General features: G+C 42.3%; 1 protein-coding gene across 1 annotated transcript; it reads right to left on the reverse strand.

Moving 5' to 3' along the window:
• Positions 1-1,849: 1,849 nt before the first annotated feature.
• OBI1 (ORC ubiquitin ligase 1) lies at positions 1,850-34,390 on the reverse strand. Its single transcript, XM_074962344.1, has 6 exons — positions 34,219-34,390; positions 21,980-22,115; positions 21,158-21,249; positions 18,770-19,018; positions 16,200-16,288; positions 1,850-4,308 (listed from the first exon to the last, which is right to left on the reverse strand). The coding sequence occupies exons 1-6, from the start codon at positions 34,288-34,290 to the stop codon at positions 2,751-2,753; spliced, it is 2,196 nt and encodes a 731-aa protein (XP_074818445.1). The 5' UTR covers positions 34,291-34,390; the 3' UTR covers positions 1,850-2,750.
• Positions 34,391-72,089: the final 37,699 nt, after the last annotated feature.

The raw sequence follows: 72,089 nt of genomic DNA on the forward strand, positions 1-72,089 counted from the left end.
GCAGAGGGGCATTGCTGACACATGATGGCATATATTACATTGGTAGATATGCAGGTGAACGAGCCCCTGATGGCGTGGCTAATGTGATTAGGTCCTATGATGGTGTCACTTGAATAAATACGTGGACAGAGTTGGCATCGGGCTTTGTTGCAAGGGTAGGTTCCTGGGTTAGTGTTTTTGTTGTGTGGTTGCTGGAGCATCCGATGAAGTGGGCTGTAGTCTCTAAATTTGTTAGTCTCTAAGGTGCCACAAGTACTCCTGTTCGTTTTGTGGATACAGACTAACACTGCTACTACTCTGAAACCTTACACATTACTATTTATTGATATAGTACCCTTAAGTGTGTTAGGTGTTTTACAGAGACAAGGTGGGTGAAGTAATATCTTTTGTTGGACCAACCTCTGTTGGTGAGAGAGACAAGCTGAGTCCAGGCTCCAGCCTGAGCCCAAATGTCTACATCACAGTTAAACAGGGGCCAGCAGCAGGAGTTTAATTGCAGTGCAGACATACCCTATGACTACTAAGTGCATAAAAGTTAAGCATGTACTTCAGTTTGCAGAGTATAAGGGGCTGAGGTGGATGAGACAGATAGGGATACAAGTTTAAACCTTTGCCCGTTTACCACTTCTTTTTAGTTCTTAATGTTTTTTCCATTTGCATGACTAAAATTAAACAATGTCTATCAAAAATGCTGCTTAAAGATAAAATCACCAGGATTACCTACACAATATATATTTTCATATATTCTGACTTGATTTTAGATAAGACACCAGCAGCGATTCGTGGTGTTACTTAACCCTATCAACGAAAGTTAAAATGACATGGTGTAAAACAAACTGAATGATTATGAAGTATAAAACATGCACAATTTACATTTCAAAGGCCCAAGAGCTTGGCCATACAACTACAAAGAATCAAAATAAAAATTAACCCCAGCATTTGGCAACTGCATGTGTGCTTGCACGATTTACTATCAGTGCAATGGTATTTTAAACAGAAGGTAAATATGGTCTCTGAAAAAGTGCTAACACAAAGTAATCCTCTGATTTACATAATTAACTAGGGACACTCAGAATTAGTGTCCAGAACAGGGTGGCCCCTTAATTTTTGAACAGTATAAATTAAAATTGTACATTGACAAACATACCTTTTCTTGGGGGATTGACCCAGCATTAGCTACAGTAAGAGGTGCTACGGACTAGGTTGGTGTCTAGTACTGGGGCTTGTAGCTGCGACTGGGATACTGTGTTTGTGGCATTGGTGAACATTTTGAAACAGATATTTGTACAAAAGTAAAGCCACACTTGTTGCTGAACATGTACACAGAAAATGCAAAATATGTTCTAGGTCCAATTGTTGACAGAACCACAATCTTTTTATTAAAGTGTTAGTCCAAAGAGTTTCCAGCTGCATATCCCTCTAATCAGGTGGGCTAAAGACAGTTTATGGATTTCTTGTCCTTGATCCATCGATAGACATGATCTGCCCATTTGTAAGAAATGCCATCATGGGGTCCGTTTAGAATGACAATTCCATGTCTAAGATAAAAAGCATATTTAATTTTAAACACAATAAAGTATACTGTAATGCACAGAGACCAATCTTGCTTTGCTGCTTAATTGGGTCTCCTGTCTGTAACAGATCATCAGATTATGTTGACCTACTCAGTACTTAGTGGAAAAGTCACCTCCAGAAAGGCTGAAACCCATTTCCATCAACTGCATTGACGCTGACACCAGAATGGCAATGCATCCAACAGGGAGGGGGAAGATAATGTGAATTTATTCAAAAATTGTAACCTAAGTCTTATAAAAGTTTTACACAGTTTTCAAAATTACAAAAAAAAAGGAAAACTTTCCCAATTCTTCCTGTGCTAGTCCAATATCTGAGGCAACATCAAAGATTATGGTGCTTATGACATCTTTTATTCAATTCACATAGAAAAGCATGCAGTATTAATGTAAAACAGTACAGTATTAATGTAAAATGTTCAGTGCACATTAGGTAAACAAGTCATTAGCATACAAACCCATTTTTATGGTCTACACAGGCGTACTGAACATGTTCTGAATAACAATGCTTTGTGGAAACTAAATTAAAAATTGTGCTTAACGTCAAAAAAAAAAAGCGCCTTGTTTTCAGTCTTAAGGAAGAGAGGTTTTCTAACTGAAATGCTGAAACACTGAAGTGAGAGAGGCTCCTGCATTATATACACACTTTAACTACAGTTTCAGTATAGAACAGTGCCATGCAAATAGGTCTAAGCAGCAGTAGCAGTTTCCTCTGGAAGCAAAGTTTTACAACAAGATTTTACAGTGTTTTATGGCAAGTGAACAATTAATACCAGTAGCAGCATTACAAGAATTACCATTACCATGTAGCCTAGGAAATTAAACTTTTAAAAGCAAGTTCTTTCCCACATAAAGGATTGGTTTAAACAAGAACATTTAAAATTGGTCATATTCAAGGAGGACATAACTGCTGCTCAAAGAGAACTTCACATAACCTGACCATTAAAAAAAAAAAAATAAAGTAAGGATTTACAAAACAAAATCTTCCATCAAAGAAGAAAGCTCTGAATGGTTCTTTAAGTGAAACAATTTGGGGTGCTGAGAGAACATTCAGCTTTCACTTGGTCAAAAGGGACAGAATCAGGTCACATGGAACTAACCAGAAATCAAGTTCACTTGGGCATTTTTAAATGTTCTCATGTTGGCACTAAGACTACTAACTTCAATTTAACAAGAGAGTTAGTTTTTAGTAGTTTTTGAGGGACTAGCACTAGAAAGGCTGCTTTGAATTTTTCTTTTGGTTGACTGATTGACACTCTTAGGTTTCTTTTCAGGAATAAAGGAAGAAGCCCAAGGAGACTGAAGTTGGTTGTGAAGATTATGAATCTCAGATGACATCTTAAAAATAGAGGAACCAAACTTTTGTTCTTCAAATAGCCTTTGCGAGTTACTGAAAAGAAAACTTTGGGAAAACTCTCTTTGAAATAAACAGTTCTGAGGTTTGCTTTCCCTAGTTTCCGAATTTCGGCCTGAAAACAATGGGAAGTGTTCACTCATATCTAGTCCAGCTGGAGAGAGGATTGAAAATGTAGCAGGTTTCCAGTCTACCAATTGGTCACTTGACTCAGGGCATTTTACACTGTTTTGTTTGTTCCTTTCTTCCAGCTTCTTATCTGATTCATTCAGGAGTTCAGAACACTGTGTTGACTTTGAAGGATTCTCAAGCTCAGAGGACTTAAAGTTGTAGTAGGGACTCTTACTATTGTCAGATTCAGACATCATGGAGTCCAGCTCAGAAATTTTATCAAGGTAAGCAGCATCCATGGATGCTTCACTGGACGTTCTCGTGCGGTTCATTTCTGAAGAGCGGATAGTATGTAATCTTTTAGATAAAAGAAGTTCATGCTTATCGCTGGACTTTGCTGATGGCTCTCCCGAATGACTAGTGATTGCGTTTTGCTCTGAACCTTCAAAATCTAAGTTCTCAGCATAGTTTGTTGAGCAGCTATCCCAAAACACTGGCTTTGCTGAAGTAAAACAAGAAGTCACCTTCTTCTGGCTGTTGCAGGGGCTTGCACTATATTCTGGAGAACCTTTGTTGCAATCATCTGAAGTGTCACAAAAATCATCAAACTCCAGTTTCCTTAGGAAGGCAGATGGCTTCCCTGTACTCTCTTGTTTTACGACAGGACTCTCTTTGATATCAGGGGTGTTCAACTGGAGACAACTGAGAGACAAAGAAGGTGTACATGGTTCTGGAAGCTCATAAAGTTCTTCATCTTTATATGGTGCACAATCCTCACCTTTATCCCACTGTCGTTCTAAGCAGGCATCCATATTTGTAGCAGCTATATCCAGGAGAACGTCCTGACACCCTGAAAATAGTTCTTTGTTTGTTGGACGACTGTGTGTGTCTGGCCCATTTGAACTGTCTTGACTAGCAGAGTTTGAGCAAGCGCCATCGCTATCCAAGAGTCCATTACCTGTCAATTGCTCAAGATGGCCAGGACTTTGGCTGGTAGTTAAAGTCTTTTTCTCTAGTCTTTCTACTTGGCTTTTCAATGATGCAATGTCTTCTTCACTGCTTTCATTTCCTTTATTATCTGTGAAAAGTGCTCTCTCACTAACAGTACTCACATTTTGGGTTTCTCCACTTGATCCTTTCAGCTGTGTAAGCTGACCCTCCAGTTCTTCTATGTACTTGTCACTTCTTTCCAGTGCTTTTTTCAGACGGTTCGTTTCACGTTCACACTGCTCTACTTTGGACTGCAGCGCAGCTGCCGTAAACCTACCAAACCTACAAGAAATGTGGAGAGAGAAAATATTATGTTGAAAGAATTGATGTGCTATGTTTTTTCAAATCTTGACAAATAAATTTCCTAATTTAGTTTCAAGAAGACACAGTACTGTCAACACACACCATGTTAATTTGAAAGTAAAAATACAGTCCCATTCAGGATTGTAGTTACTGGCTAGTAATGAAAAAAAAATCATATTGTATAGGTGGAGGTGAATACATGAAACACATCTACCACTCAAAGTTATAGTGAAGCAATAACAAGCAGAAGATTACCCTTCCAGGGGCTGGATCTATCAATTCAACTCAAATATGCATGAAGAATTATCCCCTAAAACAATGGCAAAGATTTATGGGAACATTTGAACAGTGGTCCACATCTTGAAATATTTACATTCAATCATTTTCCTGCAGTACAGCAGAGTTTTACAATACATTTCTTACACAATGTCACCTTGTCAAATATAAAATGCCCATATGAAATTCAGAAATTGCAACAATCCTTAGAGGTGGTTTTAAATACTTATTTGGACCATTTGAATTACATTCATCTTAGCCTCTCCTTGGGCTTCACATGTACTTTAACTTAGTTCAGTGCTACCTGGTTTTATAGGTTTTACTATTGTAATGTCAACCTAATTACACTTCCTGGATTCCAATATATAAAATTGGCATTTGTGATTGCAAGAGTTGCATATAATGTGTTCACACAATTTCTAGCTAGAGCATATTTTCATTTGCAAAGTTACAGAAGAAAGTGTAGATACCCATCTTCCCACCCACCCACACTTGAAAGCTTCACCTGCCCTCTGGGAAAGGTCATCTATATACCCTACCTAATTCTAACCTACTTCTGACAGGTAGGCATGAGGGAATCTCCTGCTCCATCTCAGACTTTCAATTTACAGAAAGAAAACAAATTAAGTTTGGATATTATGAGGAGGGAAAAACCTGCAGCCACTTTAAAACCACATCTATTTATACTGGGATACTTACTTTCCCCCCTATGCACAAGCACTGATTTACATTCACTCTTACAGCAGACTATTACCAGGCACAGAGACTGTGCCTATAAGGCCTCTTTGGCACCACAAGAAACCTCTTTCCCATCCCCGAACTTTTGTTTCCTAGCCCTACATATCACAACCCTCAGGCCATTGAGGTCTGAATGCAGGTGCATCCCCAGCCTGCGAATATCATCTCTGAAACAGCCAGAGGCATTGCTACAGAGCAACATGTGTGTTGCTAACAAAGGACTGAGTCAGATTTTGATTCTTGAATTCTGATCCCTGAACACCAGCTGACTGTTTTTCCAGAGGTGGCGTATGCTAACAATTACAACCAAAGCCTATGGAAGCCTGGGGTGCTCAGAACCCCTGAAGAAGTTGGATACAGCAACTACTACATTGGTGCTACGAGAGGGAGGAAACAGTGGTTTACACCCACCTACGGAATTGGCTACAAATCTCATTTTCAGGTCAAAGTGGCAAACCAGTACAAGACAAGCTTTCCATATTAAGCCATGCATTGCTTTGTAAATAAGGAATAACTTCGCTATTACATGCGTTTAAAGGGAGACAGTCAACCTAGAATAACACTATCTGAATTTTGTTTACTTTGCGTATAGTCAGTTTTACCATTTTCCCGGTATAGTTAGTCAGTTTCTCCCTATGGTGTGGGTCTTTCATATGTAGTAGCATGGGAGGGAAAAAATGTTTTAAAAAAGAAATACTAACACAGATTGTAAATCCACATATGTTGGCAGGTGACGCAGATATGTGGAATACCCAATGCCACTTTTCACTCATTGTTTTTTAAACAGACTAGATTTCAAGTTCACTATGTTCCATTAAATACAATATGTCAACATATCTTGGCTTGTTTTATCCCTTAAATTTCAAAACTCAAATAGAGATAATCAGATATTCCATAGTGAGTTATCGGAGCACTGCAAGGATCATGAAAGATTTTTCCCTGCTTCTCAGGCCAGGGGGCCTGTGCTGTATTTATTTTTACTTCCTCTGAAGACTTTGGTAGAGGCCACTGTATAAGGTAGCACAGTAGATGCAGTGTCTCATCTGATATGGCAACACACACACACACACACACACACACACACACAATCTAAAGTCATGATTAGCTTAAAAGGTAAGTGTAATCACCAGAGAGAAATAAAAATTGCTTATGCAGAGTAAGCAAAATTTTCCAGAGATTGTTGCAACAGACACTTTAACATAGAAATTAAACATGTTTTACATTTATATGCATACCTGGCAATTTTTTTAATGGAAGAACAGTGTAATATGTTTATTTAATGCAAATGGCATTAGCGACAACCTCAGATTTGCTTACCAAGAGAAAGCACTGTATTCTCAAGTGCAAGTTTTAAAACACGTGTCCTCAGGAAAAAATGACGTTTGTCACTCAAAAGCAAGCAGCATTGCTAATATGTTAATTGTTGTAGGGAGATGTGACTGGGAATTTTTTTTTTTTTTTAGAAAAAGGAGCATCATACAGACCACCTACAAATAGTGACATCCGCAATGAAACATCAAAGTAATAGAGCAACTTTCCATCTCTACTTTGAGACTGGTGTGCATTTAAAATCCAAATTTTCGAGGCTTCCATACTATTTTTTCCTCCCCCAGCCAGCCATATTAGTTCAAATATTTAAGTAAATTACTCCATGGCCAGGAAAAGTTCTACATGGTTCTAGTGACTGTCCACACATTGGACAGTCTTAATAAAAAAAGTTGTGATCTGAAGATTAAAAAAAAAACAAAACAAGTCTGACATCCGAGTTCTAAGGCAGTGTGCCAAGTATATAGATAGGTTTGAACGCTTTCAGGAGAATCACTTTCCAGCTTGTGGATATCATGAGAAACTCATCAACAGAACTGCAGATATGCAATGTGAATGTTTTGGGGGCAAGTACTTAATAATGCTTGTTGAGAGACTCTGTCTCCAATATTTTCAATGTTAAAAAACCCAACAGTAATATATAAAGGAATCCTGTATCTACACTATTCCTATGTCTCAAATTCATCCTTTGACCCCCCGCCGGCGTAGAAGGCTGACAGCCTAATGAGGTCCATGCACATGGTCCCACACAACAGAAATATAGAAAGTCACTCCCTCTCTCAAGTTCTCTCTTCAGTCAAGTTTCATCCTCAAAAAATATTTCAAGTCAAAGTTGGCAATGAGAAGTTAAACAGCCAGTTCCTCATCTACCTCTGCAAAAAGCTACCAGCTGTAAGTATTTCTGTTGAGTAACAAGAACTGACATTCCTTTGCAGATATTACTGCAACTTATACTTCAGTAGCCCTGTCATATTTAAATCAAAGTGAGATTCAAACGTGTGTTCTCACTACGAAAAGTGACAATTAAAAATAAAGGCAATTCGGACTCACGTTTACTGTCTATCACTAACTCCAGATCAAGTCTGTTTCGTTTCAAGTCAATAAAATTTATTCTTTTCTAACTACCAGTCCAGCAAACTCATCTTAGATTCTTTCCTTCCCAAATCACCTCAGTAATAATTGTTCTGCAAACCAAATTATGCCCGTAGCTCTGTACGTGCATAGTTTAAACTTGTACAGAGTAAGTATAATAAACTACTAAAGCAAACAAGCCCTTTGTATTTTAACCATATACAAAGCACTAAAATAACATGGAGTACTTGTGGCACCTTAGAGACTAACCAATTTATTTGAGCATAAGCTTTTGTGAGCTACAGCTCACTTCATCGGATGCATCCGATGAAGTGAGCTGTAGCTCACAAAAGCTTATGCTCAAATAAATTGGTTAGTCTCTAAGGTGCCACAAGTACTCCTTTTCTTTTTGCGAATACAGACTAACACGGCTGCTACTCTGAAACCTAAAATAACATGGAGGTTTTGATTTCGAGGTGACAAGCCAGGAATTCAAGATCAAAATAGCAACTAGTCCCACAGCCCTCTAGTATATACACCCATGAAACACAGGGATCTCTCACAGGGTGTGGAGTGAGGGAGGGAATGTGGTGCATATGCTACAAAACCCTGCAAAGCCCATGACAATAGACTTAAACCACACTGCAATTATTAATATCATAGCAGCTGTTCAGGGGCTAGCTATTAGGGCCTCTGAAGCATGTGGGCTCCTAGATTTTGAGGGGGTCCATGGACTGATTCATGGGGGGATGAGAGGAGAAGAGGCTTAATTGGGCTGCTGTGAACTCTCTGAAGGCAGGTGAGGCAGCTCCTCTGCTCAACTGTCCTCTAGTCACAGAGGGTGAGGGGCAGGAGAGAGGAGAAGAGCTGCTCTGTGGCAGGAAGCAGGCATGGGTGTGTGTGTGTGGGGGGGGAGCAGAGCACAAAGAGATGTAACACGATCCCCCTCATCTCAGCAGCAGCACCTCCTCCCCAAAGATGGAAGGCTACATTGCCACAGCTCTAGACAGCAGCAGCTCCTCTTCTGTCCCTGGCAGAGAGGAAGAGAAGGAAAAGGAGAGGGAAGTAAGCAGGGAGACACTGGAATGCAGGGGGAAAAAAAATAGAATATGGGTGACAGAAGGGGCTAAACAACACAAGACCAACAGAAGACAGGGTGTAACCAGAAGTGAGTGAGGGGGGCAGGCAATGGAAAGTGGGATGAACATGAAAGATACAGAATGAGAGGAAAGGGGATGCTACGTTTGAAAGAATAAGACTCCTTAGAGCATTACAGGACCAAGTGGCATGGAGGCTAGTGAAAGCAAGGTTAGTGCTCTGCACTGACCAGTTCTTAATAGCTGGGTATTGACATTTTAACACATAAATGTGAAAAATGGGCCAAATGTTCTTCTTCAAAGGTAAATTAGTCTAATTACTAACTCCTGAAACCACTCTTGATTGTTACAGGGCGAGTCTCGTCCTTATATAATTAAGCTACACCAGCTCTGGCTGAATGCTTTTGGGCACTGGAACGCTTTACTATAAGAGGACTGGGGAACGGGAACAGAGGAATTTCCCTTTCCCAGAGGAGGGTCCAAGGTTTGAAGCTGAACAATAAACAAGAATGTTCACTTTTTAGGGAGGATCTTCAGTGTGGGGGTTGAGCATATTAGAAGTGTATTAGCAAAATGAGAGTTGGCAGATAGAAAAGGGAGTAGTCTCATTTTCATGCACTGATATTCCATCACTGTGGATGATTACTGGGAATCTGCAAGCAAGAAGGAGAAAAAATTAGAACTCGGGAAAGATAAGATAATAAGCAACCGCAGCGTATCGGTCCCAGTGACCAAAAGCAGCAATCCATCCACATTGTGAATGGCTGAAGCAAGGACCATACTTGGGAGTATCTCTCTGCCCACTGTGTTGATATAGATATTATAAAGCGATCCCTATGATGTCCAGGAGAAATTTATTACAACTTCTGAGATTGCCATTCTGACCCTGTATGTAGGTACGAATGTTCCAGCAGGTATCATGTTGTACGTAGCAACACAACACCAGCTGTAAGAGAAATACTAAAGGACTCATGTTAAAACATGCAGAAAACAGGATTATCTTTGAATTTTTTTTTTTTTTTGGTCTGGGGAAAAAACCCATGCACATAGAACAAAGATATTCAGTGGACAGGAGGTACCTGGAAAGCAATGACACCAAATAACACTTGCACTGGCTTTTTAATAATAGTGCACAGTAAATAAGAAATGCATGCAGTGCAATAAGGAAACAAAAAACAAAAAAAAGCCAGTGCATCCATTGGTAGGCTGGGCTGCATACACGTGTAGGCCACATCGTTAGGGAGTTAACGGTCTCTATAGGACATAGATACAACCGTTTTTGGAACACAGCAAGATGTTGAGAAATTGGAGGGAGCTCTGGTAAGAGCTATAACAAAATAGTGGAGGCTAGAGGAACTGATTTACAAGGAAAGGTTTTAAAAGTGACATATGTAGCTTGGGTATGAATGACTAACTGATGAGAAGGAAACATAGTAAAAGCGTATAAGGAATTTATACTTTTGCTACCCTCATCACAGGGGGTTCCGAAAAGGAATTTCACCCTCTAGGCCAGGGGTCGGCAACCTTTCAGACGTGGTATGCCGAGTCTTCATTTATTCACTTTAAGGTTTCGCATGCCAGTTATACATTTTAACGTTTTTTAGAAGGTCTCTCTCTATAAGTCTACATATTATATAACTATTGTCGTATGTAAAGTAAACAAGGTTTTCAAAATGTTTAGGAAGCTTCAATTAAATTAAAATGCTGATCTTATGCCGCCGGCCCGCTCAGCCCACTGACGGCCTGGGGTTCCGTTCACCTTCACCTAGGCCGGCAGCGGGCTGAGTGGGGACTGCGGCCGGGACCCTGGCTGGCAAGGGGCAGGCAGCCAGAACCCCAGACCGGCAGTGGGCTGAGCGGGGCCGGTGGCCGGGACCCCAGACTGGCAGCGGGCTGAGCGGCTCAGCCCGCTGCCACTCAGCCCGCTGTCAGTCTGGGGTTCCATCCACCGGCTCCTGCCAGCCAAGGTCCCAGCTGCTGGCCCTGCTCAGCCCGCTGCTGGTCTGGGATCCTAGCCCTGCCCACACAGAGTGGGTACCTACCCTCTCCCTGGTTCTAGCCCATTCTCTTTCTCTCTCTCTGCACTAAGCTGAGGGTGGGAGTGCACTGACCATAGGGCTGGGGGTGAAGGAGCAGGCTTGGGGTTGGGGTGTAGGGTCTGGCCAGGAGCTAGAATGAGGGAGGGGACTCAGGGTTGGGGCAGGAGGTTTGGGTGTGAAGTGCTTACAAGGGCAGCTCCCATTTGGTGCGAGGGGTGCAAGTGTGAATGTGGGGGGGGGTGCAAGAGTCAGGGCATGGGGTGTGGGGGGGCTGGAGTCAGGGCAGGAGGCTGGGGTGTGTGTGGGGAGGTGTAGGGGTCAGGGAAGAGGGCTGGGAGTGTGGGCTAGGGTCCTGGGGGTGCTCCTAGCCCCCTGCCCAGAGCGGCTCACAGCCCTGATTCCACCCCCCTTCCCCATGATCCCATCCCCACCTCTTCTCCGCCTCCTCCCCGGAGCAGTGAGCGTGCTGCGGCTCTGCTTCTCCCCCTCCCTCCCAAGAGCCATCAGCTGATCTGCAGCAGGGAGGGAGAGGAGGCGGCGGGGCAGGAACCCAGCGCGCTGGGGGAAAGAGGTGGGGGAGGGGGGAGCTTGCCTGCCCTGCAGCAGCAGCTGGCAGGACCAAGCTTCTTCATCCTGCCCCCATAGGGGGCAGAGAAGAGCAGGCCGGGGCAGGCAGGATTTTTAATGGCACGCTGCTGCCTGCCGGGATCCCGGCCTGGGTTCGGCAACAGGCTGAGCGGGGCTGGTGGCTGGGACCTGGCAGGCAGCAGCATGCCAAAAAAACAAACAAACAAAAAAAAACGGCTCGCGTGCCGTCTTTGGCACGCGTGCCATAGGTTGCCGACCCCTGATCTAGGAGATTATATTTCCAAACAGCCACCACGACAAGGAATGGATGAAGCTGCCAGAAGAGCGGGTGAACAGGTACCTGGACTCTTCTTAATGGTTCTCAAACATGGAGGAGCAATTCTCCAGAGGACTGGAGTTTAGGTAAACCCAATAACTGTGCCTGAATAATCTCAAGAATTGAGAGAGGGAAACTGTTGGTCTGGAGATTAAACAGGGGAAATTAAACATGGTACCTCTCCTCCAGTATGTCTAGGCTGGTGGATTAGGAAAACAGTCCTGAAGTGAGGCAAACATAGTGTGCGAACCAGTGAAATTTTGTCCAGCTTCAACAAGCAACTGTGATGCTGAAACATCAGCAACATCCTGCAAGTTTCCCCAGACAGTCTCCTGGAAGGACAGAGCCCTGATGAGATCATGCAGGAAGTGATTCCCAAGTGGATCCCCTCCTCCTATGGGTTGCTCAGCCTGTGAAGACCACTAGGATCAAGGACAGGTCAAGAAACAATAGCCCTCAAGCATGTGGCTTTATGAAATCTGAAGCAAGAGTAGTTGCACAGATGTTGAAACCTTGCCCCAGTGAGGAACATTTGGGGTAGAGCCTATCATTAACATTGCTTTCCATTAACAGAGCCTATCATTCATTGCTTTCCATTAACAGACATTTGGGGTAGAGCCTATCATTCATTGCTTTCCATGAACTGACGGTTCACAGCAGAAAGTCTGGAAGAGCAGTGTTCAACCTCTAGTCCATCTAACCTGGAAGAGAAATACATGCTTATAGATTTTACACACTGAACTTGTGCAAAAATCAATATATTGCCACAATATTGGAAAGTAGCCCCTTTCATCTACTGCAGTCAACCACATAACATACACACGCCTCTTCCCCACATGATCAAGAGGAGTGTCGGTCTCCATTAGGCCACGAAGGATGGCTGAGCCTAATTTGTTGCACGAAGTGGAGTTGTTTATCTCTGAGCTGTAGAAGTAGGATTTGAACAGAGTCCAGAAAGAAGCAAAAAAGGCTGCTAGCTGGATTCCAAGAACCACCTGGACGTCATCTGAAAAGAACCCTCCTTTTCGGCCTAAGAGGGTTGGAGAGGCCAAAACAACTGTGTGTGCAAAGCCTCTCCAAAAAATTAAGTGACAAAGTCAGTTTGCATCCAAGGGTGGAGAGTATCACAAGGCAAGAAAAATGAGGTCTTCTGAGGCATCCCATAAAACTGACCATAAGGTTTGCAAGTCCTCAATCAGCTGCTGGAGATTAAAACCTTTGCACCTAGAGCACTGACATTTTCCTCAGAACTTTGTCCCACCACACAGAAGCTCAGGAGATAATTATACTGGAGACCTCTGGTCTCAGGGCTGTTGAAGAAGGGTGTCTTTCCTGGAAGCAGACAGCAGTTGGTCTCGGAGTACTCTTTGAAGAACACTCTTGCTGTAAAAGTCTGAGAGATGGGAGTCCAGTTTTGAAACTATAGAAAGGACATGTATTCTCCACTGTATACTGTGCATACTGCAACCTGTCATACTTCTTTTTACTAGGGGTCTTCCATTCGTTCACAAGGCCACTTGGTTTTCCAGCAACTGAACTAGGAAAACAGTATTTCCTTTTCCAACTTCTTTGGGGGCAGGGAGGGGGAAGAGGATGCTGCAGGGGTAGAGAATCTATAGGAATAAGGGACAATCTTGCCGTATTTGAAGACAAATTCCTACCAATTTTGAAAAAAAAAAAAAAGTCCACTGCTGACATGAGTTTCTATCTTTAATCAAGTTAGCGAAAGCAAAGATCATTTTGAAGTTCTCAGTGAAATTTGTTTAGAGAAGTTGGAATGCTACTTCAAACAACAATGAACAATTTTGATTTTTCTACAGGACATATCAAGACTCTTCCTGACACATTACAGATGTCATTTCATGATTGCTCTGTGGGAAACCAATCCAACTGACCTTAGAAGACTCAAAGCAGTTTTGGTTTTGTTTATAATAATTAAAATATTTCCAAGTTTTGTTATAGATAGATAGATAGATAGATAGGAAGAAAACAGTGAAAAAATTTGTTTTAGAGTTAAAACAAAATATTTTTTACCCAAAGTTCAGAGGTTACAATGTCCAAATTTTAAAATTAAATGGCAAGATTAACCACAAGATAAAAATGGCCGGGGGGGGGGAGGGCGGGAAATCAGTGTTAACGCCACTATCTTCTGGATGCTACCGAAAGCTTCTCAGACTGGAATTTTAACTGGCAGGAGAAGGAATTAAATATTCAGTACCTAGGATACCTAATAAGCTGATATAGAGCCAGTCAAAACAAATTTGAATCTAACTAATCATAAAATACAGAATACTCTGGATAGCCAGCTCCATCTCTCGCTTTGGGTAGAAAGTAAATACGGTCAAGATGAATTTCTTCCAAGACTACTTTTAGATCCTTGGAGCTTAGCCAGTAGAGCTACCAGTTTACTCTTTTTAAGGCCATTAGTAAGATTCCTCAGCAGGACTTGTGAGTTGCAAAAAAGGACGTTAATATCATCACTACAAGAAATGCTTTATATTAACCAACAAAGAGGCAGGTTGTGTTTTCCCATAAAGTTACAGGCACAAAGTCAATATTGCAAATGGATCTTTCCAAAAAAAGATCTCCAACGCAGCTGCCATCAATGGTTCCTTTGCTGAAAACTTAAGCACGCTGAGATGACTAGGGGTGCAATATTTAGATAAAACACTCACTAGTGAGAAGAAAAAGGAGTACTTGTGGCACCTTAGAGACTAACAAATTTATTTGAGCATAAGCTTTTGTGAGCTACAGCTCACTTCATCGGATATGAAGTGAGCTGTAGCTCACGAAAGCTTATGCTCAAATAAATTTGTTAGTCTCTAAGGTGCCACAAGTACTCCTTTTCTTTTTGCGAATACAGACTAACACGGCTGCTACTCTGAAACCTGTCACTAGAGAGAGTTTCACAAGGTGACCTCTACTTTGGGATAATGCAAATCTTTTTGTGGGCAAATTAAACTATAAAGGTATTAACTGCATAAACTAATCATTTACATTCCATGCTCTGCTTCCGTCAGTGTGATTTAAAAGGAGAAACAACAGTAATACTGCAAGATAAGGAACAGATTCAAGCAGATATTTAGTTTAGATTGGAATGAGACACCATTACAGGCAACAATAGCTGGCTTCCCACATTTCTTACTGTTTTCTGAGGATTCAGCATACAAAAAAAAAAAAAATCTATGTACACACTGAAAGTAATTGCTCAGATAAATCACTGTACTGGATACAAAAACAAAGAAAAGAACCCCTAGAGTGGCACTGTGGGGTCCAGTGTTTTGAATCTCAATTATTTCTCCAGGATTTGCTCAGAAAACCATATTTTTAGTTGCAGCTAACTACCAGCCCTGCAAACTCATCTTGAGACCTTCGGGGATAGGGAGAGGAGTGGCAGAAAGAGGGACCCCCCTCCCTAAAAATAAAAACCCATCTCACAATCTGTGTTCTGTGTCCCACACATTATCAGACTTTTGGCCAAAATTCACCTTTGTGCATGCAGAAGTCCACCTCAGGCTTTAGTGACATATAGGCTTTGTGCAGGCTCTCCACCTAGAGGAGGATTTCATCCTGGAGAATAATTTAGTTGATGTGTGAGCCACAATGGAAACCAGCTCACTCACCTATCCTGTACCACCACAAAGCCAGGAAAGGGGAACAAAACAAAACATAGTACTGAAAGTGTCTTTGGCCTGAGTCTTAGTTACCCTGAACATGAAATCAGGAATAGCTTCACTGTGGTCAATGGAGTTACACTGGTGTCAAACTTGTCAGAATCGGACTTAAAGAATCAAAGAGATCAGAACCGGAAGAAATGCTTCCTGTAGTGCCTCCGTGATGAGCATGGGATAGAAACCTCAGCAGAGAAGCGCAGTCTGCCTGACAATCTCTGCCTTTTGATGTCATTGTCCTCAAACTTTTAATGGTTTAAAATGGTAAATTTACAGTGGAAGTCAGCGACAAGTTGCTACTTAAGAGGCTTAATCCTGCGCAGTTTACTCATGTGGAAAACTTTCATTGACTTGCAGAGTTTTGACTGAACAAAAAACTCAGGCACACGCCATAGACACCAAGAGAAACTACCTGGTGCTGCAGGGCACTTGGTAATAATCCCGCCCCCTCTGCGAAAGAGTCTGATGCCAGCTTGAACGAGAAGTGAAATTTCTTGAAAAGGAAAGCTGACATTGAGTCCTACAGTACCGCCCAGGTAACACAATGGTGATACTACAGAGATCGTACGTTACATGTATTTGCTAAGATTGAAGTGGACACCCAGGTCTGTGGACAGGGAAACTCCAAATTCACATTCAAGCCATATACACAACACTAAATACATTACTTTAATTTTAAGCTAAGGCTGTACAACAGTTAAAGATGGTCTATGAATAAAATATTGTAGCTTTTAAAACGTTTACATACTTTTGAGGCGATCTACTATCAACTTCAGCCTTCAGTCGCAAATTCTCTCTCACAAGGCCACCATTTTCCAGACTCAGTTTCTTATTTGCCTTAAAAAAAAAAAAAAAAAAAAGGTAAAAAATAATTAAGTATAGAGTAAAACAGAACTGGCTTATAATATTTATATGACAAGCTGTTTGCGCTTTTTAAAGAGACAGCATTAGAAAACTGCAGCTAGGAAATAGCCTTCAGACAGGGACACCACTTAAAAATTACCCGGGGAAATGGTTCACAAAACTGAATAGAGAACAGACATTTTTTATTTATATCCCCAAAATACACTGCAAGGCTCCTATCTAGGGAAATAAACAGAGCTATGTTCGTTAGCAGAGAGAGTCATTAAGCGGATGTACTAATGGCAATTCCATGTTTTTTTTTCACATGACTAAATACTTTAAGTACATTAACATTACAATGTGCAGGTATCAGCAAAACTAATGCCGAACAGCTTTTCTCCCCTCCAAACTAGAGTAAGATTGCTCTGATTCTAAAAAAAAAAAAAAAGCTTAGTTATCCTATGGATGTAAATCCTTTATGACAAACTACTTGCCGTCTTCCTTCTGCATAGCTGCCATGATGTTAAGTTTAAGACTCTTGATTTATTGCCTCGCTCACTCTTTGAATTGAGGTCAATGTCTTCTTCTCAGTTCAGTGGACAGTCTTGTTAACAAGATACTTCATGTCAAGAGAAGTTTTCCTGCTGCAATGTTTTTAGACCAACTACATTCCCCCCCACCCCCACCCCCCAAGTCTCTAAACTTAGGCTAAGGCCTAAAAACAGGGAGAAGAAACTCCTTGCACTTTGAAAACTGCTCAATCTTGATAAATTGGAAAGAACGCTGAGAACCCAGCAGACTTACGATTCACAACCTTAAATCAAGGGTTTCCAAACTTGGTTCGCAGCTTCTTCAGGGTAAGCCCCTGGCGGCCCACAAGAAGCTTTGTTTACCTGAGCGTCCGCAGGTACAGCTGCTCGCAGCTCCCAGTGGCCGCAATTCACAGACCCCGGCCACTGGGAGCTGTGAGTGGCCGTACCTGCGGACGCTCAGGTAAACAAAATGTCTCGTGGCCCACCAGGGCTTACCCTGAACAAGCCGCGAACCAAGTTTGGGAACCTTTGCCTTAAATGGAGGTATTTACACAGTTTAAATAATGCTAAAATTGTGACTGAAATAAATAAAGCTTGTGATCAAAGCCCATCTTCCTCCGTTCCTTGTGTTATGCACCAGACTCTGAACAATCTGCTACTTTTTTGTTTGTTTTCTTTCAATATTAGTACTAAGCATTGATGCCTTCTAAATACTGCAAAGACTCCAAACGCCAAATTCTGCTGTTACACCAGTTTGACTCTAAGGCAGTTCCATTGCCATTAATGGAGTTGTTCTGGATTTGCATCAGTGGAACTGAAAGCAGAACTTGGCTCTGATTAAATATGCTTTTGATTACACTGATGCAAATCCAGAACAACTCCATCAATGGCGATGGAACTGTCCTGGATTTAAACTGGTATAACAGCAGAATTTGGCCCTGGGAATCTTTGTAGCATTTAGAAGGTATAAATCCTTCGTATTAATACCATAAAAAATGATAATATGTCCTAAATATGCTAAAGCTTCAATTTCCAGGAGGCAATGCAAGATTAAAAACAGAAGAAATTAAAGGTAGCATCTTTAATAAATGCAAGTTACGTTTCCTCAATTTGTCCTTCAAGTTAACTTTGAAATTTCATTCTTATTCAAACTGCTTTAGGCAAATTTCCTTGCCCCTGAGAGCGTGTTTTAGAAGATTACAATATTTAAGTTTGTTTTCACCTGATTTTTAGTCTCTCTTCCCCTCCAAAATCACAAGTTTTGTTTTACGTTGTAGTCAAGAAACCTAAAAAGCATCAACAAAATAAGTCCCAAATACTCTGCACTCCCTGCAGTAAGTTTTAAAAAGTTTCCAGTATAGGATCTTTTGGTCCTAAACATGCTAAGGCTGGTCTATTTTAGCTCCAAGGGCCAATGTGGGTGAAGTCATATCTTTTATTGGACCAACTTCTGTCGGTGAACGAGACGAGCATTTGAACTACAGAGAGCTCTTCTTCAGGTCTTTATATCAAAGGGTCAAGTTTACTCTGTCTCAGCAAACTGCATCAAAAACATGAGCTAGCAAGGAGGGCAACAGTGCAAAATTGGTTTAAGGCAACTGGGCTCTTTTTGGCAAAATAGATATATTCTATAAATTGTTGCAAGCCGGAAGACTCTGGTCCTCAATACTGAAAACAAGTGCTAGTATAATCCAATTACTGAGCCATGGGATGACAGACAAATTGAAAAAGTCACATGTGAGATGGACTACAACAAGCAAAAGCATCAGGCACTTGCTCTGCAGAAATACTACGATACGCCAATAGTCACAAGAATTCAACTTTTCTCTCTCTTCCTTTTGGAGCTATGAAGTACTCAAAAGGTCAGACTGCCCCAGGCCCCTATTTGAATAACATGAAACAATTACACGGCTATGTGAGTAGAGAAGCAGACATGTGGTACCTCCTTTAACTTTTCCACATCATCTTTCACTTTCTCATACAGATCATTAGCAGCTTTAAGTTTCTTGGTCCATTCTTCTACAGTTTCTGGGCCAGCTCGGCTCGCCTCATCTGTAGGCTGATGACTTTCTTCATCTGTGTTACACAGACCCAAGGCCCCAGGATCCAGAACCGTTTTCAGCTGCGCTTCCAAGCCAAGGTTTTTACCTCTTAGCTCTTCCACTTCTTTCTGCAAGGATTCTATTTCATCCTGAAAGTGTTACAAACCCAGGAAGCACAAGAATGCAACAAACCAGAAAAAGATAAAAAATTAACTGCTATTACCTCGGGACTTAATTCTCTAAGTGCTTTATGTATACAGATCCTCTGGACACCAGCATGGGTGCCCTGCCTGCAAGGAATTCATTACAGAACTTTTCAAAGTGCACTGATGGATTGACGCCCGGGCACGTTTTGGAAGGCTGCATTCTGGAGTGTAGCTTTGGATTTCAGCTATGGGCAGAGGAATTCCCTCTGACTATATATAGCAAGCGCATAAGACTATATGTGAACTGGACACTTTACACAGCAAAGCGTTATTGTAGTGCACATTTTGGGAGGCCCGGCCTCTACACAGTGCGCTCACATGGACTGTTGCTGTCTCATTTGCTGTTGTTAAAGAATGAGAAATGTGGAAGAGATCTTATGAGAGACCAAGGTATAGAAAAAGGTCTTGAGCTGTATGTTTGGAGACAAGAATGGGGGGGGGGGGGGATCTCAACTTCCATAAGCTGCCAAAAACAAACACTTGGAGGGGTGGGGGAAGGAAGAGGGTTATGGGAAAGCCTATTTGTGCCTGATACCTTGGCAATAACTGTTCATGTGCTCTCTACACTGCTGACCACACACATGCTTGCATGGCCTAACTGCTGTGGAAAGTAAGGCTACAGGAGGATACACACTTATAAAAACCTAGGTCTTGCAGGGATTCATAAATGAAAAAAAAAAAAATGTAACTTGATCTTCTGCATTGAATCCTCCGTGTTTTAGACAGATAAACTATTCACTGAGTTTTGGAGATTTATTCCCTTCAGTTCTCAAGTGTAATGACATTTGGGGGTGATCCGACAGGCATATTAGGGATCTCCTGGCTAGAGGTCTGCTCGGACCTAACTTTCAGGCCCGATCCAGGCCCAAGCCCACCCGACCCGAGAAGGTTACGTCATCTTCTGATCAAACTTGCCTTCGACCCTTCCCCCCCAAACCTGAGTAACTGCCACTGCTTCCTACCTGGGGTCAGCGCAGGAACAGCTCCATACCCTGCTCCTGCTGGCTGCCAGCCCCTGCTGCGATGTGTGGGCTGCAGAGTGAGAGGCTCCTCAGCATGCAGCAACCCCTGCGCTGACCCCAGGGGCAGGAAAAGGAGAGCTGACCTGACCCAAAAAGGTCCAGCTGATTTCCCACCGGACACGGATCCAATGCTTGTAGTCGAGTGCCAACAAGTTGCAGGGCTCCACTGGGAGCAGGGCTCTTCCAAAGACCTTGGGAGCTGATGAAGCACACCTGTTTCTGCCTCCTCTTATTCCCTCATGAGGACAAAACCACAGGTCTCAGGGAAGAGTTTAGAACTTGGAGCATTTATCTCTGCACCCCTCCTACCAGGTTCACAAAATCTGAAGAGGAGGCAGTAGGCAACCATGTGAACAGAGGTGGGCAGAGAAAGCGTGGGCCCAGCCATACCTGGTGTTGCTCTCAGACCTGTCAACTCTCCCCTATTCACAGGAGGTCTTTCACGCAGCAGGGGAGCAGAGAGATCTGCTGAATGTTTTGTCATTTTAGAAGAACTCTGTACATTTTTTCAAAAAAATTAGTCCATGTCAAAAATGCAAGTTGACAGTGTTTCTCCAAGAAATGTTTTTCTTTCATAGCCAAGAGGGATTTCTTTAGAAGAAGCCCACTTTCTTGCGCCTCGAGGCACAGACACGCTTGTTTGGGTGCAGCAGCAGGAAAAGACAAGTTAAGAATAATGCATTAAAAATACTGCAAGTCACATGAAGGTGCGTGCGTGCGTGCGAAGGGACTAAAGTCTATGGGCAAGATTTTTTAAGTGCTTGGCCTAAATCCTGCTCTCACTCAAGTTATTAATAAAACTCCTATTGACTTCAGTGGGAGCAGGGTAAGCCTCAATGCCAAGTTCTTCTGAACTCCCACCTTGAAATCTAGATTAGGAAATGAATCCACACTGAAATTCAAATTATGTCCTAATCTTAAATCCACACTGAAACTCAAAAAAATATTAAGAGATAAATTCAAGTTTTAGTGTGTATTCAAAATGAAACTTTTCTTAAAAAGAAGTGTAGAAATTAAAGAGAAGAGTTGTACATAACAAGCTGTTCATCTTTGCTGTTACCTCATATTCTTTGTGGAGCAGTTCAAGTCTGGTTTTACGAAGATGTTTTCTGACTGTAGGATTAAATATGGGCTCACTTTCACTTGTTCCTCCTATAGCAATGCAAGATAAACAGCGTTATTACTGGGTTTGTTTTTCAGTCCAAATCCAAAGTCAATAAAATACATCATTTTTCTCCCTGTGACTTTAGATTCCTACTTTTGTTTTAAAGAAAAAACTGTACCACTAGAATCCACTGGGGATGGGGAAATCAAACCTACAATTACCTAGAAAGATGACTTATTTTGAGAGAGGATTAGTAATCAAGCCTACTTTATTTATTAAGTATGCTTGTTAAATATTGAAACATGTAGAGATGAGTCTCAACAAAAAACCCAGATGAGAACGTTAAATTCTGGGAGGTGCGGGTCCCTCATTCAAATTTTTCAACTCAGACTCAACTTAAGGAGAGTTTTCCAGAAAAATAGTGTCTAGTCAGCTTCTGTATGGAACTAGTTGGCATTCCTGCTAGGTGTTCTCTCCTTGGGTTAGGGGGTCGCAATACATGGACAGAACCATTGTACATCCTGCCTATTTCCAACAATTACGCTCTCTTGCCAAGACTTTCAAAGACAGTTCTTGAAGCCCACTGAAGCTCATTGAACAGTCAGACCACCTGTTTAGCCACTGTGTTTTAAAACGTGTTGCCCCATATCTGTAAATAATTATTCCAAACGTGCCTAAGAAACAGCATGGAAAACATTAGGGCATGTTTTCACCAAGGAAGAGTCTCATCTATGAGCAAATATTGGAACATTATTTCAGTGGCTAACAGGCCCTTACCTATAATCTCCTTGCAGGGATTGTCTGGGGTGATAGGGATCCTGCAAGCTGGACACTGACTATTGTTCTTCAGCCACATATCGATACAAATGGAGCAGAATACATGGTTGTTGACACAGATGACCGGATGGCGGACCTTTTTCAAAAAAGATATTGTAAAATATTTTAAAGCTATTTTAAGTTTATTTGGGTTTAGTCTATTATATATAACTACCGTCATTCAGGAGATATTTTGGATGGATCCCAAAGAACTTCATAAACTAACAAACAGATAGCCCCGCTGAAATGCGGCCACATCTAGGTCAAGGATCACCTAGAGACAGGTAATAACTGATTCACACACGGAGGGAATAGGAAAGGGTTTTGGCACAAGTCAAAAACATGTTCTTGCAAGAACTGCCACTGGAGTATCTAGGATTAAGGTCTCACCTGGACTGCCTGGAAATAGACTTTGGAAGGATGGGGAGCTAAATCTACCCAGCTGGGATTTCAACTAGTGAGTCCATGGATCACTAACCCATTTCTCTTTCTAAAGGTGTGATACCGGTGTGCAATACACTGCAAAATAGCACAGGGTGGCTACTGAAAGCTTATGCAACATTTATGTAAAAACTTTCACTTAAATTCTTGGATCACAAATGCATTGAGTTCAACAAGATGTTTATGTTTTCCCTTCCAAAGCAACAAAGTACCAGGTTTACAGAAATAAGTGTTGAGAAAATATTACTAAAAACATTTCACTCTCTCTCTCTGACTAATTTTAAATTCTGTTTGGAAACAAACAGGCATCAGGACTCAAAACCAACTATGCAAGGAAGATTCTGCACTTCACTATGATATTTACCTGTTACAGAAAGTAGGGCTATATTTCAGAAAATTAATTCATGCTCTCAAATCTCTTAAACAGCAGCTCTGATTCCTACGCTTCTAAGAAGACTTTCAACACATGTAACAGTAGAAACGCAACAAAACAAAACCACCCTCCATCTCCATCCAAAATATCTACTTTGGAAATAGACAAACACCACTAGATATAACTTTAGGTACTAAAATGCCTCAGGTAGGAAATAATTAAAACCAAAGTTCAAACAAAACAAGAACTTAAGAAACATGGTACCTTTTTAAATAAAACTGTTCATTTTCAAGATTTTTCCTTTGCTGCATTAAGAAGGAAGTCATAACACAGATGGAAATGGGAGAGAGGGGAGAATGAAAAAGAAAATAAAATAAAGAGGATAGCCAGTAATTTATTTGAAAGCCAGACTGGATGTGTTTTGTAGTAATCATACCTATAAACTCAATCCTACACAAATTGAAAACAATGGACACAGATGGAATAGAATCAAGCCCCCACTACTGTCAGTCCATCCACCAATTCACCTCTCATGTCCCTATTGTATTACAGGTTTAATATTGTTTTAAGAATTTCCAAAGTGACACTCCTGAAAACCTAATGACCTGTCTATGAACAAAGTGGAATCCAAATAATCAAATTATTTTAATTCACACCTTTAAAATGTAGACACGGATTTCAGATTAAGAGGGTCTTTTGCCATTTAACCTAATTTATTCTCATTATTCAATTATTTCAAATTGTATTATTTGCTTGAAGTGTCCATACACAAACTTGCACCAAAGAAGTGTTACACCGATTTATTCCATTGTTTGCAGTGTTGTTGGTCCCAGGATATTAGCAAGACAAGATGGGTGAGGTAATATTTTTCATTGGACCAATTTATTAGCCCAGGCCTGAAGAAGAGCTCCGTGTAGCTTGAGAGCCTGCCTGTTTCACCAAAAGAAGTTGGTCCAATAAAATATATTGCCTAACCAACCTTGTGTCTTCAAACTAATTTAGTTATTTTGGTTCCAGATTGTATTTAAACCAGCCCTATGACTCCCAGGTTACAACAGAAGTTCTAAAATCATGAATCTTAATCTTAAAGTACTCTGGTTGCTTAGTACATCTCTTTACAAACAGTCTTGCCTTATTTTCCCACACATCAGCCAGAAGAGTAGCTTTTTTTTTGCTTTTATAGGACTGGCAAGGACTGCGAGAGGACATCATCTCCAGCGCCCTGCACTGAGGCAGGACCAAAGAAGCCTAGACAAACCCTGACAGGTGTTTGTCCAACCTGTTCTTATCACCTCCTATGATGGGGATTTCACAACCTGGAAGCCTATTCCAGATCTTAACTACCCTTACAGTTAGAAAGGGTTTCCTAATATCTAACCTAAAATTTTCTTTCCTGCATATTAAGCCCATTACTTCTTGTCCTATCGCCAGTGGTCAAGGAAAACAATTGATCAGTCTTCTTTATAACAGCTCTTAACATATTTGAAGATTTAAAACAGATCCCCCCTCAATCTTCTTTTCTCAGACTAAATATGACCAGTTGGGTTTTTTTTTTTTTTTTAAAAACTTTCCTCAGACGTCAGATGTTCTAATCTGAACCTTTTTTTGTTGCTCTCCTCTGGACTCTTTCTAATTTATCCACATCTCTCTTAAAGTGCGATGCCCAGAACTGGACACAGTACTCCAGCTGAGGCCTCACCAGTGCCAAGTAGAGTGGGACAATTACCTCCTGTCAGCAGCGTATTAACGCCTAGGCCAACAAGGCCTAGGCTTAGGGTGGCAAATTTGCAGGGGCGGCAAATTTATAATAGCAGCCAGAGGCTGCTTCCCCCAGTGCTCGTTCTCGGCCTCCGCCCCCGGCCCCGCCCCTTCCCCGCCCCCATTCCCTGCCCCATTGGTCCCCTTCCCCAAATCCCAGCCCCAGTCCTGCCTCCTCTCCTGAGCGCGCCACGTCCCCCCCCCCATTCCCTCCTCCTTCGTGAAGCTGTGAAGCACTGGCAGGGAGTGGGGAGAAGCAAGACCCGGCGGCGAGCACGGGGGGAGGAGGCAGAGTCGGAGCGGAGGTGAGCTTGGCAGGGGGGAGTGGGGCAGCAATTATTTCTGGGCCTGGGGCGGCAAAATCATTAATCCACCACAGCCTCCTGTGTCTTAGATACAATACTCCTGTTAATACACCCCTATTCCTGCTCACTCAGAAGCAGCTTTAGAATGGTTGCACAGCTACCAAAGACTGAAAACTAAAAACAACAGAGCACAATACACCCCCACACACACACCCCCACCCCTCAATGGCAAGATTCATTTCAAGACCTCAAGATACCAAAAACCTCAAGTGGGAGCACATTTATAAAGAGTCAACATTCACATCACAATACCTTGAGCAAAACATCAAATTACATTTTATTACCGTCTAGGGCAGTGTTTCCCAAACTCGAGACACCGCTTGTTCAGGGAAAGCTCCTGGCGGGCCGGGCCGGTTTGTTTACCTGCCGTGTCCGCAGGTTCGGCCGATCGCGGCTCCCACTGGCCGTGGTTCGCCGCTCCAGGCCAATGGGGGCTGCGGGAAGCGGTGTGAGCCGAGGGACGTACCGGCCGCCACTTCCCGCAGCCCCCATTGGCCTGGAGCGGCGAACCGCGGCCAGTGGGAGCCGCGATCGGCCGAACCTGCGGACACGGCAGGTAAACAAACCGGCCCGGCCCGCCAGGGGCTTTCCCTGAAAAAGTGGAGTCCCAAGTTTGGGAAACACTGATCTAGGGTATCGTGCTCCTGATTAACACTACTTTCATTTCAAGGTTTTTTAAGAAGTACTTTGGTATCTAAACGAAGTGATATGCGCAACAATAAAAGCTCTATTACAATATCAAGATCTGTTATCCAAAAACATTTTTTGTATAAAACACTATTTGGCATTGTAAAATATATAATTCAAATACAACTTGTAGCTTAAACCTCGTTGGGCAGAGGTCCAGTGCCTCAATCTGTTCAATTATTATTATTATTATTTTTTAATATACCTATCTGGGTAGGATTAAGAGAGATAGGTGATCCTACCATTCTTTCATGCAAAATGTCTGTTGATTACCTTGTTAGACAGGTTTTTTGCACAGCTAACTGGAAGGGTCTAATCCTGTGCACATTCATGTCACTTTGAAACCAGTGTAGCAACGAAGGCCCCAAAGTCTGAGTCACTATTATGAATTTTCCAGGCAACAAGGCTGTTTAGAAGAGACAGGACAGAGGGATCAGAGAAAAAACTCCAGGTCTAACAGGTGTGATTTCTTCAGATAGCCTGAGGAAACTTGGAGTTGCTGCAGCTTTTCACAAGAACATACTGTTGAGGCAACGGGGGGGGGGGGGTCCCCATCTTTGAATGAACAAAAAATGAATACGAAACATTAAGATATATGATGTTGCCAGATACAGTATTGAAAAACAGGGAACTTGATGGACTCCGATATTCTGATTAAAAGTTATACACATAAAGGGAAGTCGGCTATAAGTGATACAGGTTTGGGCAAAATATTGTAATCTTTAATGACAGGGTTTATCTCATGAGCAATCCTATTAGGGAGAAAAAGGGGTTGCAATCATACTGATTCCTAAGCTTAGTGACAAAGTGAACAAGTAGGGCTAATATCTGCACTCAAGCATGCTTAAACTATCAAGTTAGTGAAATACACCTGTCCTGAAAGGTGCAAATAAAAGGAACTGAAACCAAAAATTGTGTTTGTAAGCACACTTGATCACAGAATGGAATAAACAGAAATGTAACTGTTCGGTTAATAATGCATGGCATTAACTCATTCATATAAAAGTGGCCCCATCGTTGTTGTTAAAACAAGAACAGATATGGAAAAGTTATACAGCTGTTCTGCCCTGCTGGAAAACAACAGTTCTTGAAGTGATTTCCCATTACGCAATAGACTGCTAAAACAAATTAAAAGAGCATCAAAGAATATAGAGGCTCTTTGTATAACTATATGAACTTTAAACTGGGTATTTTAGCAGCTAGCAGAGCACGGATGTAGAAACTGCAACTTGAGCAAGCATAACTGCAAAGGTGGCCAAAGGATGCACAGCAGGCAGAGGGACCCATGGAAAGCGATTTGCAGAGGTAAGTTGCTGACTGGAGCAATTTAGCTGATGTTCACAGTATGTCCCAAGATGGTTGTAGCAACAGCTAGGGCCTAACTTGTCTTACACAAGCTGGTGTGAGAAGATGTGCTGCACACAGAGACTGGAAAATTCCAGTCCTAGCCGCAAGAACTCTAAAGGTGATGACTATACAGGGAGAGAGGATACCTCTCATTTTGGTTGCTGAAGATTCAAAATGTCCAGAGGCCTGGATCAACATCTGATTGGTCTCCACCAGCATCTCCAAGAAAAGGAACCAAGCTGAAACACCCAGCAGAAATGGGAGAAAATGGCCATCTCCTGCAGCACGCTGCTTTCCGAAAGCTGAAGACACCTGGAAGGGAGTCGACTGAGATCCTGGGCTGGCCACCTGGGAGTCCTCTGGTGACATCAAGTAACTATGTTGGATCGGTATCTTTAACTGTCTCTTTCTATTTTCCGGAAGTTTGGGTTGCCCGCTACTAGGTGGGGAAAAAACTATAGTTGTGTCTGTCCTTTGCTTCATCTGCATTTGCAGCGTTAACTTCCGCGGCGAACGATAACTGAGCTGAAAGCTGCTAATGTTGGAGCAAAGATCTGGTGATAAGCAGCCCACAGATTTTTCCCTTGGATTACGACCCAAATCAATAGACCCTTTCCTGAAACTGGATAGCTAATTAGTAGGAAGTGTACTTGCATGGTTGTGTATGTACTTTAAAGGTTGTCACAGAGTTACGGTTCGTGTCCTTGTTTTGCAAAAGGTTCCAATCAAGATTGTCCAAGAGTGGCTTTGAAACCGAATAACTTTTTTAACTGAGATTGCAGAACACTACAGTACAAGTGTCTACCCTAGTTAACAGTTTCATACAAACATGAATACAGATCAAGTGTACAAGCCTTTTGAACTGCACTCAGTCTATACAGTCTGTCATAAATGTAAGAATGTGTGCTAGACAGTTAGGAAGATTAGTCAGGTTCTGGGGCTAATATAATTTGTGGGAAAGTAGGTTAGAGCTGGCGTTATTTTAAAGAATCTTTATTGAGGTTACAGGGACAAACCATCCTGATGTGTAGAAAGAATAGTAAATATGGCAGGCGACCAGCTTGGCTTAACAGTGAAATCCTTGCTGATCTTGAACACTTACAAGAAGCTTACAAGAAGAGGAAGATTGGACAAATGACCAGGGAAGAGTACAAAAATATTGCTCAGGCATGCAGGAGTGAAATCAGGAAGGCCAAATCACACTTGGAGTTGCAGCTAGCAAGAGATGTTAAGAGTAACAAGAAGGGTTTCTTCAGGTATGTTAGCAACAAGAAGAAAGTCAAGGAAAGTGTGGGCCCCTTACTGAATGAGGGAGGCAACCTAGTGACAGAGGATGTGGAAAAAGCTAATGTACTCAATGCTTTTTTTGCCTCTGTCTTCACGAACAAGGTCAGCTCCCAGACTACTGCACTGGGCAGCACAGCTTGGGGAGGAGGTGACCAGCCCTCTGTGGAGAAAGAAGTGGTTCGGGACTATTTAGAAAAGCTGGACGAGCACAAGTCCATGGGGCCGGATGCGCTGCATCCGAGAGTGCTAAAGGAGTTGGCGGATGTGATTGAAGAGCCATTGGCCCTTATCTTTCAAAACTCATGGCGATCCAGGGAAGTCCCGGATGACTGGAAAAAGGCTAATGTAGTGCCCATCTTTAAAAAAGGGAAAAAGGAGGATCCTGGGAACTACAGGCCAGTCAGCCTCACCTCAGTCCCTGGAAAAATCATGGAGCAGGTCCTCAAGGAATCAATTCTGAAGCACTTAGAGGAGAGGAAAGTGATCAGGAACAGTCAGCATGGATTCACCAAGGACAAGTCATGCCTGACTAATCTAATTGCCTTCTATGATGAGAAAACTGGCTCTGTGGATGAGGGGAAAGCGGTGGACGTGTTGTTCCTTGACTTTAGCAAAGCTTTTGACACGGTCTCCCACAGTATTCTTGCCAGCAAGTTAAAGAAGTATGGGCTGGATGAATGGACTATAAGGGGGATAGAAAGTTGGCTAGATTGTCGGGCTCAACGGGTAGTGATCAATGGCTCCATGTCTAGTTGGCAGCCGGTATCAAGTGGAGTGCCCCAAGGGTCGGTCCTGGGGCCGGTTTTGTTCAATATCTTCATAAATGATCTGGAGGATGGTGTGGATTGCACTCTTAGCAAATTTGCAGATGACACTAAACTGGGAGGAGAGGTGGATACGCTGGAGGGTAGGGATAGGATACAGAGGGCCCTAGACAAATTAGAGGATTGGGCCAAAAGAAATCAGATGAGGTTCAACAAGGACAAGTGCAGAGTCCTGCACTTAGGACGGAAGAACCCCATGCACCGCTACAGACTAGGGACCGAATGGCTCGGCAGCAGTTCTGCAGAAAAGGACCTAGGGGTTACAGTGGACGAGAAGCTGGATATGAGTCAACAGTGTGCCCTTGTTGCCAAGAAGGCTAATGGCATTTTGGGATGTATACGTAGGGGCATTGCCAGCAGATCGAGGGACATGATCGTTCCCCTCTATTCGACATTGGTGAGGCCTCATCTGGAGTACTGTGTCCAGTTTTGGGCCCCACGCTACAAGAAGGATGTGGAAAAATTGGAGAGAGTCCAGCGGAGGGCAACAAAAATGATTAGGGGACTGGAACACATGACTTATGAGGAGAAGCTGAGGAACTTGGATTGTTTAGTCTGCGGAAGAGAAGAATGGGGGGGGGGATCTGACAGCTGCTTTCAACTACCTGAAAGGGGGTTCCAAAGAGGATGGATCTAGACTGGTCTCTGTGGTAGCTGATGACAGAACAAGGAGTAACAGCCTCAAGTTGCAGTGGGGGAGGTTTAGGTTGGATATTAGGAAAAACTTTTTCACTAGGAGGGTGGTGAAACACTGGAATGCGTTACCTAGGGAGGTGGTGGAATCCCCTTCCTTAGATATTTTTAAGGTCAGGCTTGACAAAGCCGTGGCTGGGATGATTTAGTTGGGGATTGGTCCTGCTTTGAGCAGGGGGTTGGACTAGATAACCTCCTGAGGTCCCTTCCAACCCTGATATTCTATGAATGGTTGACCACCGTAGATCTACCAGGAAGGAGATCTTGGTGAAATGGCATGAAAGTGATTGACCAAACTACCTTCTGCTTTAGCTTTGGATTGTCCCCCCCCAGCATTCCCCTCTTGTGTTAGCAACACCAGAGTTGATAACCAATCTGAGAAACAATCAAATATCTAAACAAAGTAATCTTCTCAAGCTAGTGGTTGAGTACAAGTATTATTTTCTATTGTGAGTTGATCTTGAAAATGTGAATGGTTATATCCACCAATTTTCTAGCTTTTGTTGATTAAGTCACAGCCCAATACAATTTTTTGTTTTCTTATATCCTATACTATTACTTGCTGTTAAGGATATTTAACAAAACTCTACAAAGCTAAATGCAACTCCTGAGTTCTTTTCTTTAGTTAAAGAATCAGAATTAAAAAGAACCCTAAGAAACACGTATGGGTAATCAGTTAAGCAGTTGCTTAATTAAGGTTTGTTTAACACTCTGCTTTCTTACAGCAACAATGTGTTTGAACATATTTTTAAACAAAAAATTAGCTGAGTAGCAAATGTACGGAGGCCATTGGTCATATCTTCAGAAGTCTATAGAAAACTTATTATAGACTTCAATGAGTGCAGGATTGAGCAAGCTGTCAACGCTTCAGATAATAAAAATGGAAACAATGTTCTGGATGCCTTGCCCATAAAAATCAAGTAATGATGCTCGGTATTCTTTAAGAAGGGTGGTCAAGAAAAAGTCTTCAAGAGCTAAAGTCGTGCAGCTGGCAATACATTCAAGAACCATCAATACACAGTATAACTGCTGCACCTCAGAGCCCTAGTCCGAAGACCGCACTGTGCTAGGCACTGTACAAACACAGAACAAAAAGAGACAGCCCATGACCCACAGAGCTCACAGTTAAAATAAAACTTAAATATACTATAACATTCAGGTTAAAACAATATTAAGGTTGCAATGTCAGGTATTCAAAATTTATGAAATTCCAGAATTAAAGTCACCTGCACAATTTTAATTCATTTCCTACCCCACCCCCTGTGCATATATATTATGATTCAATCTTTAATTACTTGATCACACACTATTTATTCGCCACAGGACTTCTGCCTCACTAAGTGCACAGAACGGATGGCCTTCAGTTAATGAGTAGCTATTCATTCAATATTTCTTTTTATCTTCACCACTGAATGTGTGGCTCCATGTCTTATTTATCACATACCATCCAAACCCTGCACAATTTTCATGGGACAGCAAAAGGCACCTCTCTGACTCCAGGGTGACTCCCCTGCCTAATTTCAAGCACATGCTCAAAAGCATGCAGACACAAGAACTTTTCAACAAAAAACAGCTGTACTACAAGAATTTGTACTACATTAGCAAGAGAACATATTTCCGCCTTAATCCTGCTCTTGGTTCTGAACTGTTTTTGTTGAAAAGTTTTCCAAAAAGTTTCAGCTAAGAGCAAACACTTAGTTGGAAATTTTCACCGAGAATGGCTAAAGTTTGGTAAAGTTACAAACAACTGAACATCCTCAACCGCAAGAGTTACTATCGGGTCCATTTATAATGTCAACACATTTATCTTGATGTAATATGTACTGAACTTAAAGTATCGTGGAAACCTTCTAAAAGCAGAGGTTCTCAAACTGTGGTCCATGGACCACCAGTGATCTGCGAGCTCCATTCAGGTGGTCCGCAAATAGTTCCCTCTAAGGCGAGCGCCTGGGCGGCCACAGACAAGAGAATGAAGGGCTCCAATAATTAGATGCCTGGACCCTGGAGAAGACACACATGTGAGGTGGTGGCCTTGGGGGGGGAATAGAGGGTTGGTGGGAGGGGACAGTGGGGTGAGAAGAGGGTGTGGGGGGCTGAATTTGGGACGTGCAGGGCTGTGGCAGCCAGGGAAAGAGGCGACTTTCCCCAGCTCCGGGGCCGCAGCTGCCGGGGAGAGACAGCCCTCCTTCCCATCCCCAGCTCGGGGGCTGCTGTGAAGACACCCCCCTCCTTCCCAGCCCCAGCTTGGAGGCTGCTGCGGCAGGGGAGAGAGGGCACATCCATTGAATTTGAAAGGTAAGACTACTGATATTAAAATATGAGTTGTGTGCTTTTATTTGTAGAACAAGAACACATTAATTAAGGGTTTTTTTAATATAGCACTTATCCAAAGTGCTTTACAATAGTTAGCTAATGGTACAAACAACATTTGGAAATATCATTAAATAGTCCACCAAGACCCTCAGCAATTTTTAAGAACAAAGCACAGATTTTGAAGAACAAATTCTAAAGAACAAAGCACAGATTTTGGAGAACAGCCATTCTGTACCATGGCCTTCAAAATTGTTGACGGTCTCCTTCAGTTAATTGCAAGCAGGTATCCATAGAATCAGAAGCAAGACTGTAAGACCAACAAGACCTTGTTGAGTCTCAGCAGAAAAGGCAAGAAATGAATAGTCAACATGGGCCACATCTAGACTACCCGCCGAATTGGCGGGTAGTGATCCATCTATTGGAGATCGATTTATCTCGTCTAGTGTAGACACGATAAATCAATCCCCGATCGCTCTACCGTCGACTCCAGAACTCCACCACTGCAAGAGGCGGAAGCGGAGTCGATGGGGGAGCAGTGTCCGTCGATCCCACGCCGCGAGGACCTGAAGTAAGTGATTCTAAGTCGATCTAAGATATGTCGATGTCAGCTACGCTATTCTCGTAGCTGAAGTTGGGTATCTTAGATCGATCCCCACCCCCCGTGTAGACCAGGCCATGGACACTGAATGAACTACTCTCTTCTCCCTCCAGATCAGAACTGAGACACTTAACAAGTGCGAGCAGTTGGAGTATGGGCATCCGCTATGCCAGGAGTGTCCAAACTTACTGACTCTCCAAGCTGTAGACAATAATCTTCAGACGTTCAAGAGCCACAAGACACGCACAACCTGCCCCATGGGGCGGTGCCTGCCAGGGCACCTGCCCCAAGGTGTCCCCCCACACAGGGCTAAGGCTCTTTAGACTCCCTTCCCTGCAGGACAGAAACACCTAGTCCCACCATCTCGCCACAGGGCAGAAGTCCCAAGCTCCCCTCTCTCCCGCCCACCTGCCCCCAAGTCTGGTAGGCATAGAATGGGGAAGTGTGTGTGAGGATCTCCATGAGCCACACTTTAACTGTAAAAGAGCTGTATGTGGCTCAGGACCACACCTGCCCTATGCTGTACCTACTTTGTGTGTCAGGCATCTCCCCCTCCTAACACCTTGCAAAAAAAAAAAATCATTTTGTCACTTAGCAAAGGGGACCCCCCCCCCACTAACCAACAAGTCCAGAGCACAAAAACTATTTCCTAGTGGTAGTCTCTCTTCACAAAGTCTTTTATTTATTTTGGGGTGGAGGAGAGGAAATAGAAAAGAAAGTGAATTTGGAAAGCAACCAGTCATGAAAATGAGTTCTTGAAGAACTATATCAACTTTCAGTAGTAGCCCTCCCCAATCTCGAGGGCCAAGGGAAGAGATTCTGGCCCAAGAGAACTTCAATTAGGAAAATGGAACATTTTTCAGCTGCATGGAGTAGAATTTGGCTCCACATTGTTTGATCTACTCTGTTCCACATCCAGCACCTGAAATGTTTGTTCCAGTCACTCTTTAACATGCAGTTCCCTGCTTCAAAGAACACATTACTCACCACACATCCTAATAGCTCAAAAGACACGAAAGACAAAGCTTTTTTATCCACATTCGGGGGAGGGATAAACCGTGGCTACGAGCCACTCAGCCGAAGGGCCATTTCCCCTTTCACTCTCTCTGTTAACGCGCAGCGCTGGAAATTATTTCTTTTAACGAGCGCAGCGCATGTTTCCCATAATCCGAAAGGTGGCAATAAAACTTGCTAGCAGTAAAACGCCACCAGTCACGATCCCGGCTCGGCATATACCACCCCGCGTGGGTCCTCCCTCCCCGCCCTGGCACGACCACCCATCCCCAACTTTTTCCCTCGGTCTCTCTCCGGCGCCACTTCAGGAGCTGCAGCCTGTTTAAAGGGACAACGCTAAATCCAGGCAGATGCCCAATCCCTGATCGCGGCTGCACTTGTTGCCAGGCTCCTTAGAGCAGCAGTCCCCCACCCCAGCCTCCGAGCACATTTGGGGGAGGAGGTGCAAGCCGGCTCCCCCTACCCCCGCTCGCTTTGCCCAGCGGCGGCAGCTCCATTACCTTTCCCAGGCAAATGTGGCAGGTGATGGGCAGCGTCAGCGACAATGTCACATTCTGAACGTTCTGAGCCATTGTGGCGTTTCGAATGCCGCGAGCGCGGTAGTTCCACAGGCGGCGGCGGCAACAGCAGCAAGAGAAGCAGTCCCCCACTCGCTAGCTGCGAGTACGGCAAGCCAGCGAGTCCAAGCCGCAACGCAACACAGGAAACCGAAATCGCGCTTTTGAAACCTTCCCCTGGAGGAGAAGGGAGGCGGAACTGGGGGCTTGGGCCTTCTGAGTGCAGCGCGTTCACAGCTGGATGCTGCTGCTGTCCCGAGGGTTAACCTGTCCCTCCCCCCCCCACCTTTAAACAAGGGCTGGTTTATTGGGCTAGGAAGCAGCAGGCTGTCCCCTCCTGTTAATGTACCAGCATTTACTGAGCAGTGGCCTCTTCTCCCTGTCTCCTAGGAAGGATTCATTTCTCCTCCCTCTGTTGTTCCTTGTGGGGTCTCTCAGCATCTTGCCCCCCCCCCCCCCCGGCCCAGGCTTATATAGAAAGCCAGAGCATTAGACCTGTTCAGCGAGTCAGCAGTCTCCTTCCAATCCCACAGAAGGGCAGCAGTAAGGTGGAGAGGCTTCCACCCTCCCAAGTATAAAGCGCATTCCTGGCCAACTCTCAGGACTCTGCTGTGGTGGTATGGGGATTTCTCTCTAAAATGCCTGGTTTTAACCTGCTCTTTGAGGGGAGTTGAAGAAGGAACCTTTGGAAAAAGTTAGTTACCCCACCTTTCCATAACTCTCAGAAGATGGAACAACTAAGATCAAGGAGAATGAAAATCATAGTCAATTAATGGGGTTTAAAATGGTGTAGCAATGTAGTGTAGGACCCGTTTCACCCTATAGTTATTTAATGCATTATTGTTATTACTATTGTTAGTATAGTAGTATTATAAACAACTATTATTATTTTCTTTATTTTATTTTAGTTATTAATATTAGTTGCCCAGAGAGTGCTCAGCTCTGTACAACGTACAGAAGAAGACATGATCCCTGTCCTGAAGGGTTTACAGTCTAAGGATCTGATCTGACGAACATCACCAAGAATAATCAGTGGGATAATTTAGGGCTTGTGTACATACAAAAGTTTAGTTTAGTTAAAGCAGTACAGCCCCTCTTCCCCCACACCCGTAATGTATACACAGTTATGTTAGTATACAGGTGCTTTACACCGGTATAGCTATTAAAGTGAAGGTGCTTTATACTGGTATAGCTGTTCCCATATGGGAAAGGGGAATAAATTCTACTGGAATAGGGCACCTTTATAATTTCATCCACACTATAATTTGTACTCGTATAGCTATTTTGAAAAAAAAGATCACCCCCTGCCCCTAATTCAAATAGTTATACTGACACAAAAACTGCATGTAGAGCAGGCTTTAGAATAATAAACAGTTATGCCTAATAGTAAGTGTCTGCAGGATTAGACCTTAGAGAAGTGAACAGGGCCAGATTCTTAACCCCCCTGCCACTCCCACTTGTGGTTGATTTGCAAAGCTCGGTGTAAATCTCCTAGAAACCTTTTTTAACTGGGAATTTTCCTGGCCAAAGGGAATCCCCAGGTGTCACAAAGTCAACACAGGTGGTTCTAAACTATCTGTTTGTGGTCCCGGCTCTAATATAAGAGGTGTGCATTAAGGAGAGGCTGGCAATCTGGCTAAAGCTGCTTGTGCTCTATGGCATCTGAAGGTATGTATGGGACTGTTAATGCCAGCATACTTCAGGGTGCTCTAAATTAAGATGAGATAATCCCCCAGCCAGCCTCTGGATCAGGGGAGGAGAAGGGTGGTTTAGAGCCACGTTCCTCCCCCACCAGTTTCTACTCCAAGTGCAGCACAGCTGGACTCAAGGATGTGGCCCACAATCTCCAAAATACAGATTCCCTACCAGAAAAAACTGTAGGAGCAACTCTACAAAAGAGAGAGAAAACAGCCTACATCACAACACTCAGATCAAAATCTCAACTTTCCCCAGAAGTAGGGTTGCTTGGGTTTGGGTTCTGGTTTGTGCCCATTACTAGAGGGATAGGCCCAAGCCATAAAATCAAGATCTAGATGTAAACTTTCCCCAGATTTTGGGAAGTGTGATTTTCTAGACTAGGCCTGTCTCTAAAACTAATAGAGGCAGGTTGCCATCTTCTAGGAGAATACACTGCTGCTATCCCTGGCCTGTATACCTAAGACCTGGAAGAAAATAGGAAAAGACTCTGATAATCATCACAGCACAGACTATATAAACCTAAAGATTATTATTACAGTTAAACCAGCTTTAAATATAACAGCCAAAATAAGAGATCTGTTAAATTACTGAATTTACCATGCACCAAACAAAATCACAGACTGGTAAAGAAACCCTTTTATTTATCTTATTTTTATTTTTATTTTTATATTGTTTTTTATTGAAACAGCATTAACAGATGACACAAAGAACAAAAAGGCCAAAACACATGAAAGTGAAATCAAATATAAAGAATTGTGTCTTAGAACTGACATGTGAGACCTTTTTAAACAAATACCTGATAATGCAGTAAATCTTTCAAAGGAATAAAATTCCTCCACTTTCAAGAAGTATATGTAAGAGGAAACTGATCTGTTAAAGGAACACATTAGTTTGAAGATGAATGTTGTGTCTTTAAAGCAAAAGTAGCTCCTAAAACAAGCAAGCTATTCTTTCTGAATACCTGCTAAAAGGAATACATTTTCTATGCAGAGGTTAAACTTATTTGGTTAGCAGATTTCTGCTGTAGTTGGAAGCTTAGATAGTGAACAAATACTTCAAAAATTATTTGTGATCTAATAATACCTGAGGTTTAGTTGAAATGTATGGAATGATGTTACCAACTCTTCTGGGGCATGGAAAATATCTAATTCTGTAGTGTGAGAGAGTGAAAAGAAGAAGAAAGTTGGAGGGTTAGCCATCTGCCTGTGCTAAAGGGAGATGAGAAATGTTGCAGGGGGTAACAAGAATTTAAAGGGTCCAGGCCCAGAAAAAGTTGGTTCACATGGGTCGATGGGAGTTGGGTCAATGATTTGTCAATGAGCACAGGGTTGGTGGGAAAGAAAAGAAATGTTCTAGGCATGGTTGGAATGGCTGTTGAACTACTCCAGCATGAGAACTCGAGGTGATGAACTGTGAAAGTTCATCTGATTTGGAGAGTGGCATTAATATACCCACAGCTAAAAAATGGAGAAAGAAGGGTATCAAAAAAGCAAGGACTGGGGTCTTACTTGTTAACTTTATCACTTAGTTTATTAAATGCAGTTGGAGTCCCTGAAGGCTTTTTGGCACATTACCCCCAAAATATCCAAAGTATTATTTGTGACATGAGTCCAAGGTTTTTTTGTTGAAAGCTCTAAGAAAAACCAGCACAAGAAGTGCTGATCAGTCATTCAGGTGGAGACAACTAAATCTTTTCACATTTAGGTAATTGAGAAGGGCAAGGAATATAGACGAGTTCTGTTGGTAGAATTTGTAGCTCTTAAACAGTCACACCTTTCTTCAAGGATTTTTTAAAAATGTTTCTTTCTGGACTGCTTCTTGCTGTAGCAGCCAGGCACTTATATTTCAGAAAATTAAAACAGGATCAAAACAGAAGCAATTATTCAAATACTAAGCAAAACAGATGTACTTTGTCTTGTGCCCTAAGAGCTTTTTAGGGTCATGATCTGAGGGACCCCCAAAGGGAGTGAATTCCAAAGATAGGGCTCCTGGAATGAGAAAACCCTGCTTACAGACACAGAGGGCCTGATTATCCACTACCCACCACCTGTGCAAAGTGGGTGCAAGATGCTGATTTGTTATGGTGCACGGGTAGAAATGACTACATTCTCTTCTTCATATGGCTGATGTAAATGTAGAGCAACAACTATAGTTTTACATTCAGATGGTTAAGCCACTTAATTGCATCTGGAGTAGCAGGGTGTATTGCTGTGATGCCTTCTTTGTATTTGTGAATCAGGCATTGAGTTGTGATATGTTCCATGATCTGTTCTGAGTGACCACAGTCATACACTGGAGAGTCTTTAATTTTCCATTTGTGCAGCGAGTATCCGCATCTGCCATGGTTTGTACGGATGTGGTTTAGGGTTGCCCAGGAGCTCTGTGGGAGATTGAAGCCAGGGATCTCTGTGTCGGGTCTTTTACGAGATATTTATTTGTAACTTCTTGTAAACTCCATTTGGCTTTCATCAGGGTTGAAGTTGCATTGTTGAAGGTTAAACCTGTGGGTCCAAAAGGGCTTATGCGACTTCAAGCAGTGGTGAGGGACATTGTTAAGGTCCTGGTGGATGGGAAGATGTTCGTTTTCCACAATCCTCTGAAATTCCCAAAGGGTTGCAGCATCACAGCAAAAGGATGGGGAAGCGATGTGCAACAACACCAGAAGCCAAGGTGTTGGGTTGACTTGAGGGTTCCAGTGATGCACTTAATTGCATTGTTCAGTTGGACATCAACAAGTCGCATATGACAACTTCTGGTCCATACCGGTGCACAGTACTCAGCTATGGAGTACATAAGGGCCATTGCTGATGTCCATAACACTGATGCTGATGCTCCCCAGCTTGTGCTTGCTGGTTTCTGGACCAGGTTGATCCTTGTCTTTGTCTTGGCAGCTACCTTCTTCAGATCATCCTAGAAGGCTAGCTTGTGATCCAGCTTCACTCTGAGACTACATTCACTGCCAGGGAGTGAAGAATCAGGCCCGATGTATTCAGAGATAGGATTGAGTTCTGCAACACTATAGTTAATGCTTTTCCGTTAACATTAATAGGAACAAGATTGGGTCCTAGGCTTCTAACAAGTGCCTCCCAGATAAATTTATATGCCTTGACTGGGTAGAGTGGGGGACCAATCTAAGTGCAGAATACATCAGAGAAAGCAACGGTAGTTTGGGCCAGATCCTGCCTAGCTTGTGTACCTAAACCTCCCACTGAAGTCAATGGGAGTTTTGAGTATGCAAGGAATGTGGGATTGAACCCTTTATATGAGAATAGAAGGAAAAATATGTTAATACAAAATGACAACAGGAGCTGTACACAGCCTCTGTAGCATCATCTGTATTGTTCAACATTGTCAGGGGGCATTCTAAAAATAAGGCAGGGTAGAGTCTAAAATGTATAGCTGGTCAAAAGGTGGGAAAGTGATTTCATGAAATAATGTAAATTTTTGAAGTTGTTTCCATTTCACCAGGTTCAGAATGAACCCATTATCTGTTTGTTTCTTGTGGATTTTTCAAAACACCTTTTATTAAGATTGTTATGGAAATTTTCAACGAAGTTATCAAAATCTCTGTCAAAAGTTTTCATTTACTAAAAACCATGTCTTTTAACTGGTTTCAGAGTGGTAGCCGTGTTAGTCTGTATCAGCAAAAAACAATGAGGAGTCCTTGTGGCACCTTCGAGACTAACAAATTTATTTGGGCATAAGCTTTCATGGGCTAAAACCCACTTCATCAGATGCATGGAGTGGAAAATCCACGAAAGCTTATGCCCAAATAAATTTGTTAGTCTCTAAGGTGCCACAAGGACTTCTCAATGTCTTTTAACTGAAAGCCAGGTTTTTGGCAAATGAAATTTTTCAAAGTGATTTTGATAATTTTTTTGATAAAACCATCAATTAAAAATGTTGTTGAGCTCTTTGCAAAAACCAAACATTCCAAAAGTCTGCAATTTTTCACAAAAACTTTAAATGTTGAGAAAAGTCCATTTTTTCCACACCTAGACCCCAAAAACTTTTCATGCATAAAGTTTCAACCAGCTTGACTAAAAATGTAACCATTGGTCAGTACCTGAATCATTACATAATTTATCCTCAATACAGCTCTGTGAAGTGGGGAGGGATTATTGACCCCATTTTACGGATGGGAAAATTGAGACACACAGAGGTACTGTGACTTGCTCAAGGCCAGAGTGAGTCACTGATAGGGCAAGGATTAGATCTCAGCAATTTCTGGCTCATACACTGCTGTGCTTTCCACTAATGCATGCTTCTTCTGAGTAGTAAGTCCCACATTTTTGTTTAAAAGCTTTGCATTACACAAAACTAGATATTTAAGAATTATCAGTGTTCCATTGCCCATAGGAAATACCTTTCCAATAAAAATCAACCTTTGAAACAGATAAAAATGAGCTGATAACATTGTCTCTTCAGGGAAGGATGGCAGGTGTCTCTATTTCAGCTAGCATTTGATTAAATGTTTTTATTTGGTCCTGGTTTGTGTTTTAATTTATTTTTGTTTATTTATTGTAATGAAAGTGCCTGACCCACTGTGGTAGATGCAATAAGAAATTAGTGAAATAATAATGACATGCTTGTATATAACATAAGAATAATTATCATGATAAATATTCATACTACGAGTCATTAATACTAAGTGATAATGCAAACATGCTAATCTTTAGCAGAGATTAGGGTGGTTTGAGATGCAGAAGGAGGTATAGGAACATAGATTTAGGGGAGGGGAGGGAGAACTACAAGGAAACCATAGGGCAAATCATATTCCATTTTTACTCTTCACTAAAACCAAACAAATGTTGCCCTCAGACGGAATTTGACTTGATTAAGTAGGGTCCCATTCTCTTTGTTCTTGTGCAGAGGAGTCACAGGAATTCTTCCATGGGTGGTGGTATTGGGAGGGCCCGTGTTCTCCACCCTATCCCCCACAGAAGAAGTAGGAAATTCCACCCAGTTAATCTAAAAATCCCCTGAGATCTCTGCAGATCTCAAGTGGATTCATAAGCGATAAGGGCATACGTTTTTGTGGGTAAAAAACCACTTCTTCAGATGCTTGGAGTGAAAATTACAGGTACAGGCATAAATATATATTGGCACATGAAGAGAAGGGAGTTACCTTACAAGTGGAGAACCAATGTTGAAGGCCAATTCAGTCAGGGTGGATGTGATCCACTCCCAATAATAGATGAGGAGGTGTCAATACCAAGACAGGGAAAATTGCTTTTGTAGTGAGCCAGCCAGTCCCTATTCAAGCCCAAATTGATGGTGTTAAGTTTGCAAATGAACTCTAGCTCTGCAGCTTCTCTTTGAAGTCTGTTTTTGAAGTTTTTTGGTTGAAGAATGGCTACTTTTAAATCTGTTATTTAGTGTCCAGGGAGATTAAAGTGTGCTCCTACTGCCTTTTGTATGTTACCACTCCTGATGTCTGATTTGTGTCCATTTATCCTTTTACATAGAGACTGTCTGGTCTGGCCAATGTACATGACAGAGGGGCATTGCTGGCACATGATGGAATATATCACATTAGTAGATGTGCAGGTGAATGAGCCTCAGATGGTGTGGTTGGGTCCTATGATGGTGTCGCTAGAGTAGATATGGGGACAGAGAAGGCAACGGGATTTGTTACAGGGATTGGTTCCTGGGTTAGTGTTTCTGTGGTGTGGTGTATAGTTGCTGGTGAGTATTTGCTTCAGGTTGTGGGGCTGTCTGTAAGCGAAGATTGGCCTGCCTCCCAGGGCCTGTGTGAGTGGGGGATCGTTTTCCAGGATAGATTGTATATTGTTGATAATGCACTGGAGAGGTTTTAGCTGGGGGCTGTACGTGATGGCCAGTGGTGTTCTGTTATTTTCCTCGTTGGGCCTGTCCTGTAGTAGGTGACTTCTGGGTACCCGTCTCTCTCTGTCAATCTGTTTCCTCACTTTCCCAGGTGGGTATTGTAGTTTTAAGAATGCTTGATAGAGATCTTGTAGGTGTTGGTCTCTGTCTGAGGGGTTGGAGCAAATGCGGTTGTATCTTAGGGGTTGGCTGTAGACAATGGATCGTGTGATGTGTCCTGGATGGAAGCTGGAGGCATGTAGGTAAGTATATCGGTCAGTAGGTTTCCGGTATAGGGTGGCGTTTATGTGACCATCACCTATTTGCACCGTAGTGTCCAGGAAGTGGATCTCTTGTGTGGACTGGTCCAGGCTGAGGTTGATGGTGGGGTGGAAATTGTTGAAATCCAGGTGGAATTCTTCAAGGGCCTCCTTCCTGTGGGTCCATATGATGAAGATGTCATCAGTGTAGCGTAAGTGGGGGTGGGGGGGGCGCTAGGGGATGAGAGCTGAGGGAGCATTGTTCTAAGTCAGCCATAAAAATGTTGGTATGCCGTGGGGCCATGCGGGTACCCATAGCAGTGGTACTGACTTGAAGGTTGTCCCCAAATCTGAAATGGTTGTGGGTGAGGACAAAGTCACAAAGCTCAGCCACCAGGTGTGCTGTGGTGACATACAAAAGGCAGTAGGAGAACATTTCAATCTCCCTGGACTCTCAAGAACAGATTTAAAAGTAGCCACTCTTCAACAAAAAAACTTCAAAAACAGACTTCAAAGAGAAGCTGCAGAGCTAGAATTCATTTGCAAACTTAACACCATCAATTTGGGCTTGAATAGGAACTGGCTGGCTCACTACAAAAGCAATTTTCCCTGTCTTGGTATTGACACCTCCTCATCGATTATTGGGAGTGGACCACATCCACCCTGACTGAATTGGCCTTCTCAACATTGGTTCTCCACTTGTAAGATAACTCCCTTCTCTTCATGTACCAATATATATTTATGCCTGTATCTATAATTTTCACTCCAAGCATCTGAAGAAGTGGGTTATTTACCCATGAAAGCTTATGCCCAAATAAATCTGTTTGTCTTTAAGGTGCCACTGGACTCCTCATTGTTCTTGTGGATACAGACTAACATGGCTACCCCTCTGATAAGAGATAAGGGGCACTTGTTCAATGCTTTTGCCTCTGCTCAGCTGTGTTAGCCTCCTAGCTGCCCATGAATGGGGGATCTGCAGAGCAATGGGGTAGGGTGACCAGGTGTCCCGATTTTCTAGGGACAGCCCCAATATTTGGGGCTTTGTCTTATATCGGCGCCTATTACCCCTCACCCCGTCCCAATTTTTCACACTTGCTGTCTGGTCACCCTAGATGGGGGAAGTAGCACAGACAGATAAAGCCTGGGGCTATAGACAGAATTTGCATTGCATTGCAGAAATGCATGTATCCGATTTAGTAATTTGTGATAGTCTCTTTCACAGGTAATTTTTTGGCAGGGGGAACTGGGAAGAGTCCAGCTGTCTGCCCAGCCCCAATTCCTCCTGTCCCCTCCTTTTCCATGTCTGTGAAGGCGGAACTTCCTCTTCCATGAACACAGGTACACAGGTGAGCAGAAAGCCCAAAGTCAGGACTTCAGAATTTATCTTTGTCTTCATAAACATGTCATCTAGTGTTGCCAACTCTTGTGATTTGGTCATTGGTTTCACACTCTTTGCTGTTTTTCTTAGAGGCCTAGCTCCTGTGATCAAATTATTACCTGTGAGTATCAGCTTCCTTTTAAAAACAAAAGTACATTTCTAGCCTTTATGGCTATGGAAAAAAGCTTGAAAATATGAACTCTAAATGTTGGATTACCAACAGGCAAATAAAAAGACCCATGAGTGCGTTACATTTTAAATCTTATAAATATAGTAGAAAGAGGGCCTGAGACATAAGGCCTTGTATCAAAGGTCTGGTATGAGGCCTGAGGCCTGGGCTAAATTAAGGGCCAAAGCTTTTCTGCTATAAAGCAAAGTTAAGTTGTGAGCAAGAGGCAGGCCCTGTTCACAGAATCTGGAAAGAACAGGGCTGATATTGCAGAAACACATATTCCTAAATAGTGCGAGGTACAAGAATATATATGCAAACACATTCCAAAAAGGTGGTACCAGAACACCTCGTTACTACCACATTTCCCCAAAGATATCAGGAACATGCTGACCCATCTTAAAGATAAGGTCAGGATGACAGCATGATGGATAGAGATGTTTTGATTAAACCAACAGGCACAAGGCAATGGGTGGCACCTAGATACGTCAGAGGGGCAATATGTTACTTGTTTGTATCAGTACCTAAAGAGGTGTGTCTTTGGCCACCTGAGGGGATAGTGGAAAGTCCTGCCACTAACTGAGCTGTGTCCATTGTCACAGGCATACATGCATTGAGTGTACCTGTAGCAAGTATAAGGGACCAATACCGTGTTTTGTCGACAATAAACCTGACTAAGGTCTTTTGCTACGAACCGAGTCTGTGGTTATTGGGCAGTTCGATCGCAGACTACTGTACAAGCTATCTGGCCAGAGTCAGTACAGCATGCAGAAAGAACATACGCAGCAAACATCTGACCACAATAAGAACATGTCATGATTTTGAGGGGCCTAGCTCATGAGTTTATTATGCCTGGGGTTGGCAACATGGTGTAAGTATTGGTGTGTTTCACTCGGTGCTGCAAGAAAAAAAAAGTAGGGAAACAAATGCAAATTGGCTTACATTTTATGACCTTCTTTAGATATTTTGATTCTATCCTTGTGATATATTTTCATTTTTCTTGCTATAAATAAGATTTTAATCTTAAAAGTAATAAAAGGTACAGGATTATGAGTGAAATCAATGGGACTATGTGTGGGTGTGAGAGCTCAATCTAGCCCTACAAGTGGAGGGGCAAGGAGTTGGTTCCCTTTATTCATATCTGGTTTTGTGCGTGTGTCAAAGCCTGCCCTAGAAGTAGGTGTTACATTAAAAGAAGGAGTGGATGTAAGATCCTTATTTATTTGGGGGAAAGGAAATTCCAGAAATAATTACAAGCGATGGGGCAAATTCTGCCATTATTTCACAGACAAATAGTTCCACTGAAGAAAATAGTTCTACTCATGGAACAGGGTGACCAGACATTCCGATTTTATCAGGACTGTCCTGATATTAGGGGCTTTGTCTTCTATAGGACTCTTACCCTCCCCTCCCATCCTGATTTTTGACCCTTGCTATCTGGTCACCCTATCCTGGAATAAGGTAATACTCAGTGTGACTCAAGGTTGCAAAATCTGCCCCTATTTTCTTCTTTTTCAGGTAGAGTACTTATAGGTTTCAGAGTGGTAGCTGTGTTAGTCTGTATCAGCAAAAAGACTGAGGAGTCTTTGTGGCACCTTAGAGACTAACAAATTTATTTGGGCATAAGCTTTCGTGGGCTAAAACCCAATTCATCAGACGCATGCAGTGGAAAATACAGTAGGAAGATATATATAGATATAGATCTATACAGAGAACATGAATAAATGGACACAAATCAGACGTCAAGAACTATAACATTCAAAAACCAGTCGGAGAACACTTCAATCTCTTTGGTCACTCGATTACAGACCTAAAAGTCGCAATTCTTCAAAAAACAAAACAAAACTTCAAAAACAGACTCCAACGAGAAACTGTAGAACTGGAATTAATTTGAAAACTGGACACCATTAAATTAGGCTTGAATGAAGACTGGGAGTGGATGGGTCATTACACAAACTGAAAACTATTTCCCCATGCTAATTTTTCCCCCTACTGTTACTCACACCTTCTTGTCAGCTGTTTGAAATGGGCCATCCTGATGATCACTACAAATGTTTTTTTCCTCCTGCTGATAATAGTCCACCTTAATTGATTAGTCTCATTAGAGTTGGTATGGCAACACCCATTTTTTCATGTTCTCTGTGTGTGTAATATATATATCTTCCTACTGTATTTTCCACTGCTTTCATCTGATGAAGTGGGTTTTGGCCCACGAAAGCTTATGCCCAAATGAATTTGTTAGTCTCTAAGGTGCCACAAGTACTCCTCATTCATCTTGCTTATAGTTTTTCTTGGTGTAATACGCAATACAACACAGAAGAAGGCCAGTTTCTGATACCATTATTCATGCAGAATAATGCTTTAGGCCTTGATCCTACAAAGACTAACTTCACTTCAGTAAACTACTCGCATGCTTATGTATTGCAGGTTTGGGGCCTTACTCTGCAAGTAATGCCATTACTGGACTATTGGTGGAGTAAGGTGCTGTTCGCTGTATGAGCATCAGAATCCAGCCCAGAGAATGTAGGGTAATCATGAAATAATCATGCTCTTAGGGACAGATCCTTAATTGGTGTAAAGTGTCAGAGCTCCACTGAAGTCAATAAAGCTTTGACAATTTTCAGCAGCTGAAGGTCTGCCCCTTGGGATTTACTGAGCACCATACAAAGCACCATGACACTCAAAAAAACTTCTGCAAAAGTTAGGAAGAACATGTGCATTTTTCTGAGCTACAGAAAGGTGAAGGTAGCAGCACAGAATCTTAATGAGACAGTTGCACCGCGTTGTGTGGTTCACCTCACTTATTCGGCAGGTCTCAAATGTCTATCAGCCAATCAGAATGCTCCATCTAACCAAACCGATTTATAATAAAAAGCCAACCCTAATTGAATTTCTTCATTAAGGACACCATCAAACAGATACAGAACACCTTCTACCACCTTGTTTAAATTAGATTTATTTTTTGGATTAATTATTAAAAGAAATTTTTAAAAAAATCATAAAATCTTAAGTGTTATTAAAAATTGATTAGGAATGCACTCTTTCATTGACCCAGTTTGTATTTTTTCTATTTTTTTTTCATCAAAGCTAATACATTTGAGTAGATGTCTCAGACAGAGGTTTGTAATCATTTGGTCATCAGTCAGTTAATCACAGCTTCATAAATATTGATCTCAGATTACATTTATTTTTCATTCCTGAAAGAGAGTTTTCTATTAATTTACACTCACTCACATACATTGTGGTTTATGCTGAAATTATTTTTAAAAGTTCTATTAAAATTAATTTGAGTAGCTAGCCAGGGATGCAGACATACTGCCCTGTGCCACCTTTTGGCAGATTTATTGCCCAATCCTGAGAGGTGCTTGCCCACCACTCCGATTGATCGGGTTCAGAAATCGAAGCCTATAACCTGGCTGATCCTGTTTCATGGGAAATGCAGGCCACCCTCATCACAATTCTCAGGTGAAAGAAGTTATCAGAGAACACCTTTAGAGTCCGAGCCTGCCACCCTGAGTCATGTGAATAATCCCACCGCTTGCATATGCAATATTTGCATGTGTAAGGAATACTCACGTAAGTAAGGAGTCAGGCCCTAAATTCACAGCTGGTAGTTGAGCTATTTTGTTATTTCATCCATTGATTATACTTCAATAAGGAGAAGAGAGATTTTTAGCATAAAGTGTGAAACAGCCAGCTGATAGCACATCCTGCTGGTTCTTAGTGATAGTGCAACACAAGCAATTGTATTTAAATCAGCTCACACGTTGTTGATTAACCCTTTCTTCTCTTTTTTGGTTTTCATTTAATTTAATAAACCTTAAAAGAGATTGGACGGAAACCAGCTGAAGGACATAGCACGGAACTGATCGGAGGTTTACACTCATCAGCCTGGACTCTTATCTGTCCCTTCTGTTGCAGAGCACATGTTTTGTTTCAGGCTGGTGAGGATACAGCTACTGTTCCAGCCCCAAACCTATTGGGGGGAGGATGTGAGATCCCTTATTCAGTATGTTTGGCTCCTCTCTCCTCCTCTCTAGTTGGATGTCTTTCTAAAAGACCTGCTTTAGGAATTTAGGGAAGTTCTATGGCCTGTGTTATACAGAAGGTCAGACTAGACCATCACAGTGGTCCCTTCTGGCCTTCATTCCTATTAATCTATATGAATCTGCCAAATCATGATTCCATGAAATCTGACTTGAACAGTCAATTCACGCTTGGGCGTGCAGTGACTATATCTTCTGCATCTCTGAAAAATACCTAGGCTTACCTACATTACCTGAAATAAAGATTAATTACCCCCTGTTTACATTAAGACATATTTATTCTGACACAAACCTCTGTCCAGAAAAACGAAGATACAGTTTCAAATTGTCTGCAACAATATGTTCTTGAGCCCCTCACACCTTTAATGTAAAGTTGAGTCATATAGACCCACAACAGCATTTCATACTTTCACTGGGACTGGTGGGTGTAATACAGAGAATGAATCATTTTCTGATTAATATTTGTGTTTCTAAGATTTAAAGATACTGTTCCAGGTCCTTGGATCCAAATTAATTTTCAGAGTCTTAATCCCCAAACCATATAACCGATTCACTTACCATGCATTTTACCCAAATGTCTCTAGGGAACTTCCTCATCTCAGCATAACTGCAATCCTGATATTTTAAAACAGAAAGTGGAAGAGCACTGCTACAGTAGAGCTCAGACTTGTTTTTTTCCTAAACACCCACCGTGAGTACAGCTTAATCTCAAACGGTGCTAGTCCCTCAGTGCTGTCTCAAGAAAGGAGTCCTGTAATGGTTAGGTCTGATGTATTAGAGACAGTATGTGCAAGGGGTATCACTGTGTGTGAGAGAGAGTGTGTGAAGCATCAGAGACCGTATACTCAGAGAGTATCAGTATTGCCTATATGGGAGTGTGTGTGGGTGGGAGGTGGGGGTGGGGAAGCATCAGAGATCAACTGAAAGCATCCCTCCTCCTACCAGGCAGACTTAGAATTGGATTCTGTGCCTTGGTTCCATCTAATCTGAGGGTGAGAAAAATCCCCTCCAACTAAGAAGAATACTAAGGACATCTGGTATGTTTATTGAGTTCATTGCGCCTGACTGAGAAAAGTGAACCAGCTGTCTGTCCATCTTGGGTTTCGATAGGAGTTAATTAAAAAAAAAAGCAGAGGTATATTCACTTTTGCTCTAAAATGAGTAGCCTTGCCTGTGTACATGTATTTTCTGGCAGACAAAAGACTAAGCAGACAAGCTGTGCAGCAATGGAGAGACTTATTCAAACGATGCCTCCAGTTCTCCTGGGCTTTCTGTTACAGGCACCTGCAAAACAGCCCAGCTGGAGTTTTCACACTGAAGTATTGTGTCGATAACTCAGTCATTTGTGGAAGCTGACCGATGACCTTCTGCAGCTCTGAGACTTCAACCTTTAGTTGAATATTAAACTGTTAGTTTAGGTTATATGATGACACATTAAACATTTGAAGGGTTACACTTATTTTAATTCACTGTACTTTATATACGATATTATAAACTTTACTGCAGTAACCTTTAACTACATAGAATGTATTCATTTGCTACTTTTGTAATTCATGAAGCAAATGTGTCCATGCCTGCGCATGGATTGTATTGGCCTGATTTAATATCAATTTCTGCAGCTTTCTGAAGGGTTTTACAGTTGATTTCATAATAAAAATGTAAAAGGGTTTTGTCCGAATACATCCTCACTCTCAGCTCAGAGTCAGAAACCTCTGGTAAGCAGTGACCATTGGGGTTGCAGAACCAAGCCTTCGGCCTGAAGATATATAAGGAGCTAGGGACCCAAATTAATTCCAGTTCCCATCTGCCTGTTGCGACACTGAGCTCTGCTGCTTCAGACTCTCCTCACCCTCCTGTGTGGTACTGTTTAGCACAGGATTGTGTACTGCAGTCATGTTTCTTCTTAATTGCTATGGTTAATATACTTGATTAAACAGACACAACCTTCCCTTACTCCTATAAGGAGTTTAATAGTTAATATGGAATGTTAGACTCAATGCTTATTGTGCATTAGTACTAGCTAGTTCTCTCATTTCTCCAGTTCCAGTTAGCTGTGTATCCTGTGTCATGGTGATGACAGATTTGAAGAAGGTGGGCTTTAAGAGGTGTGCTACATGTGAAATGAAAACATCCATTACAGACTATTTTTTAAATCATGTTTATGATGGTAGCACCGAAGGGCTAATCATTATAAGGACCCCATTGTGTTAGGTGCTTTGCAAATATAGAATAAGAGACAATCCCTGTCCCCAAAAGCTTATGATCTGAACAGACAAGACATAAGAAACATACAGAGCGGTGGCTTGCAAACATCATGTTCGTTCCATGTTTTTGTTGTTGTTGTTTACATCTTTCTAGTGGGGTTATGCTGAAAGGGGACTAGCTTGATGGAAAAACAAAGGACAAGAGGCTGGCGAAAACAGCCAATCAGCAGAGGGGAGAGACTGTCCAGCATTAAAAGTGTAGAAGATACTATGACTTGGTCTATGCTATAAAATTAGGTTGACATAAGTAACCTTGTGCATGTATATACACAAAAATTTGTCTCCAGCCAACATAAGTGCCCCATTATGGTTACACAGTAAAACCACATCCCTAAACTGCGTTAAGCCATGATTGACCTATGGAGGTTGACCCAGTGCGAGTGTAGATGCTGTGTGACCTATGTTGACCCTACCAGTCCTCCAGCGGTTGTCCCTCAATGCCCCATTCCCTGCAACAGTGACTGTTCTGGTCATGGTTGTAAACTCCACTGCCCAGGGGTCATGGAGACTGGAAGCCAAAGCCTACTTAAAACACCCTGCATATTTTTGAAATGCCTCTTCCTGATTGCTCACCTTGGTGAGCACACCTAGCGGCTCTCCCTTGCTGTGTGCTACTGCCCAACCAGCCATGCCAGCTCCACTAGAGGGGTGCCTGCCAGGAATAGACTGGAGGTGATGGAACTCCTGGGCCTGTGGGGAGAACAACACAGAGAAAGCAGAGCGCAAGCACAGCTACAGACCAGCTGTAGAAATGTGAACATCTCTGAAAACATTGCACGGGGGATGCAGGCAAAGGGGAACAAAGGGATCAGCAACAGTACTGGATGAAAGTGAAGGAACTGCATCAGGCATACCATAAGGCCAACAATCAAACGAGTTCTGTCACTTTTACAATGAGCTGCTTGCCATGCTCGGCGGAAACCCCACCAGCACGTTGCAGACCACCGTGGTACCTTGGAGGAGCCCAAGACAGAGATTTCTGCCATGAACAGGGAGGAGGAGGAGGAGGAAGAAGGCAGAGATGTGTGAGAGGGTCAAGCTATTCCATGAGCCAGGACCTTTCAAGACTCCACTGCAGTCTAGCCGGTCCTGTCAGCCGAGCACAGACAAGCATGATGAAAGGGAAGGAACCTCAGGTGTGTGTATGCATTTCCCCTTACAATGGTTAAATGTAGAGGGATCTTCCCCATCCCTAAGTTAACAAGACACAGGTTGTGACGCTGGCAGACCAGGTTGTGCCAGAGTGTATTCAGACCAATTCGTTTGTGTATTACTATAAATCAAAGTGACTGTTAAGGTAGAAGAGTGTATTGGTGTTTAGACTTCATAATGGGACATTACTTGCATTGTTTTCTCTTATCTGTATCCTGTTATGATGCAGCAGCAAACACTTACATTGTGTATACCCCTGCAACTAACCCATCAAAGAAGCCTTGTGGAATGCTAATGGAGGACTTGATCAGAAAAAGTGCTAATTTCAAAGCAAATGGCCATTGTGTGTGATGACCGGAGGTCAGAGACTCAAAGTGCATTACTCACTCATGTTCATCAAAGAAAAAGCCTACGTGGGTAGAGACGCTGTCCACTTGCTTTCTGTCTGAAATTGTTCTCAGTGGGAGCTGCTGGATGCTGAGCACTTTTGTAAGCCTGGCTAGCTCATTGTAAATCCGGATGAACGTAGCTATAAGGTATGTGCAGGACTTGTATCACTGTATATACTAAATCTCTGGCCTGCAAAGACAACTGTGGGTGAATTTAGGGCTCCATATAGACACAGGGTCTGCTTCTGTCTCTTTATCGAAGTACTTATATGGTCCTTGACCCCGTAATATCTGAGTGCCTCACACACGTTAATGGATTTTATTCTTACAACTCCCCCCTGATATACGGAAGTATTAGCTCACTTTACAGGTGGAAAGTAGGTAGATTAAATGACTTGCCTAATATTGTATAAAGTGTGTGGCTGACCCTGGAATTGGACTCTGGTCTTCTTAGTTCAAGTCTAGTGTCCTGTCCACTAGACCTCCTTCCCCCTTGCCTAGTTCATTTTGCAGGATTGGAACCTAACACTGCACCAGACCAAGTGATTGCGATGATATACGTAGCATTTAATTTAAAGCCCATTGTAGTCAATGGGAGTCTTTCCATGGACTTCAATGGGCTTCGGAAGAGGCCATTTATCAGTTGGGAGGAGAAGGACAGAGATGTGCATGTTGCAACCCTTTCTAAAAGTGGCCAGGCGCATGCTTATTTATAATTCTGCAGAGATTGAAATCCAGAAATGAGGCCCACTGCAAAAGATGCTCTGCCACCCCACCCATTAGCATCACCTAGTACATAGCATTTTTTTAAAAGAAACACACATCAGATGGTAAAACAGCTTTTTGGAGTTTTTCCTCTATGTAAAGGCACTAAATGTTTTCCAAAGGCCATATTTTTAAAAATTCAGATGTGTTGTGGTTTGTATTCCATGATTCCTCCCCTTTTTTTTCTCATGCAACTTTTTGAAAAGAAAAGAGTCTATGGCAGGCAAAGGGAGAATAATAGCAGCTGTTCTGTGTGCATATTGTTATGAGATTGGGTGTCAGGAAGCTGAAATAAGGGAGACTTCTATGCTCAAATGCATGGATGATTCATCTTTATAAATGTGATCAGTTTAGAGATCAGCAAAGAGCGGGGGCTTCTGTCAATTATGTTTGGCTTCTGCGTGCATTAGCTTGTCAAAACCTATCTGTACTCAGCTAACCAAGAGCCTTGATCTTATCAGGTTCTCCTGAGAAGTCCAATAATTTCACTTGGAACTGAGAGTGCTCAGCACCTCACAGGAGGTGCAGGTTGCAGAGTCAGTCCCCATGGGACTTATTCAGCCCTCCATACTCAAACTTCTGTGGTTTTCAATGGGAATTTTGTCTGAATATGGACAGTTGAATAGGGCGGAGACAAGGTTGCAGATTCAAATAATAATAATAATAACTGAATATGAACATTGTAGTTTTGAATCTGCAGCTTGACCCCTTCATAAAACTGCAAGGGAACCGTACCTACATTGATAACCAAACGGCATGTCCTTTAAAATACTTCAACTCACCTATTGAGACCCACTAGACTGTCTGTTAATTTGACAAAATATCTATGTTCCCTGAACTTAGGGCTATAAAAATTGTTCATCTGCTCAGTCACAGACCATTTAATTTTGGATGCATCATTGCCAGTTGGTTACAGTAATTAGCATTCTCTGTGTTGTGGCAGCTTCCCTGAAGCTATGCTAAGCACGGTTGCACTTTTGCATGGAAACATAAGCAGCGTTTTGCAAATTAGCCTGGCCACCCATCTTACAGACAGAAGCCCTAGCTACAGCTTCTTGGCTCAGGGTGCCTTATATGCCCACCTGCAGGTCTTATTTACTGATTATTAATGACAAAAACTGTAGGCAGCTGTGAAAAACACAGCATGGCAACTCGAAGCCTTGTCTCTAAATTATCCTCCATAGAACTGTAATTTCCTTGAGTGACATCTGACTTCATTTTCCTCTTCTTTTCTCTCTTAATAAAGTTCTCAGTATAGAAATTCACTGTAAGAAGAGCACTGTATTTTGAACATAGACACACAATTTGTTTGTGCAGTTCATCGCCTCTCAACTGATGGAGTTTCATAAAAAAAAATGTGATCAATTGACTCTCCCATTATAAAAATAGTTTGCAGTTATTTTGGTGAAAATTTCCTTTTTTGGCTCATTGTCTAAAGTAATATTGAGTTTTCTTTTAATAGAAACACCATCTTTCAACACAGGGATTTCTGATGTATTCCTTTATAAATTCAGGAATAAACAGTATAATGGGTCAATCCCTAAATAAGTTAAATATAGATTAAAATTTTGGAAATTGTTCTGCAGACTATGCACTGATCTATGCTGAACATCTGCAAATCTTTTTTGTTTCCTGGGAAACAAGTGAGTGGTTGTGTACAGTGCAAGAAATAAAATGTTTCTTGATATTTAATCCATACTTTATATTTTACTCCTTAGTATACTAGAAGGTAACTAATATTTAACAATGAAATGTATCTGCATATTTAATGATTTAATTAATCGGTGAAACGTTGCTTATAATTAAATATAGATAGGCTATAGCCTTTTCCTTTCATTGACTGATGGTACTGAGAATAAGGGTTAAGAATAATATTCTACTATTATTCTGTTTGCTTTTTATTAGGACTTTGTAGTGCTTAGATGAATAAAGTTCAGCCTATAAACACACTTTTTGTAAGTGATGCATTCTGCAGTTTATACATTCCATAAAAGTATAGCTATTTTATTTTAGCTACTAATTCTACAAGGATTTATGCACGTGCTTCACTTTAAGCACAAGAGTAATTCCATTAAGGTCAATGGGACTACTCACAAGCTCAGTGTTAAGGAAGTGCGTAAGTAAAGAGACTTGCAAAATGAAACCATGATTTGTCTGGGTCCTTTAGCCACCACTCTAATATAAAGAAAAAATAATAATTTTGTGAGTTTAATCACAGGCCTCTTTTGACTGTTACTTAAAGAAAGGATCTATACCATCATGTTGCAATTTGTGTTTATTTGTCTCAGTTTTGGCACAGACTTAAATAGATATATGATTAAAAAGAGGGGAATGGTCGTTCGTAGAGTATGCAGATACTGTGCCTATATGGGCAAATTAATAAAGGAAGGTAATGATGTACACACAAGTGGATTTAAATAGGGAATTGGGGATTTCCTGCTTTTTGACTTCATATAAATTGTTGAATATATTTATTTAATGATTTATATTTAATGATTTAATGATATATATGGAGTCTCCAGCCATAGCAACTAGGTACTGTTTACAAAAATTAAAACAGAAATTACAAAGACAAAGGGTTGCATTAAATGACCACTACTGCTGCCAAGGATACCATATATTAATAGGTAGGTTGTGAGACCACATCTATCTTTATAAGTATAGATAAGGATACTGTATTTTGCTAACATGCCAACATATAGAAAAGGAGTACTTGTGGCACCTCAGAGACTAACCAATTTATTTGAGCATAAGCTTTCGTGAGCTACATCCGATGCATCCGATGAAGTGAGCTGTAGCTCACGAAAGCTTATGCTCAAATAAATTGGTTAGTCTCTAAGGTGCCACAAGTACTCCTTTTCTTCTTGCGAATACAGACTAACACGGCTGTTACTCTGAAACATGCCAACATATGTACAGTACCTACATATTGTAAATGATACAATTCCTCTAGTTTTCTTTTTTTTTTTTTAATAAGTGTGGTTGGTGTGTGTGTAACATCTACTATAGACACACTGACTAATAGTTAGAATTAGTTTGTTTCCAAGGAGTAAAATCTTGACATTTTCATATACTCATTAAGTATGGGCTAGTAAGTACAGAAAAAAATCTCAGATTTGAACATTTGACCTTTCCGTCCGAGGTCACAAAATGTCATAAATTGTTTTACAACCATTCATATATTATTTCAATATATTTCATAGATTTAAAGATGCATATTTGTCTGTTTGTCCAGATGAATATATGGCCCTCATCACCACAGTAGCAATTTACAAAAATTATACACATTTTCTTTGTTAGTTGGTTATATTGGGCGATGAAGTGTCCAGTTTGGAGAATGTCCAAGAAACTGTCCAAAACCATGTTTTTAATTAAGTGATTACAAAAAGTACATTAATTTTAATGTTACACACCGCTGTCGTTGGCCAGCAAACACTAATCCAGCAAAGCAAGTGTTTTCCTGCAATGGGTCCTTGGGAACTAATCCAAAACCCACTGAATTTAATATAAAGATTTCCACTGAGCTTTGAAACTATGGATTTGCCATTGACTTCAATGGGATCTGGATTTCACTCTGATTTCCTGACAGGCAGTTATATGTTGCACTAGAGCAGGGATCGGCAACCTTTGGCACGTGGCCTGTCAGGGAAATCCGCTGGCGGGCCGGGCTGGTTTGTTACCTGCAGTGTCTGCAAGTTTGGCCAATCACAGCTCCCACTGGCCAAGGTTCACCGTTCAGGCCAATGGGGGCTGCGGGAAGCAGGGTGGGCTGAGGGATGTGCTGGCTGCTGCTTCCCACAGCCCCCATTGGCCTGGAACGGTGAACCACGGCCAGTGGGAGCTGCGATTGGCCGAACCTGTGGATGCTGCAGATAAACAAACTGTCCCGGCCCGCCAGCGGATTTCCCTGATGAGCCGCATGCCAAAGGTTGCCGATCCCTGCACCAGGGTGTGTTTGATAATAGGGAAATGTTAAAGTTAGTTGAAAAGCATCATGAGAAGGAAAGTGAATTCAGTCCACGCAATGTCAGTATAGCTCTTCCACAGCATTTAAACCAGCAGAAACTATACTATGTTCTGGTGATGTTAATGTAACCTGCCTATCAGCTGTACAGTGTTTAAGGTCTGTTGCAATGGCTTCATTGTGGTTTTACCATACATTGAAAAACCATAAGCTGTAATACTAGGAGCCTTAACATTTGCATATTTATGTCTAAGAGATCAACGATTAAGATAAAAGCATCCCTTTGATAACATGGTGCTTTCTTTGATTAAAATCATGAAACTATATAATGTTACAACATCAAAAAGTCAGATTGCTGATGGTGACGGAACATGCCACAGGTGCTGAGGCTGATAGCTATGTCTGCCCAAACTGCTGACAGCTTGGATGTATACAGAATACGTGATGACGTGGTAAAGAGGTTTGTCAGCATGCATTTAGAGTGGGCACATTACTAATGAGTGATGAGGCCCCAAGCAAGCTATGAAGGTCATCCCAAATAAGTGTTGACAAAACATTTGTACCACACAAGCCAATCATGTATTCTGTATGTGCCACAGAGAAACTATTTGAGAAATGTTTTAAGAGTTGTAAACAATGTTATTTGCAGTATTTTTAGAATTCCAGCACCTGTAAAGTCACATAAGATTTGTTTTTCTAGGTGTAAAATTTCCTGATATTAAAGTCCGTTGTATCATGCCATTCCTGAGCTTAGAAGCATGAACTGTGCTTCCCATTCGGAAGTTGGGAATCTCTGATAGTATAAAACTTCTGGTTTTAGCTTTACATGTCTAAAAGACTTTCAGACTTCAAAATCCTGACATTTTATGCACAGAAAACCGGTCACTGGTACAAGGCAGAATTTTACCCATGCTGTGCCTTAGACAGGTATGTGGGGAAAAAATCCACATTTGGGGGCTAAAGAATAGACCTTTTTCTGGCAAGTTTATTTTAAATAAATAGCAGCTGCTTAAAGCTGCTCAGGAGTTTGGAATGTTTGATTAAATCCTGGGGGAGGTGGATTGGGCACGAGAGAGTTAAAGGTACAATGAAATCATTTATCACATAGCAGTAGCATTTAACACCTTCACATATGTGGCATATTATATCTGTATGACATATTATACAGTATCCTATTAAAGACCAGGAAAAGAGGTATCCGGAATAATTTAAACAGATTTCTTGCTGGGACCTAGCCCAAGAATTTCTCATGGATAATGTTCAATAAGAAAATCATACATAAAAGTACCTCACGGAATAAGCACAGCAGGAGTTGTACACAGTGAAAGGATTCTAGGGCCCTTCTCCAGATGTCCCTTTAGGTAGCATCATAGCAGATGAAAAGAAGTGGCCCAAGTTTCTATTTTATGTACTGGATACCCCTCAGAAAAGACATAACTTTTTTATTTATCATGACAGAATAAAAAAAGTCTGATTCCAATTTTTTATCAATCCTATTCTTTTATACCCAAAAGAAGGGTATTGGCTTTGGGGGAAAGGAGTGTAAATACCCAGCTGAGTACATTATGGTGAATGGCTCTTTCAAAGCTTTTTAACAGATCCAGCTTCAATTATAAGCAATGCCAAAGGAAACATGTTTGAAAGACAGTGGTCTTTTTACTGAGGGTCTCCCAGCAGACAATTCTGGTTATGGTCCAGTATGAATCAATAAAGAGAGACTGCAATGCTGTTAATGCATCTAATTTTACCCTGGCTGAGGATCCATATGTAAAATGGAAATAGTGATTGACAGTTTTTTGTATGACTTACAAAGGATCTTTTCCATCCATGAAGAAGTTTGTTGACAGCCACTTTCAAGCCTCAATCCAATGGCACTCTGGAATAGCTCTTAGTATCAGGATAGGAAATAAATGACCAAACAGAATCTTGTCTTCAGAACTCAAGTTTGTAGTTATCTCCCACTGTCAAGGCATTTTACTTCATCATTCTGATAGAAATTCCAGTAATTTATACAATTTTTTCTCCAATGTTTTTCCTAAATAAAACCCTCTCTAGAAACTACCAAATTTGTGAGGACAAAAGACCCTTCATCTCAAAGGAAAACATTGAACAGAGGGTCAACCAACAGTCTGCAGCTTGCTTTCTCTTGTCCTAGTTGTTCTAACAACCCAAAGGACCATATTCAGAGACAGATGGAACTAATGTTTCAAATTTGGTTTTTAGTTGTGGGCACCTCAAATCTAAACTTCACCTGGAGTCATAGTGTACAGCATCTCTGCAAAACAGGGCCTAGGTGTCTCAAATTAGGCAACCAAAAAAGGAGGCATCCAAAATCACCAACCACTTTTGAAAGTGTTGGGCATGGTCAATAGACCTTTCTTCAGTGGTTCGATTTTCACAAGCTGACCCCCCCCCCCCAAAAAAAAATCAAATTCAGTCAATTGAAATGTTTTGTTTCAATCATTTTGAAATATTTCATTTTGATTTTGACCTTTCCTCCCTTTTCTTTTACAAGATATTAACGTAAATTTCAAAACAGGAAGTAATTTCAAACCAAAAACCAATGGAACCCTGGTTCCTGAGTCAATTAACTGTGTAAGTTCTAAACTGAAGTCCCAAGATGGAGAAGGTTCAACATGTAGGATTTCATAATGGACATTTTTGATGCTAACCTGTACAACCTTACTTGTATGTAATCCTAAATCACACAAGTAATCTCATTGACAACATATGGCTATGGGTTTTTAGGATCAGGCCCATAATTGTAGTATTTTAGGTATACTTTTAGCAATAAAAGCCATGAAAGGAGCAGAGAAAATTACTAACCTTTTTTTAACCTACAAACAAAAAATAAATGTTCTTAGGATTCTCTGGAAAAATAAGCTTTACCCACCCACCCCTTTCTTCTGCCTCCCTTACTTTCTCCTTCCTCTCTTAAGTACAGCTTCTATTTCTTACCTGCTTTCTCTCTCACCTTCTTTCTTATTCCCTTTCCCTTCCTGCACCTCTTTATTCCTTGATGATTTGGTAAAAAAATAAGTAGTGGTGTGGAGGGATTATTGTATTACAGGAAGGTGAAAGGAGACCAATATCTATAGCTTGATGAAACAGAAGCAAAAGAAGGAACATAAGTCTACAAATATTTGAAGGATGTAAAAACCAAGGAGGGAGGGGAAATAATTAGGGTGACATGAGACAATAAAACTGAGAGTCAAGAGTAATTTGCTGGAATGAATAAAAAATACAGAATTAACATCAGGAAAAGATGGGAGATCTATTAGGCTGTGGAGTAGTCTCTCAAGGGTGAAAGCCTGACTGCTAGCCATAGCCACTAGAGAACAATACCATTTGGCAGGGAGATAGAGTAGCTGACCTAATAAATCTTTTTCCAGCTCTTCTCTATATGACTCTGTGTTTCAGTGTAAGGTATTCTTTAGAGGCTTATGCCTCATGTGGTATATGTTACATTGAATAAATCATCCAATCATGCTATTTTTTTTTATCCTGGGATCTCAAACTACTTTACACTGTACAACTGAGGTAAGATCTGATCACTGCAGTGCAGCCACCCTTGTATCACAGCTGCCGGCATCAGTCTCACAGCCACGCAATTTCTCATGTTTATGTATTTACCTATTTAGAGATACTTTACCTATCAGTAATTCCAGGGGGCTACAAAACCACATGCATTAGTCCAAAATAAATTACAAAAATGGTGAAAAGGACCTCCCTCAAAGTAACTTCCCAGACTTAAAACAAAATAGCCACCCCACTACGCCTGCTATTCACTACAGGATATAAACATACCTACAACATGGCAAGAATAACACACAAGAAACTTTCCCAGCTATAAAAGAATATAAATTCCTACCCAGCATAGCCTCCTCACCACCACCACTACCACCCCTCTTCCCCAGGAAAAAACTGGGAGAGTAGGTGACTCTTGCAGCAAGGCCTGGAGGTCTGTAGGCAGCTTGACATTCAACAGGCTCTGGTGAACCAAAGAAGGAATCAAGTTCCTGGGTCCCCTCACTAAGAACGTCTGGCCAAGCAGCCTTCTGTCTAGCCAGGAGCGTGGGAAGGAGGGGGCTACAGTGTTAGCATGAGCATCTTAGATTATTACCACTGTCACTGTGCGACACCGGGTGAGAGGCAGTCTGTCAGAGAGCCAGGACCCTGACCATTTAAAATTGTAGAGGTCAAGACTAACATTTTAAATTTCACCTGGAAATCAATTGGTGACCAGTGTAGTGCAGTGAAGATCACAGAGCACAAGTGTCATGTGCTGTCTGCATGAAACACTGCTTAATAAGTGGGCTGCTGAATTCTGCACTGGCTGTTATTTCCTAATGTTTCAGAGGTGTAACTCTTAACATTATGAGCCAGTGCTCTTAGTGATGGAAATCTAATCACTAGGACTACTTTCATGCTGTGAATTCTGGCTGCAGAGGCAAAAGACAAATATTTATAGTCTTACAACAGCAACAGTGCCTCTTCAGCAATATTACACCAGCCTCACTATTCGTTCCATTGGCATACCCTGATCCTGCAAGTTGCTCCATAGAACTGGAGCCCTGCACCTGCATAGTTCCCCCTGAAGTCACAGAGGTATGGCAGGGAGGAGAAAATGAAGTTAATGGATTCTGCCTGGCCACAGTGTAGTCACTGCAGGATTGAAGCCTTCGAACCTAAGGTTGGGCTCTTCAAAGGGAGATTAGGCACCCAAATCCCAATGTTTCATAATATTTGCCTACATTCGCTCTAGTGCAGCCAGTTTATTCCTGTTCTCTGTTAATTGTCCAATGAGATTAATTGGTCTTTTGCCTAGTCCACACACAGATGTACACCAGAATAGCTATACTGGTTTTAATTCACACCTTTTGTTATATTAGTGCAAATCTGTGTGTGGATCAGCCTTTTGTGGACTAGGAAAATATGACAAAACATGATGACTTGTCCAGGGACACCCCAGATTTCAGCTATGGCTGTTCAACAAGATGATGGGGTTGTCCCAGATATTTTTTGTAGCAAAAATGAGTTCTTTCTGAAGTTGAATTGCATTGTATCTAAACTGTATTTTTGTTTCTTGCATACACTGTATGACAGATTGCAATATCCTTGAAAAACCTTTTTAAATAAAGTGTAAGTATCTTAGGAGTTTTTTGTATTAAACATACAAATATTTATCTATTATTGTCGGCTTGTATGTAACATCTTTAGTGGGGAGACGTGTCCAGTGTTAACCCTGGGAAGTGTTATGAGCTTCAAAGGACACTTTCAAACAATGTGCAAAAAGGGATAAACTTATTTGAGTGGATTTCCAAGGAAATACGTGGGAGGAGGGGAATGCAAATTCTCACTTCCAGACCCAACCTTTTCAAGCTACACCCTGAGGAGAAACCTATTGTCTGTTGATTACCTGTACCCAAGGTCCCAGATTAAAGGACCAAATGGCATAAAGGAGAAACCTACAAATTTATGAGGGTTCTTGTTCTGAGCGAAAGGCTTTATGAACTTGTAACCAGAGAAAAATCCCAGTGTGGAGTTTGAAGGACTCCAGAGCCCTTGTTGGAGTTGGGAGTGAGTTCTGGTAAGCTTTTTAGCATGTGTGTGGGATTTTTTATATTGTTTTTTAATAAGTTTTCTCTCTAATGCTTTCACCTTAAGAATAAATGTGTTTGCTTAGAAAAGCTGTGTGGTACCATACAGCTGTGGGCAATTACTCTGTTTATAATCTCTAAGGAGAAGGCAAAGCAGGCCTGCTTAGACAGTCTGACTTGCTGGGGAACTCACAGTATAGGGAGGGACCTGTGCAGCCTGGAAAAACCTTGGTTAGGAGTGAGTGAGATGTGTGTCTCCACCCAAGAGAGGTGATGGCTGGAAGTTTAGAGCAGGTATCCTTGCTGGACCATGGAGGGGGAATATAGGCACAGTTGCCCAGAACTTTGAGATACAAACCTTTGCTTTTATTTCTGAGTACAGTTATTAATTTTTGGCCATCTAATGGACAAAATTTCTATCACTAACATTCTCCCTTTCTCACCCGTCCCCCCTGTGATTCCACAGCAAGGTTACAACTATGCTAGCTAATGGACATGGGTACTTACCCATGTATATGCTTGTGCATGTATCTCATATCCATGCCAAGCATCCAATATGCCATGCTGGGCATGGGCATAATGTGTATACACATGTATACCCACGTCCACACTGCCACTTTTTGGTATGCACATTTGGCGTTATCATTCAGGGGCAATATCCCAGTGTTCTGTGCATCATAGGAGACACTTTGGGAACCACCTTGCAGCATGTTGTTGGTCCTGTTCACCACCTTCATGCATTTGTTGATGGTTCCTGGTCACCCCTCTCTCTTGCCCAACTTGTTGAAAGACATGGAGCAAGTGACCGACAGAAGTGTTTCTGCTTCTGCTCCTTCTTGTGGGACAAATGCGTTTGGATTGCAGTACATGTCTGGTGAGAATCTTGGGTGAATGGACTCTGACCTCTCTCATAAGACCGGGATGGTGACTGATCTACTGTCATCCCATGACACAGAGACACAGGAGACTGCTGGTGTAGTGACTGTATATCCATGAGTGGACCAGAACTTCTGGACAAGGAGAACCAGCACAGTGTGGTGGGACCACATCGTCTTGGAAACCTGGAATGATGACCAGTGGCTGAGAACCTCAGAATGAGGAAGCATATGTTCATGGAGCTCTGTAAGGATCTAGCTCCAACTCTACACTGGCAGAGCACTTGGTTCTAAAAGCTCATCATGGTGCAGAACTGGGTGTCTGTTCTGGAGACCCATCTTGCTTCAGAACTCGGTGGCTATTGCTCTCTGGAAGCTGGCAATGTCAGACACTTACTAGTCAGCTGAAAACCACTTCGTGGTAGGGAATTCCACTGTGAGGGTTGTGGTGGTGCAGATTTGTGAAGCTATCAACATTCGTTGAGTAATGCACATTGGACAACATAATCCCAACCATACATATAAAATGATGGGGTCTAAATTAGCTGTTACCACTCAAGAAAGAGATCTTGGAGTCACTGTGGATAGTTCTCTGAAAACATCCACTCAATATGCAGCAGCAGTCAAAAAAGTGAACAGAATATTGGGCATCATTAAGAAAGGGATAGATAATAAGATGAAAAAATATCATATTGCCTCTATATAAATCCACATACACCCACATCTTGAATACTGCGTGTAGATGTGGTTGCCCCATCTCAAAAAAGACATATTGGAATTGGAAAAGGTTCAGAAAAGGGCAACAAAATTTATTAGGGGTATGGAACGGCTTCCGTATAAGGAGAGATTAATAAGACTGGGACTTTTCAGCTTGGAAAAGAGACGACTAAGGGGGGATATGATAGAGGTCTATAAAATCATGACTGGTGTGGAGAAAGTGAATAAGGAAGTGTTATTTATTCCTTCTCATAACACAAGAACTAGGGGGCACCAAATGAAATGAATAGGCAACAGGTTTAAAACAAACAAAAGGAAGTATTTTCCCCCACAATGCACAGTCAACCTGTGGAACTCTTTGCCAGAGGATGTTGTGAAGGCCAAGACTCTAACAGGGTTCAAAAAAGAACTAGATAAATGCATGGAGAATGTTGCCATGAAGCTGGGAATGAGCAACAGGGAATGGATCATTTGATGATTACCTGTTCGTTCCCTCTGGGGCACCTGGCATTGGCCACTGTTGGAAGACAGGATATTGGTCTAGTTGGACCTTTGGTCTGACCCAGTATGGCGGTTCTTATGTTCTTATGTATCTACCCATAGGTGGTTGACGTCACCAAAATTCCAGAAATTGGAGCTGGGTTCCAGAGAATGTGGTTTCTGATGCTAGAGCTTATGTCAATCAAAAAGGTTATTAGTCGCTCATTCTTCAAGGCTTAGTGCACTACAAAGGCAGGTTCATTAACACTAGTGTCAGACACATAGGAAAGGTTTATGACTTCAGGGTACTGAGGAGATTAGGATTGTACTTGGAGCGGGAGGAAGGGACTCTATTACCCAGAAACAGCATGATTCTGTATGGAGTCTCTGAGTCCATGGTTACTCTGGGGGACCCTGCATACCTGTTTCTACCCTGATTAATGAAACTGGAAAAAATGGGAGTTCAGCTACAACTAAGCAGCTGCAGAATGGTAGCGGAGAGTGCCTTTGGATGGCTGAGGGCATGTTGGCAATTCCTATGCATTTGATTGGATGCCAGGGTGGTCAGCACTGCCCACATTGTTGTGGTGTTCTGTGCCCTTCACAACACTTGTGAAACTAAAGGTGAGTGCTTTAGGACAGAGTGGGCACAGGACAGAATGGCCTGCAAAGCCTTTACAAACAGCCTGATCCAGTGAACATTCAGACCAGTTCTAGACCACAGTGGACCAGGGAAATCTGGGCTGCAATTTGTGCTTACATCCTGGAACAGTAGGTGGGCAGGGGGTGATCTCTGCTCGGTCCCAGACAAAGAGCCACACCCTGTGCACCTACTGTAAACGCACAAGAGGGAACATTCCCCACTCGCTTGTGCCAAAAAAACCCAACTGTCCACATGTAAACCCCAGAAACACAGGTTTCAAGGCATGTATGGGGCAAGAACATTAGTTCTCCTGAGGAGGGTGGGTCTGAATGTGCTTTGGGCTGAGGCAGAGCCCCATACCCTGGCCAGTTTTCAGTGTGGATGGGGATAAGGTGTGTGTACCATGTCCCAAGTTCAGTAGTCCTCCAGCCCCAGAATGCATCAACTCCTTTCCTGCCTGACCCTTACCCAGGTCTATAAAGGTCCCTGTCTCCAGCTTCTCACCAGCAATAGTGAGTTGCACTGACCATTCAGAACAGTTTTTTCCACTGACTGTTGTCATCATGTGAGCATGGAACATGCTTCGAGAGCAGCCACTTGGTCAGCTAAGCACACCCAGGGCTCTCATCAATGTGTCGTCGGAATTCACTGCCCTCTGTGACATCTCCCGCAGCACCAGAAACATCCATCTGTACCAGGAAGTCTTGGAGAGTCTGGCACAGGTGGGCATTCACCAGACTCTTGTCCAGTGCCAGGAACAGATCAAGCACCTCAGGCTCCAGTATCAGAGGGCAAAAGACTCCAGCAGTTACTCCAGGATGGGTCCTCCAACATGCCTCTTCTTCAAGGAGCTGGCCAGGAGTTCTCCAGGGCTCCCAATATCGAGCCTGAAGTGACTCACATCCCCGTTCTCAATGCCACTGACCTCACCGTCAAACTGGATGCCAATGAGGGCCACGGTGAGGAGGCAGCGGGAACCATGGAGGAAGAGGCCTGGAAGATTCAGAGGAAGAGGAGCAAGTTATCTTGCACCTCTTCCCAGAGGAGGTGGCTCAGCAAGCCCCTCTCAAAAATGCAAAGGAGGACGAGTCTCAGCAGGATCTCAGCCTGGTAAGTTAAACCCCCACCCATGCCTGCCAACATTCCAGGACTGCAAGCAGGACTGGAATCCCCTCTTCCTGCCTCTCCCCACAGGAGTCCCCAGTGAAGACATAGCTGAAATTTAACATTTATTGAATTACCACAAACCACTATAAAGCTTTTGGCAGAAGTTATAGAACAGATTATCAGTAAACTATCTTATTGTCCCTGGGTGTGTGAGTTTGTGAGACCTCAGGCTGATGGCAAGGGAGTGGGTGGAAAGGTCTGATTTGGGGACAGGACATTTGTACAAAATTAATGGTTCTTCAAAGTTACAGCTGTTTTCATCTCCTTTCAGGATCAAATTTTCACTAAAATAACCTGCCCCCCTCATAAATGGGAACCACGTGGAGGGCAGGGGGTTGGTTTAGTATTAGGGCCAGTTACCTATGGGAAAGGGAACGTGTGCTTCTCTGAGGAATATGACAGCAGTCTCCTGTCACAGTAGAAATATTGTAAAGCATTTTGGGTGCCTGGTGTCAGGGGCTCCCTGCTTAGATCCAGGCTTCACTGTCCAGGAGAAAAGGGTGCGGGCGAGGGATCTGCTCTGGTGGTTATACACACACATATGGTGTCCCTTTGCAGTGGGGAGGCAAGTGACTTGTGGTCTTGATCAGAAAGTTCATGGAACATGAAAATTGTTGTGACTTTTTCTTTTCCTTTTCCTTTCTCTGCTCTTCACTGGATTTCCTGATGTCACAGGGACTGGCTTGGGGAAAGGTGGACATTTGCAGCAGTTTGCTTCTCCCCCTCCATGAGGGCTCCATGTGCTAGCTAAGAACATAGTATGTTTCCATTTGGATTGCTTCTCAGTCTTCTAAGCATGTGTCCACACATTTCTGGTACAGCAGAAACTCCAGCTAGTTCTTAAGATTCAACAGCAGAGCAAATGTGCTTGGTCTATCTTCCTAGCTCACCAAAGCCCTCCATCAGGGATATGTAGAGGGGTGACAAGTTGCACAAACATTTCTCTGACATAGATGGATGGATCTCCACCTCAGGACTGGAAAGCCACCCCCCTTTTCCAGTCTGGTACTTTCAAAACTATTCATGCTCTCCAACTGATGGCCAGCCTTAAAAGAAGACACTGGGAACCATTAACATTGCCCCTGGAATAAATGCACCCCCCAACCCAGTCACATTGTGACGTTGCACTCTATATGATTTTATGAAAATATGCTAACGAGTGTGAATATAATGTAACTGGAGTATGCTTCATGCAAAAGGTCTCCTGTAAGGTGTCATTACAAAGCTTATAATCCACTGAGTGAGGTCATCCTATTTCTATAAATGTATCACTCTTGTATCTGAAACTAGAAATATGAAATATAACCCTGAGGTCCTACTGTAGTTATGCAAAGTGTGGGCCATTAGTGGTGGGTTGGAATCTTGATGGCTCCCATCAACCATGACAATTGACTGTGGATGGCTCTGTTTGCTTGCAGGCCTTCCTGTGAGTCGGGCTGGAAGGAATGAGGGCTTGAAGTCTAACAGTGACATGTGATCATGTCACCTGAACTGGAATCCATCTTTAACCTGGTGCTTTTCCATTTAGAAGGAGGGGTGGGAACCCAGAGAGGGACAAAGGATTCCCCCCTTATGCTAAAGATATATAAGGAGGTGGAACAGAACAAAGGGGGCTGCAGTCATGAGAAATCCCCTAGCTACCACCTGAGCTGGAACAAGGGCTGTACCAGGGGAAAGAATTGTGCCCAGATTAGGAAGGAAACCTAATGTGATAGAAGCTTATTGAAACATCTCTGAGGGTGAGATTCTATCTGTATTCAGTTTTCTTACTGTATTAGGCATAGACTTGTGTGTTTTGTTTTATTTTGCTTGGTAATTCACTTTGTACTGTCTGTTATTACTTAGAACCACTTAAATCCTACTTTTTGTATTTAATAACATCACGTTTTACTTATTAATTAACCCAGAGTATGTATTAATACCTGGGGGTGAGGGAAAAAGATCTGTGCATACCTCTCTATCAGTGTTATAGAGGACGAAAAATTTATGAGTTTATCTTATAGACAGGAACACTTCTTAAGCTGTTTTCAGTGAAGCCTGCAGCTTTTGTGGGATGTTGTTCAGACCTGGGTCTGGGTTTGTAACAGGCAAGCGTGCCTGGCTCAGACCAGGAAGGGTTCTGGAGTCCCAAGCTGGCAGGGAAAATGGGTTAGAAGTTGTCTCAGCACAACAGTTGGCAGTTCCCAAGGGGTTTTCTGTGATCCAACCCGTCACAGTGGTGTAGTCGAGTAGGTCTGTGCACAGCTAATTGCTTTGAGATACTGGTAGTGATTTTAAGTGAGTTTTGGGTGTGGTGGCTGGAGAACAGATAGAGTGGTTAGTGGTTTGTTATTTTCTGTTTGCTTTTTTGGGGTAAGAGAAATAGGGACAGAAAAGTAAGCAAAATAAGTAAGAGTGAAGATCAGAAGAATCTAGAACTGCACAAGTTGCAGATTGCCCAGAAAGGCTGAACACTGGGCACAGGGAAAGTCTCTGTTAATTAAGAAGCCCCTGAGCGGAGTGCATCCCAGTTTCAGTGAATTGCAGAGGGGTGTGAGCCAGCACAAGAAAGCAGGAAAATGACTACCAGTGAGGCAGCTACTAAACTAGAGCTGGCCAGACTGGAAGCAGAAGGGAAGACAAATGGAAATTGATGTGGAATTTGCTCGGGAAATGGCTGCTCTGGAAAAAGAAAAGGCTGCCCACCAGCAAACCCTGGACTTAAAAGACAAAGCAAATTGAGACCCAGAAGCATGAACTGGCCGTAACAGAGTGGAAGAGGTGCACAGAGACATGTATCCTGGAGCTGGAAGTTGGGGTCCTGGTGACGGCTGCGGTGGGAACAGCCCTCAAGGACTCTCTAGCTGGAAGCAAGCCCAACCTGACTAAAAGGGGTGGCGGGATTTTGCTGGCCACTGAAGGGTCTGTCACAGCTGGTAGCTGTGAGCCCACAGCTGAATCAGGGTCTCTTTCCCTTTTGGGGACACATGAGTGTCTTCTCCAGAGGGGAGCCCAAAAAGGAATTTTAGATATACTGCCTCTGCCATGGACAGTGCCCAAGTCTCTGGCAGTAAGTTCAGGAGGAGGGTGTGATGTTGCACTCTATATGATTTTATGAAAATATGCTAATGAGTGTGAATATAAGGTAACTGGAATATGCTTCATGCAAAAGGTCTCTTGTAAGGTATCATTACAAAGCTTATAATCCACTGAGTATGGTCATCCTATTTGTATAAATGTATCACTCTTGTATCTGAAACTAGAAATATGAACAATTAATCGCAGAGCAATTAAGTTTGAGAACCCCTGCATTAGAGAATTTAAAATGATGAGAAAATGAAAACAAAATCAAGTATATATTAAAAGTACTAGGTCTGGATTAAACAGCTCAGGAGACACTCTATAGGAGTGTGGACAGAGAAAGGAATCACGGGCGGGATCTATCTAGCCCTCTTTAACAGCTGGTAAAACATGAAAACCACATCTGTGTTTGGCCACTTACAGCATGATATTCCTGCCAAAGGGAGGGGATAAAGTACAGCTCTTGCAGTGTGATAACCAGGTAGCCAAGGTTGCTGTCATTTTTGGCTGAGTTCAGTATATTGCTTAGGCACCTGCATTCCTCTGGGTTCCCACATGGTCGAATGTAGGTGAATGAGAAATGGTTGCTTCTTTTCTCTTTTTCTTACTAGCAGGGCCACAAGCCCTGTACCGTAGATTCTTCATTGCTCTGAGTCAGTATAATGTGATTTATATGAGAAAAATTTCTTGGAAACTTTTGGGGCTAAGGAAACAACTATAGCTCAGTGAAAAATCCCTCATATAAGACAAAACCGACTAATGATCCAATCCTGCAAACACTACCAAGCATGGTTCTTGCTACTGTAAGTAGTCCCATCCACCTCCACATGATAATAAGCACTAGGGATAGTAGTAAATGTTTGTAGGATAAGAGGCTAAATTTCCCTTTTGTTAGGGCCAGATTCTACAAGGAATTAAATAATGTTTATCAGGAATTGAATAAAACATTCCTCCCTGAGCTCTCATGGTCTCCTAACCATACAATATCATGATTTTTTTTTTTTGGTTATAGGAGCAAAGGTAATTTTTTTCCCTTTGGAGCCTATTTTCTTGAAAGTTAGATGACTCTATGGGACTCCATGTGGTAGAGTTGTAATGGGATAGATTTTCAGAGGTATTTAGGTGCCTAAAGATGCAGATAGGTATGCAGTGGGATTTTCAAACATGCCTAGGTGCCTAACTCCCATTGAAATAAAGGTGCTTTTGAAAATCCCACTAGTCATCTACCTCCATCAATAGGAACCTTGTGATGGGGCTTCATCCCCATCACATCAAAGGAAAAGGAAAGAATCCCAAAGTCATTCTCTGCATCTGGGGGAGTGGGGGGAGGAATTAACTCATTGACTTCTGGCCAAAGGAGGCGGAGTTAGGACTTATAAGGAGCTGTGGGAGCTCAGTTGCGGGGAGTTCCCTCTCTGTGGGAAGTGCCTGGGGTAGGCAGGCTGAGGAAGGCTGCAGGGACAGAATTGATCTCTGTGATGGGCCCTGGAATAGGAGCAAGATTCAGGGAGAGAGACAGCAGAGGACAGGCAGGACTTTCCTATGGAGAGAAATCCATGGGGACCAAAGGAGGCTCCCGTGGGAGGGGGCCCTGAGGTAAGGTTTGCAAGCAGAAACAGAAGATTTCAGTAGCCCAACAGGGCAGAAGAATTATTCAGTTTTGCTTGGATTTTCATCTGGACTTGTCTGTGATACCCCGGAAAGGGTCTGAACTTACATGACTTGGCCAGAGGATATCAACGACATTACACATGGATGCAAGGGGGCGCATGCACCCATGGATGCAAGGGTGAGTGGGCCCCCTCACAACCTAAATCCCAGTAACAATCTGGCCCAAAATCTTTGTGAAATTCCGAACACCTTTGTGTTTTCAGCAAAGTAAGAAGTGTTGTTTTTGAACTCTGTATTCTCTCATGGCTCTTGGCAGCAGACAACTTACCCCAAAAGCCCCAGCCACTGAAGCGGCTGAAATAGGCTGAGAAGTCTGAAGGGATCAGCCCAAACATACAGGAGCCGCACAGCAACTCAGGGATAAAGAAAGTCATTGCTGTGCAGCTACCTCTCGGATATCTGCTGGGGTCATGCAGGCCACAGGAGTTACAAAAGTGGGGGTGCTAAAGAAACCTCTGTGTGTTGCCCCTGAGGAAGAGAAAGAGACCCATGTTTCTGGCCAAATAAAACAAAGTAAAAAAGTATCCACTTGAGGAGTGAATTTCTCCCCCATCCAGTCTCTGGAAAAGATTTGGGGAGCTGCTGCCCTGCGGGCTCCTCCAGTGCAAGTCAGCCATAGAACCATAGAACATCAGGGTTGGAAGGGACCTCATCTAGTCCAACCCCCCTGCTCAAAGCAGGACCAATCCCCAATTTTTGCCCCAGATCCCTGAATGGCCCAAGGATTGAACTCACAACTCTGGACTTAACAGGCCAATGCTCAAACCACTGAGCTATCCCTCCCCAATGAAGTCCAACAAATCTAGTTGCCACATCCCAGATGGATGGAGTCTTTAGATCTGCCCCTGGAAAGAGAGCAAGCTTCAATAGCTGCAGAGTAACCCCTTGAAAGAGGTAGCAGCCTCTGTGGCTGTGTGGGGGTTTAGGAAGCAAATTTGGACTGGAAAGAGTCCTCCATTTTTTAGCAGCTTTACTATAACAAAATCAAATGCACCTGATTAGGCCTCAGTTTCTACACTGTCACCATATTTCCTTCTCTCAAACTCTTAGGTGGTTTTGAAAACACTGTAAATCGCTCTTCTGATGTTCATCCCAGACGCAGGGAGCAAGAAACCAATCAATGGAATATGTGCTGAATGGCACCATCATCCAGCACAATGATTAGGAAAAGGTTTGGGGGATACCATGGTGGAATCATTGAAACAAACAGTGAAAAAGGCATACTATGTTGTGATGTCAGAATGGGAGAATATCAGTGAAAAAGAGATGATATGCTACTATAATATGCTTGTTAAGCCCCATCTGAAATGCGGTGTGCAGAAGTGGTCAGCTGGTTCCCTTGTAGAGGATGCAGACTAACGGGCGGGAGGGGAAGGGGAAATAAATCCAAATAATCTAATTTATAAGAAAGGTTAAGGGCCTGATCCAAAGCCCATTGAAGTCAATAGAAAAACTCCCACTGATTTTAATGAGCTTTGAATCAAGCCCTAAGAGAGGAATTTATATTTGTGTAAGAACAATGTATCTGGAAGTGGGTGATTCCACTCACAATACCACAGTGGCAAATGCTTACAGATAGATTAGATTAGAAAGAATTTTTAAAAAATATGATGATCAATAAATAATACAATAGATCTTTTATTAATGAGTTAATGGGCTCAAAATTAGGGATATTACTTTTAAAAGTCAG

Source organism: Natator depressus, chromosome 1 (assembly GCF_965152275.1).
Source record: "Natator depressus isolate rNatDep1 chromosome 1, rNatDep2.hap1, whole genome shotgun sequence".
Lineage (NCBI taxonomy): Eukaryota > Metazoa > Chordata > Testudines > Cheloniidae > Natator > Natator depressus.

What these genes read in the sequence shown, in the direction of transcription:
- OBI1 (XM_074962344.1), bottom strand. Translation starts at nt 34,290, where the DNA reads ATGGCTCAGAACGTTCAGAATGTGACATTGTCGCTGACGCTGCCCATC. An exon ending in ATGTGGAAAAGTTAAAGGAG is followed by an intron (nt 16,289 to 18,769) that starts GTACCACATGTC and finishes TTTTTTTTTAAG; the next exon opens with GCAAATAAGAAACTGAGTCT. An exon ending in GATAGTAGATCGCCTCAAAA is followed by an intron (nt 4,309 to 16,199) that starts GTATGTAAACGT and finishes CATTTCTTGTAG; the next exon opens with GTTTGGTAGGTTTACGGCAG.